The following is a 72089-nucleotide window of genomic DNA, read 5'->3' as shown; positions in this document are numbered from 1 at the left end:
TAATGTTTGCTCTGCATTTTTTAGAGCCGATAAAAGGTAGAAGAACATATTCAGCTCCTGATTTAGACACCGTGCAGTGGTTTTATGGATACAATAGCTGTCTTAGCATCAGCAAGGTGGCATTGAAATCTGGGTCACATATATGACTGAGCACAAAACTTTTAAAAAGTAGAAGAAAAACGAATAGTATTAAAACACTGATGGGTGAGCAAGAAAGCACTCCTTAGAGACGCAAAAGAAACTGTCACTTCAAGCCATGCATTTTGGTTAAGGGTGCATTTATTATATCTATATCTGTTTTATGAGGTGAACAGTTTTCATCAATTGTTGATACTTAGTCAAGATAATTTTTTATGTTCTATGAATTCAACTCTAGAATCCAACTGTTTGTTAAAATAATGCCAGCTTAAGAAGTTTTTATTTGCCATCACATTTAATCATTAGCCACAGGTATTCTTATGAAATGGTCTTAGACGCCTAATATGTTGTAGAAAACAGTGTATCTTATGCTTTTATTGGATATTTGGTAGCGATAGCGTTTTTATTTTAATACTCTACTCTGAGTAAATAACATTTTCTTAGACTACCCTTCTCCCTGAAACATATTATGTCCACCTCGTGACAAAGTAGGTTTGTAGCCATGCTGACAGATTAATTGATTTATTCAATTTTCAACAGTTATAAAATACCTGCTCTGCCCTCACATACTGGCAGAAGCACTAAGGATAAAAAGACGGTTGGGGCCCTGTCCTTAAAGAGATTATGGCCATCTTTTTCCCAGCATTGTTGCCAAGAGAAGGTGGAGGCTTCTCTTTGGAAAAAACTAATCTCAATTTTAATACTTAAAATTTACACCTATAATTGTAATGTGTAGGCAGCGTTATTGATAAAAATCTGAAGACTGGGTCATGTCTGAGATCCCCAAGTAACTTATTTTTAGAGTGAACATAACTCTAAACCCAAAGTTCGTGGCTTTTCGTTCCAAGCCACTTCTAGCTAGCGACATGAAAATGTCGCCTTACTCATCTCCTCTTTGGAGATGATGAATATGGAGAAGTGGCTTTAGCAGAGAATTTATGTACCATTTAAAGCCAGAGCAGCTCTTTCTAAGTGTGTTTAGACACCCTGGAGAACCGTGTTTAAGTACGGAGGTGTACAAAGGTGAAGGAGCCCTACATCAATTAATTAGTCAGTCCAGACTTGCTGAATGCCCAGACCGTGTGCAGCCCTGTGCCAGGGCTGTGGGTTTAAGGAAAAAGTATAAGCTCTTGATCTCCACTAAGAGCTGGATCAGGAGGCTGGCCTGGCAACCGGAAATAGGAAAGCACTTAAATCCTCTTTCCTGCTGATACAAGTAACACGTGTTTATTGTAACACTGTTTTTGAAAATTTAGAGAAAGAATAAGGCAGAAAACAAACAAAAACAACACACAAGCCTGCCACCCATTTCTGAGTTACAAAGGGACAATTCTCTGCATACTCTCTTTACCTATCTATTTTCTTTATCTTCTAAAATAAAAAAAATTTAGAAGTAGACACATGCCTCTACTTTTATTCTCCCTTTATCGTCTTGTATTACTCATTGAATCTTTCAGAATAGAGGCATTGGTTCCAAAACATGGTGTAGACCAGAACAATCTTTCAGAAAAGTCACTGAAATGAACCAAAATTTGTCTTTTACTTCATTTACTTCCCTCCTTTCTATCTTCTTAGTGAAGTGGAGCTCTTTTCAGAGCGTTGAGAAGGGGAAAAACTCAGCTTGTCCTTTTCAGCTCTCCAGCACTTACTCAGCTAGGCACATTTATTGGAGGAAAACTAAGGTACTCGAAAAGATAAGAAAAAGAGAACTAAGAAAATTGAGATTGCCAGCGAAAGCATAAAGGCTCAGTGGCAAGAATCCAGGATTTTTATTTAAAATAAACTATAATTATTTGATATTGCCAATAATTACAGCAAAATAGTCTTGTAAAGAAAGGACTTTTTAAAAAAATGTCAACCGTGGCTTTGCTGTGAGAGCTAGGTAGCTGTTCCTTCTCTTCCCCATCTCCCACTTTTTAGGTTAACCACACTAACGGGGCTAAAAACTGACCTTAAGAAACTGTGTCTCTGAAGACTAATGTTCATCATTTTCCCCACGGTGACTGGCTTGGAATCATGTAACCAAGTTTATTATCACTGTCATTAAAATCAGTGTATATTTCATTCCGGTTGTACAGGAAGTGATTACTTAAAGTATCCATTTAAAATATGACTTAATGTTTAGATAGTGAACTTGTATGTTTATCATGTCAAAGCCTCAGAGTAATATTTTGTTTTCCTTAAGGGCTCTAAATGGCTGCCAGGTTGCACGCAGTTGTGATTAGCTATGTGTACACCCACAAAGTTATCAATATTACAACAGCAGTGCCCAAATGATACTATTAGAATGTTCAAGTTCTCTTGTTCCTTTGTTCCGCAGATTGAAGAAATGTTTGGAGTTGTAAGCAAAGTAACTTCTTCAGCGTGCACGGCTCTCATACTAGAATGCTGACATCTTTGATCTTTCGATGCAAGAACTCATTTGCTGATACAACTGATGCACTTAGGAAGAAGTGATGATCCGATTTTGATTTGATTTAACCTTTTACAATGACTCCTAGATAGGTAAGTGTTCTGCCCAAAATTAAGGTATTTGAAAGCAGCAATGAGCTCACTTAATTTCTCTATTTTAAAGAGTGCTTTTGAGGTTTACTAGGCACGACATCACAGCTTCCTGTTTCATATTTGAGTTAAGCAGAGTTGGAGAAAACCATTTGCCCTAAGTTTTGAAACTCTAGGGAGAAAAAGCCCCTCACCAGAAGCTTCAGAAGCACAGTAGCTTTTTTAAACTTTTAACAGTATTACAACCTCAGTACTGATGAACCAAAGAAATATACAACCTCCCTCCTGCCTGCCCCCCAAAAGGAAGGGTAAAAGTGAAAATAGAGGATTGAATAAGGCAAATGAGTAATTAAGCTCTTCACTTTTAAGGGCTCACAGGTTTTTCTTAAAGAAAATATTTTCCTTCTTCCTAATCACAGCTGGCCTAGCACTTTGCATGTTGGCAAAATTGTTTTGTCTTCTCAATTGAGAAAGGGACATTTAAGGGAGAGTCAAGCTTTAGGCTCAGTCAGTCACTCGGAGTTAGAATTTAGTGATGGTGGCTACAGAAATGAAATGTTTATTAGCGTGGTAAGTAAAGAAAAATTATTGAATCTCTCCTGCTCCTTGGGGAATAAAAAACATATTTGGCATTGTGTATTGCTCTTGTGCAATAATTACTTATAATTATTTTATGACTTTAAAAAAAAGGCAACAAAGGAACATATTACAGAAAACAAGGCACTTCAGAAACCTGCATAAACCACTGATAACTTAAGATTCCTAGAGAGGAAGTTCTACCATGTGACAAATTAAAGTTGTAAAGTATGACAGTTTTAAAAGATGGAATACAATAATTTGAAATAATTGGGCAATTCAGCAAAAATGTTTTGTAAGCCCAGCCTGTACACATCCATAATAAGGAATTGGAATGCACTAAATTCTCTTAGAGAAGCAAATTGAAATACTGAGTCTGTGGAGAAACGAATGACTATTCACTGGACGGAGGTAGCAAGTACATGCTGGGAGAGGAGCCGTGGGCCAGCTTCCTAGGTCGTGATGTTGAATGAGACACATATATTGCTTCCAATTTGGTGTCTTCTTTTCTCCTCTTAATTACAGGAAGAAAAAGATTTTTTAAGGGTAGGGGGCACCATCACAGTTTCCGCACTAGTAGCCTACTAGCTCTGTATTTCAGATGTTGCCACCCTTAAGAGGTGAAAGTTTTCTTTCTCTTCTGGGATTTATTCTTCTGTGAAACTCAGAAAGACTAGACCTGTTCCATATAGGAACCCAGGTCACAAAGTAGTGGAACCCTAGGCTGGGGTCCTTGTCATTTCAGTTCTTATTACCAAATATGGCATTTGAACTCTTTGCTTATTATGTGATTGACTTTTCCTCCGTGAAAGGTTACTAGCCTTTCTCTATAATCTCCATTTCCTGAATTTTCAGTTTGGAAGCTGTATGTTTATTCTTATACGTATTAATACTCATTCCCAGATAATTTACTTTTTTGTGATTTGTTTTTCTCACTGTATCGTAAGTTTCTCCAAAGGGTAGATCTCTCTTTTCATATCCATTCCTTATATTCTGAGCTCACATTTATCGAGGGCTTCCTATACACTGGGGTAGCTGGGAACTGTTCTAATAACTTTGCGTGAATTAATTTATTTGATCTTCTCAACAATCGTATGAGCTAGGTGCCATTATTATCCTCTTTTATCGATGAGGAAACCCAGGCAGAGGGAAGTGAAGTAACTAACCCAGGTTCCCATGGCTAAGGCTTGGGCAACTAGGATCTGAACTCTGGTTACCTGACTCCAAAGCCTGTGCCTAATGCATGCGTTTAAGATCTACCTTTGATTATTTTAGCCACAGACTCCCAAGAGAGTGGCCGTTGCTACTTTTCCTTAGAAATGTTTGTGATGCCTCCAAATTCCTTTGTTAAATCCTAATGCCCAGTGTGACGGTATTTGGAGGTAGGACTTTGGGGAGACGATTACATCATGAGGGTGAAGCTCTTCTGAATGGGATCAATGCCCTTATAAAAGAGACCCCAGAGAACGTTGTTAGTCCTCAAAGTATTATCAACCGGATAAATGGACGCTGCTCTAAAGGATCCTTCAATCTAATTGAATAAGACCAATACACAGAAAACAACCAATATATGCTATGGTATGAGATCTAGTGAAGTATTATTTTAAAACAAAGCTCCCCAGGTAATTCTTGTGATAAGCCAGGTTTGGATTCCCTAGTCTAGTTCCCAGGTTGCCAAATGTATTTTCTAGTAGAACTCTTTTTCGACCAAATAATGTTACCTAAGTTGGTATATATTGATAAAAGAGATAATAGGTAGCCACTTCAACTGAAGAGAGAGGGGTGGTGGGTGGCCTTTCTTCCTCCCCACCTCCTGAGCTTTTCCTTTCTTCCTCTCCCAGAACACCCCCAGAATAATTTTAAAACCATGAATTTAATGAGCAGATGAGCAGTCATCCATGGAGAGCCTTCAGGGACCAATAAAACTTTTAAAATAGTATGCAAAATTGTGTACGTGTGTGTGTTTGTGTTTTTTTCTTGGGGAAGAGTCCAGGGCTTTTTCAGATTATTAACGAATCGGTCCCAAAAAAGGGATAAGAACCCACTGCCCCACCTACAGAGAAAGTACTTTATTTTTTATGCATAACCTCCTTTTTTGAGGCAATTAGTGAAGATTGGATAATTTATAACAAATATAAGCATAAGGTTTTTAAATGCTGCCCCTTATCATTTGGAAACTAGAGGGGGACCATTAAATGATTCCACCTGGATTATCATCATGTAGCAGTCAAGTGGTAAGTACTTCACCATTTTTTTCTGTGGCTGCGTTGGGTCCAGAATTTTTGTTCCTGATCCCCTTGAATCTCCAGTTTCCAAATAGTCTTCTATTACTGAAAAAGAAATTCAATTTCAAGACTTTTTAATAACAAGTGCAAGATATCCTTGCATTCTAATACAACTGTGCCTTTTTCAAAAGTTGACTTTACCTGTAGTTTTGAAATTAATTAATTATTTATTTTTGGCTGCGTTGTGTCTTCGTTGCTGCGCGCGGGCTTTCTCTAGTTGCGGCGAGTGGGGGCTACTCTTCATTGCAGTGCGTGGACTTCTCATTGCGGTGGCTTCTCTTGTTGCTGAGCATGGGGTCTAGGCGCGCGGGCTTCAGCAGTTGCGGCTCGCGGGCTCTAGAGCGCAGGCTCAGTAGTTGTGGCACACGGGCTTAGTTGCTCTGTGGCATGTGGAATCTTCCCAGACCAGGGATCAAACCCGTGTCCCCTGCATTGGCAGGCGGATTCTTAATCACTGTATCACTAGGGAAGCCCCGACCTGTAGTTTTTTTTTTAATGTTCCAACCAAAATAGATATTTTTAAAATCTTCATAAAGTTTGATGCTCAGCAATTGCTTAACTGAGTCTTGGGTTTTCCATATTGCCGGATCAAAGAATACTGGGAAAATACAGAGTATATACAATTCTATTCTTTCCAGGTTTCCATTGGAAAGCTATTCCAGAATTAATATGAACATGTAGATTAGTTTGGCACACTGCCATTACTCCTAGTACTGAATCACTATATTTAAGTGATGAGCTCATTTGTAAAATGTTCACTTAGGTTACTACGGTGAGTAGAGGCAAGATAGATATGCGATGTACTGATGCTATAGCCACTCTTTCAGATATGGCACTTACTTCATCACTTAAGTTGGAATTAAGTCATTCAATTCAACAGATTTATCAGGTTTTTGCTAGAGTTCTGGAGATTACAGCATTGAACAAGATAACTACAATTTTTTACCTCACAGAGTTGATGCTTCAATAAAGAGAAATAGACAGTTATAAACAGGCAATACTAATATGTTATAATAAAACTGCCCTTGTGCAGTGGTAGTAGAGTGTGAGATGTGAGTTTGCTAAACAGATGAACAACAGTTTTTCTGAGATTCTTGGCTTTTCTGTCATGAAATATGGAAAAATAAACATATTGTCTTAGTCCATTTGGGCTGGTATAACCAAATACTATAGACTAGGTACCTTATAACAACAGAAATTTATTTCTTACAGTTCTGGAGGCTGGGAAGTCCAAGATCAAGGTGCTGGCAGAATCAGTGTCTAGTGAGCACCTTCTTCCTGGTACATAGAAGGCTGTCTTCTCATTGTGTCCTCACATGGTGAGAGGGGTGAGGGAGCTCTCTGGAGTCTCTTTTATTAGGGCACTAATCCCATTCATGAAGACTCCACCCTTATGACCTAATCACCTCCCAAGGACCCTACCTCCAATTGTCATCATGTTGGAGATTAGGCTTCAACATATGAATTTTGGGGGCACACAAACATTCAGTCCATAGCAGTAAGTGTATAGTTAACTTTATAAGGAACTACCAAACTTTTCCAAAATGGTATATCATTTTTGCATTCCCACCAGCAATAAATTAGAATTCCTATTACTCTGCATCCTTGCCAGCATGTGGTATTCTACTAATCGTACCCTTTCTTGTTTTCTAATATTCTTCAGGAGTTATTCCCTCCCATACGATCTCTCCTATCCTTTCAGAGGGCTTTAGATAGGGAAGGTAGAGGCCTGTGCTCAGTCTCCATCTTGGTCTAATTTTCCATACATGGTTTAGCCCAGTCTTTTTCCCCTACTTTGTAAAAACTTGTTTTTCCAGAGACCTCCTAACACTTCCCTATCAGAGTGTAAGTTACTTTAATTTTTTTCTCATTCAGTTGAGACCACAATATAAGACAGAGTTTTTATGGAGGTCTGTCCTATTTGTGTAGAATTTCTGGAAGACCTTATCCAGTTTTTTGCATTAGTTTCCTTTTGTTCAACAGATCCCAGAGCATATTGTTTTCTGACATCCATACATGATTGATAGATTTTAAATATTATCTTAACACATGTTGCTGACATTTTGTAATTGCATCCTCTGGATTTTTACACAGCATGTGCAAAACATTTGTACAACATAGTGCAACATGATATTTGAAGGCACTATTTTTGTACCATAATAAAAGAACTAAGTATTTTTGTTTCTGATTTCTTTGACCTCTCCTTTCACAAGCTCCCTTTCCAGAAACTACAGTTTCTTTCTAAACCTTAAAAAGCTCAGCTTTTTCTTAGGCATTAATCTTATCAGCAAGAGGCCTTGAAGTCATATCCTAGCACATGGGCAGACTCAGAAGGGGCATCTGTCCTTTGCCTGCTGGGTGCTCTGCTGTTGCTTTTGTTTAATCTTTAAACTGCATCATCCAGCAGTGGACTACCTCTGATAGAGGTCCAGGGCAAAAAAACAGTGGGCTCACATCAACCACAGGGTAGGGCTTATCTCCTAGCAACTACTACTAGCTAAGATAAAGGTTCACTTTAAAAACTACCAAACAGTATGAAAGTTAATTTACATATAATGGCTCAAAATTATCCATTTACTCTGTTGGGAGCTTTATCTTCCCCTTTTAAATGAGCTTTGCTACTTTTAAAGTTTTGTTTTCATATTCATTGCTAGGTATTCATTTTTCTGGGTATGGTGAGTGAAAACCTAAGGGGCAATCAGGATTCTCTTTTTTGGTGGTGACTCTCTTTTTAATTTTCTAGGTATTTTTTTCACAGAATTCAATAGCTGCCATCTGATTTTTTAAAAATCTGGTTTAGGGCTTCCCTGGTGGTGAAGTGGTCGTGAGTCCGCCTGCCGATGCAGGGGACACGGGTTCGTGCCCTGGTCCGGGAAGATCCCACATGCCGCGGAGTAGCTGGGCCTGTGAGCCATGGCCGCTGAACCAGCGCGTCCAGAGCCTGTGCTCCGCAACGGGAAAGGCCACAACAGTGAGAGGCCTGCGTACCCACCCACCCCCCCAAAAAAAAATCTAGTTTAATCTTACGAAGATAATTGTAGTACCAGGGGTTTACTTTAATGTGTTTAAATGCTATCTTTTTTCATAAAAAGGTATTTTTGAGCCAGCTAAAAAACATAGTAAAAGAATTGTTACTAAAAAAAGAAATAAGAGAATCAGGATTAAAAAGCAAAAAATGTAAGAGGATGATTACAAATATAAGCAGTTAATAAATTTGCTATGTTTGAGCTTCCAATATGATCCAAAGTTTCCTTTCAGACTAGAAGAAAAAGTGAAAAAATTGTAGTTTGAGATGCTTGAGATTTTTAGGAATTATAGGAAGTTCTCGTGGAGGACAATTTTTGCCCCTGGCACTAAACTCTAAAAGACAATTCTCACACAGAGCTTATGTAGAGGGAATTGAATTTTGGGAATGAACAGTATCCTCAAAAAAAGGTAGAAAGAGTTCCTGTAGTTATTTCTCATAGCAAACTTCAATAAAAGCCAGAGATATAAAACTAAGCCATATTTTGGTGAAGGGAACTGATTTCTTTTTCCCCCAGGAAATTTACAAGGGCCTAAACTTTGTGGACCAAGTCATAATCTTTTTTTTTTTTTTTGCAGTACGTGGGCCTCTCACTGTTGTGGCGCCTCCCGTTGCGGAGCACAGGCTCCGGATGCGCAGGCTCAGTGGCCATGGCTCACGGGCCCAGCCGCTCCGCGGCATGTGGGATCTTCCCGGACCGAGGCATGAACCCGTGTCCCCTGCATCGGCAGGTGGACTCTCAACCACTGCGCCACCAGGGAAGCCTCCAAGTCATAATCTTTTGATGGTGGTAGTCTTCCGTAACTCTCTAAACGTAAGGCGTGTGTTATGGACTGAATTGTATTCCCTCCAAATTCATATGTTGAAGTTCTAACCCCCAATATGACTGTATGAAAGGAAAGGCCACGTGAGGACATAGTGAGAAGGCGGCCATCTACAAACCAGGAAGAGAGGTCTCACCAGAAACCAACCCTGCCACACCTTGATCTTGGACTTCTAGCTTCCAGAACTGTGAGACCATACATTTGTGTTGTGTAAGCCACCTAATCTGTGGTATTTTGCTATGGCAGCCCTAGCTGACTAATACAGTATGGTTTCTGGATAGAAGATAATTCTTCAAACGTTACAATAAGGATTCCTTGGTCTGCAGGTACTTCAGTGACTTAGCTGCATGCAAAGGTGGGCAGTGGCTTTATAGCAAACATCCATTAGGCAGCTCTGTAAATTTCATAAGAGATTGCCAGCCTTACCAAGGCTCCTGACTTCCAAAGCAAATGGATTGCCTTCAGTCGGCAATGTGTTGCTTACTGTAGGTTAATTCCGACTCTCTAACTGGCTTATAAGCTCCTCGCCAGTGACTTTGGGCCATATATAACTAATCTTTATTTTCACTATTTAGCAAGAGAAAGATTGTTGAGCTGCATGTTTTTTGCATTGCTAAAGTATTAAGATGGTGAATAATATATTTTTCCTCCCATAGTTTCATCAGTGTAAGTACTTAGAGAGGCCAAAGAGGAGATGGCAGGAAAAAAGCTTGTGGGATAAAAGATGTGACTTCAGTCTTCTGAATTCTCCTCTAATTTTCTGAATAGCAGATTCAAGGAAATAAGAATAAATAGTATACAATAAATCTCTTATATTACATTTTTTTTAATCTTATAATTTGCTGTGTCCTTTACTATTTTACATTGCACGTATAGGCAGTGGGGTAAATTTTCCCAAGTTTACCTGTGATAGAAGAATTTGAGTCTAAATGTATACAACTAAATGAAACTAAATTTGTATTAAATCTGGCAAAATTTAGACAAACTCAAGAATGCCAGGGGAGGGCTTCCCTGGTGGCGCAGTTGTTGAGAATCCTCCTGCCAATGCAGGGGACACCGGTTCGATCCCTGGTCCAGGAAGATCCCACATGCCACGGAGCAAGTAAGCCCGTGCATCACAACTACTGATCCTGCGCTCTAGGGCCTGCGAGCCACGACTACTGAGCCCACATGCCACAACAACTGAAGCCCGTGCGCCTAGAGCCCGTGCTTCACAAAGAGAGAAGACACTGCAATGAGTAGCCCCCACTCACGGCAACTAGAGAAAGCCCACGTGCAGCAGTGAAGACACAACACAGCCAAAAATAAATAAATAAATTTATTTAAAGAGAAAAAAGAATGCCAGGGGAACAAATTTCATGAAATGGACATGTTTGGACACTTTAGATACTGTTTTATTAATGTTGTGAGTGTCAGATATGCCTCTTTCCATATAGCAGCTATTTTAAATGCACAGGTTATAAATATTTGGTCTGATGGGTAAATATGGAAGATCTAGGAGTGGAAGATTATACCCTAAATCTCATGGTGGCCAAAGGCACATTGATCAGCTGTCTGTCAGTCTATCTACCTATCTAGCCAGCCTCTCTCTCTCTCCCTCCCTCCCTCCCTCCTTCCCTCCCTCCCTCCCTCTCTCCCTCTCTCCCTCTCTCCCTCTCTCCCTCTCTCCCTCTCTCCCTCTCTCCCTCTCTCCCTCTCTCCCTCTCTCTCTCTCTCTCTCTCTCTCTCTCTCTCTCTCTCTCTCTGTCTCTGTCTCTCTGTCTCTCTGTCTCTCTGTTTTTATCTACAAAATTCTTGTTTCCCACTGCAAGAGGTTTGGGTTTAAGTATTTGTGCCGTAGTAAAATATCTTACAACTTAAGCTAAAGCAGTGTGATCTGAATACACAGGAAACACAACAAAAGTTCTTCAGACTCTCTATACTAGAAGCCAGTTATCAGTGAGATAACAGGGGGAAGGAAAGAAAAAGGTGCTTAGATAAGCCCCTAACATTGAGTATCAGGCCTTGATTGATTGCTAATAAGTTTTGCAGCTTATAGCAAAATAGTTTTTTGTTCCTTTTTTTTTTTTTTTTTATGATGTTGTAAGTTATTTGGCTGCTCTGCATTGATTGGCTTAGTTTGGTTTAACAGGTTTGTCAGTGTCTCACTAGGTGGATTCAAGTAGGTAAAACGTAAACCAGAAAATAAGGATATGCTTGCCTTGTCTTATGGAATGAGAGTAACAGGACCGGGCCATGCCAAAATCATGCCTCTTTTTCTAGATTCATTGTAAGTTGTGAAGTGGTGTGATGCGATGTGAATGTCTGGACAAGCATCCCTTTTGTTGTTCTCAAGGGGTTATGTCCTGGATTTGTTCCTTTGCAAACTCTTTGCAGTTTACATAGCTGTAGAGACTTAACACCTTGGCAGGAGCACAGGTTTTTTTTTTTTTTAAGTTTATTTATTTATATATATATATTTTTTTATCTTTTTATTTTTGGCTGCATTGGGTCTTCGTTGCTTTGCTTGGGCTTTCTCTAGTTGTGGCGAGCGGGGGCTACTCTTCATTGCAGTGTGCGGGATTCTCATTGCAGCGGCTTCTCTGTTGTCGTGGCTTGTGGGCTTAGTTGCTCTGCGGCACGTGGGATCTTCCCGGACCAGGGATCGAACCCGTGTCCCCTGCATTGTCAGGCGGATTCTTAACCACTGTGCTACCAGGGAAGTCCCGGGGGCACAGATTTTATCTGTGGGTTTTCCCTCTTAGGACGGCAGGCAGTTTGTTTATGTAGGAACTGCATGCTTTTTGCCTATGGGTTAATTTCGATGTTTTATCACTTATTTCTCCTTTCAATCACATGCCAAAACGATATTTCAGATGCCCACTAGGCTTTCAGAAGGAGCAAACAAGAAAGAGAGCTCTTTTGGATTTCTCCTGTCCTCCTTAACCTTCCATTCAACACGCAGTTCCTCTTTTCAAAATGTGCAATCACTGATTTGACTCTTTAGGTATTTGAGCACTTGCTACTGAAAATACTAGGCTGTGTACATTATGTTCACAGGTGAAACAGGTGAAGAGAGCACGCACGTTCTTCAGGATCCGTCTAGGTCTTTCCCTTAGATACATTGTTGTTGCCACGACCGTCAGTAGTTTGATCGACAGCAGAATCAAAGTTCCCTTAAAGAGAAATTGTAGAAATCGATAACTGTCAGTAGGGATTGCTGTACTGACTGTACGAGATTTCTCTATTTCAGTAGCTACTTTGACAGTGACGTTAATGATCATAGAGTCAAGATTTTCTTAATCTGGTTGATACTTCTTCAGAAAATCTAGTTGAGAAATTCAATAACCAACATATCCTGGGCCAAATAAACTCGCTTTGCAAATATTCTAACATATTTCTTCTGAATTCTTATTATATACACAAGTTTAAAACTTGATGATATTCTCTACACAGTTAATTTTCATGAAATGTGTTTCAATAACTAGATTAGAAACTTTCAGTGACTCAGTGGGCTTTGATTCCACCATAAGGTTTAGTACTTCTTGACCCAGTGTTCTGAAGTAGCAGGATTTCAGGCAGAGGTTGGCTTCTAATTTTCTAAAACACTTCTGTGAACCTGAAGAACAAATCCTTGAACACCTATAATAATTCTTTGGTGCAAAGCCAATCCATTTTTCCCTATAAAATGCACCCTGAAAGTCTTATTTTACTCATAGTCACTGATTATCTGGATGGTTAATACTCAGCAATTAGAAGCAGGATGAAGGATGATAGGAAGGAAGGGATTTTTTGAAGCAGAAAAATGAGAATAGAAAGAAGTAACAACTGTTGATCGAAAGATGCCATCTGGGCCTTGAGTGAAGGATTTAAGCAGTTCTAAGCACCAAAACTGTTCCTGAGAGTATTGGCGTATTACAACACAGTATGATGTTTTATTTGCACAACAAGTGATCTTCAATTTACAAAAAAATGTGTCTTTATATTTCATCATAAAAAGAATATAATATATATAGATAATATATTTTAGATAAAATAAAAATCTTAATACTTGGGAGAGTCGATTTCAGTTATTCAGAAAATTATCCTATATATAGTAATGTACCTTGGGATAGTGTTAATAAATGAGCAACTGAATTAATCGATTAGTTCAAAATAACACAAAATGCATATTTCTTAGATAAAATGACCATTTCTCTGCTCAGAGATCTAAGGTGGCTTCTGTTTATGTTGTGTATAAAATCTGGCTTACCATTTCTTGAGTTTGCTGTTATAGTCACCCAATCAGATGGCTACTTTGCTCACACCTACTCTCCCAGTGGCAATCTCCATCCTCCCTCTTTAATTTGTGTTTTAATGGGGACTTTTCACTTCCCTACCCTCAGTGATTGGTCCAGGGGATGAGCATGTGACCAAGGATAGTCCAATCAGCATCTTTCAAGCAGGACCAAAGGAAAACCTCTTTTTTTGTCCAGTTGTGAAGGTGTAAGAATGTATGCCTGGAATCCCATTAGTCATAGTCTCCAGCAGAGAAATTACCATGCAGAAATGACAGGCCAAATTAGAAGAACCTGACTGCACTGGAGTTTTTAGTTTCCATTGTTCCTAGGACCAACTTCCAGCCTTCTCCCTCTAGCAGTTTGCTTCAATAAGCCAATAAATTCCCTAAGCTACATCATTTGTGGTTCCATTTCTTGCAACCAAGAATACTAGTTAGCTCATATTCCAAGAGGTAGGCACTTTACATTATTTCTTGTATTTATAAACCTAGATTGTGGATGTCATATCCCTGTTCTACAGTTGAGGAAATTGGGTCTCAAAGAGTAAGTACCCTTGGCCATGCTCAGATGGCTATTCAATGAAGATCATCTTTTTAAAAAAAAATTCTATCTTAACGCACTTTTTTACTGTGGTAAAATATACATAACGTAAAACTTATCAATTTAACCATTTTAAGTGTACAGTTCAGTGGCATTAGGTACATTTGCATTTCTGTGCGATCATTACCACTATCCATTTCCAGAAGTTTTTCGTCATTCCAAATGGAAACGTTATACTCTGCTATGAACATGGATGTACAAAATCCTGTTTGAATCCCTTCATTTCAATTATTTTGGGTGTATACCCAGAAGCTGAATAGCTAGATCATGTGGTAATTCTATGTTTAATTTTTTGAGGAACTACCACACTTTTCTCTACAGTGGCTGCACCATTTTACCTCCCTACCAATAGTGCATAAAGATTCCAATTTCTCCACATCCCCACCGACACTTTTAATTAAAAAAAAAAAAAAATCCATCTTGATGGGTGTGTTCTGGTTTTTTTTTGTTTGTTTGTTTGTTTTTTTTTGCGGTACGCGGGCCTCTCACTGTTGTGGCCTCTCCCGTTGCGGAGCACAGGCTCCGGACGCGCAGGCTCAGCGGCCATGGCTCACGGGCCAAGCCGCTCTGCGGCATGTGGGATCCTCCCGGACCGGGGCACGAACCCGCGTCGCCTGTATTGGCAAGCGGACTCTCAACCACTGCGCCACCAGGGAAGCCCTGTGTTCTGGTTTTGATTTGTCTTTGAAGCCCATGAGTTTTCAACAAGACACTTCCGGGTGCCCACCTCTCCCACAGGCCCTCCCTCTCTTAGCTGTCATCATCCACCATATCTCTGTAGTTCAGAGCATCACCTCCAGTTGACCATTCTCAGATTTTGTCATTCCCCCTTTAAACATCCTTGGCTAGAAAAGACCAATGTCTCCTTCACTCTGCCAAAGCATGTGTTTACCCTGCTTTAAAATTCTGTTTGAAATTCATCTCAAAGGTCTTCCTCAAAGAAATCTGGCCTAATCCAGTGTATATTTTATTCCAGTGTCCCTTAAGCATTAAGGAACAATTAGTATTAGGCTTATTTATTTATTCTTTGGCATGTTTTCCAAGTGGGTTTATCGCACCCACTTTTAGATTATAAGCTTCTTGAAGAATAGATCCCAGGTAACTTTCTGTGGCAATCCCATTATACCTCCTGTTCAGAGGTCAATGTGCAGTGGACAGTTAATAAAAGTTGCTGATAACTACCACCACCAACATCATCATCGTCGTCATTGTTACTTATTTACGTACAATACGGCATTTAAATTATCCTATGGTATTCTTCTCGAGAGGAAATCTTCATAAATATATCTTTGTGTTAAAATTTTTTATAATGTCATTTCAATATTTCTTTGTAATATTTTTCTCGTGCTTATGTGCATGTCGAAAAGCAAGTTCCAATTTTCTTATCTACGTTTCTGTTTCCTACTTACATGAAATTTCCTCTGTAGACCAGTTTCTCAATGTGTTCTCTTGGGACCAAGGGTTAGCTGTCTTAGGAGAAATAGACATTTAAATGCTCAATTTTCTTCCTAACACGACTGCTGGAGTGGTTGGCAGACATTTATTCCAAACCCCAATTCTTGGACACAGCCATTTTTAAAAGATGTTCACGTTTAGAAATATGAATGTCATCCTGAGGCCCACCCTGAAATGTTTCAGATCAGCTGGTCTGTTAGACATGCTGCACCCCTCCAAAAAAAAAAAAAAAAAGCCTAAAAATGATTAGGCTTCCTGTCCTGTGGATTTTGAATTACTGTAATTAGGATCTCATGTTTGCAGCCACACAGCTAGCCCTGGTCTCTCAGCCTGGGCGCTTTCTATTTCAGTTGGTAATTACTCAGTGGTTAAAAGAAAAAAAAAAAAATCACAGATGAGGGAATTGAGGACATAGTTGACTTGGTACTGACTCTTTTGGGTGGTGGGAAAATAGGGTACGCTGTAATTCTAGCTTTCCTCAGACCAAGGCATCTAGGCTGAATGTAATAGGGCTCTCGACTTTCTTTGCACCCTTTCCAAGGTGCTTCAACAAGAACAAGGGAGAAGGCTATAGATGGGAGAGGCTGGGAAGAGGGGAGGGAGTAGTAAAGTAGAAGGAGGAAGAATTTAGTTGTCCTGGGAGGGCAGAGGAAGACATTAGTACAACTGTTCCATTAAAAAAGGATTTGATATACTTTTACGAACGATGTGTCTCTGGGTGTGTGTTTTAACTTCAGGTTAACTTCAAATAATAATTAAACACCAGTTGCTGGATCATCTGCTTAGTAGTTATCAAGAGGGTTTATTTACTGATATGAGGTGAAAAGCAATGCATTCTCTAGTTAGCATTTGTGGAGAGGTATCCTTCTGTTTGGAAAAAGATTTCTTCCCTCCCTCCCCGCCTTTCTCTCTCTCTCTGATTTTTCTATGCCTGAGAAAGCTGGTTTTATGCTATTAAAAAGTTAGAATCGCACAGCCCAGAGTCACTGGCCCCTTTAAAGGGGACTTTCTCTCTTGTCTTTAAGAACAGACCTCGAAAGGAGCCAGATGGTTCCCGTCTGCTGCCTTGAGTCAATGCACTTCCTCTCACAGACAGGAGCCCTTTTGCCCCCCTTCCTCCCCGGCCCCTCCCCACTTTCTACCCCGCACCCCTGGGCCTCACTGTTTTGTTGCTAGAAATAATCTTTTATTGCCCAGTTGTTCGGAAGTGACCTTTTGCCCTTGATTAGATAGCACCAGGCTCTATCACCGGATTGCTTTTGAGTTGGCAGTTGCTTTTTTGTGTCGGCTGATCCGGTGTCAGGGAGAACAATGCAAGGCTTTGCAAAATTTTAGTATAGCTCAGGCGGGTGGAATAGGTCGGGGTGGGGAGTTTGGGGGTTATATAAAGCAGCCTGGTGGGTCCTGGTGGAAAAAAGATCTTTTCTCTAGTAAACTGAAAAATAAATGCTATATTTTAAAATTCATTTGTATATATTTAACTCACTCCTGTTTAATAACCATGCATTTCAGAGCAATAGATTACTTCAAGATTTCATTATACAGTATTAAGTATATTAATATACTATTACACTGACTGGAAGGTATAGTCTTACATTAAAATATTCATCAAACATGCTACTGAATTGCTCAGAGAGCAATTTTCCAGAAGGTCCCAATTATTCTAAGTAACAAGTGTCATAAACCATGAAATAGAGAATGTGCTTAATCACCGAAAGCTAACTCATTTTTTTATTTTAAAAATTAGGGAAAATGTCCATGACTTTTCTTGCTTCCTGAATTAAATACAGGAATTTGTGATTTTGTATCGTTCATAATAGTTCTCAAATTCTTTTGATTTCAGATTCCCAGGAACAGTCTGCTAGAACTCTTAGAGTGGGTGAGTTTAAAATTTATGTTTTAAAACGTTCAGTTTTACTCTAGAGGTGAATATTCTCCCGGATAGGTATGGGAAATTTTTGCAATTCTTTTTGAAGTTTATTAACATATTACTGAAAATTTGAAGCGTCCTAGCCCTCAAACTGAGGGAGGAAAATGTCTTGTTTTCCTCATTCCTACCTTCCTACAGCTCATGCAAACCTAAATTTTTATTGCAGGTGATTCTTAATGCTAATGGCCATACTGTTCTTAACTCTTGGCCTGCCAGTTGTGGTGGCTTAAAATGAATGCCACCTCTCTGGTTTATTTCAGGTGGTCTAGTCCGTTTCTTATTTCAGAGATTTGTAGTGGTAGGTGGTGATACCTGAGAAGTTACTGCAGCTGTTTTCCAGTGTCAACGGAGGGACTATCTTTTTATACAGTGTGGAAATATGTATATCAGCCTTCACCACAAAGGAAGTTAAAGATGTAAAGTGCAGAGTGAGTAAGTATTACCAGTTCCATTTTATAAATGAAGCAGCAGTAACTCTCAGTCATGCAAATATTCTAGGAGGACCCAGACCAACTCCAGGGTCCCTAATCGCCTTGTTTCCATGCTGTAAGAATGGTTGTTTTCATAAATGTTGTCTGTATGGGTGTCACAAGGAAAAATGATTAGTGTGTTCTGCCTTTTTCAGTTTTTGTTATTTGTTATTTGCTTTATTGATTAAATGTCTTTCTCTCAAGAAATCAACATGAAACATGTTGATGAATAATTTTGAGAATATGGTGATACATGTGTATATGTGTGTATGTACATATGTGTGTGTGTGTGTGTATCTCCATGTTTTTAAAAGAGCAATGGATATTGTTGATCCATTTTATTAGCAGACTAGATAAACAGTTTGCCAGATAACTTGCCATTTGGTGGGTTTCCCTGGCTGAGCCTAGGAAATGAGTGGGGAATGACCAAGGCAAGATGGATGTTGAGACATCATTTAGGGAAAAGAAAACATGCCATTCACGTGTTTGTAGATTTCTTTTGGTTTCAATTGTCTGTCATTAGCAGGGACAGACCTCTGAATATCTCTAGACGGGTGATGGTAAGTCTGAGTGGTAGCATTTCAGCTTTTAAAAAGCTCAAACCAACTAGTAGATGGTTCTAAGTTCTTCTTCCACTTTTGTTTTTATTCCGAACAAGGGCATCCTCAGCTCTGGTATGGTTCTGAGAATTGGTCAGATTACGTGAATGACGGGGGAGAATATTGGAAGGTTCCTTTAGGGCCTTTGGGTCGGAGCAAGGGAAATGCTGAGTGTGTTTATCAATGTGGCTTACAGACAACAGATGACTGGGTCATTGTAGTGGTTATCTTACTTTATTTTCTTTAAATCCCTCCTGTCTGAAATAAGGATACTTCTCTTTTTATTTATTTAATGGGGTTGTTGTAGAATCTAATAGTTTCATAAATAGAATAGTAAATTCTGTATGAGAGGAATTTAGCTTATATAGGAACTTGAAAAAGAGTAGAGAGACTAGAATTCAGCAGACCAAGATTCTCCTGTTGACTATCTTTTAAAAAGACTAAAAACGTTCCCCAACTTACACTATTGTTAAAACAGTGAGCTGTATATGATGTTTCTGACAGCCCCACTCTAGCAACAAAGAGGCAAAAACAAACCAGCCAACAAAAAGAACTATGTAGTCATAGTGTTCAAGTCAACAAATATTTATTAATTATCTCAATATTAGTACAGCAATGCTATAAAAAGTTTAAATATATATTAAAGCTGTAAACTATATTCTCTTCTTGTCATGCTCCGAAAGCTGACTTTCTGCATACTTAACATAGCAATGTCTACTTTTAACTTTTAAAGGGAATGACATATAAATGCAAAGATAAAATGATAGTTTCACTGAAAAAAGTACCGTACTAGCGAATTATTGATGAGCTTAACCTTAAGGAGGGCAGAGAGTCTTGGTAATAAAGGCCACAGAGCAGGTTTTGCTGATTATTATGTATATAATCACAAAAAATCATTAGAGTAAGTCAAAGCAGACTCTTGAGTAGGAAGAAAATTAGAACCCATTATTAAAAATTGATTAAAAGCAAAAGCATGGGGGTTTCCCTGGTGGCGCAGTGGTTGAGAGTCCGCCTGCCGATGCAGGGGACGCAGGTTCGTGCCCCTGTCCGGGAAGAACCCACATGCCGTGGAGCGGCTGGGCCCGTGAGCCATGGCCGCTGAGCCTGCGCGTCCGGAGCCTGTGCTCCGCAACGGGAGAGGCCACAGCAGTGAGAGGCCCGCGTACTGCAAAAATAAAAATAAAAAATAAAAAAAAGCAAAAGCATGAATTAAAAATAAAGTCATGGTAAAATATCATATAGAAATAGCAGCCTTCAACCAATGAACTGGATGTTAGATTTGTCATGAAATAAAAAAAAAACTTGTCGAATTATTATAATCCCAATATTTCCTAATGTTTAATTTCACCCATGCCACTCTACAATTTGAGTTTCATTCCCTTCGCTGAACTGGGTGTCTGAAGTTCTTCTAAATCCTTTTGCTGGTGCAATTTTAGATCTCTCTGTCTTCACCCCTCTGAGCTGGGTCTTAGGGACACCAGGGTCTCTGCCTCTTTATATAACTCAGCCCACACATTCACGGGGTCTTTCTTCAGTACTGTACTTTCTATCACCTATTAATGCTCAAGACTTTCAAAGCCCCAATCCTTGTCCTCTCCCCTTTTCCTCTGCTATCTCTCCGTTGTGGTATTCAGAAATAAAGTACGTTACCATCTTTTTTCAAATGACACTAAGCTTTCCTTCACCTCCTTGCCCTTCCAGGTTCCCACGAGAACCTATTCTTACTTACCACCATAAGAGTTTATTGGGTGATTTTGTAAAGGGTGTTAAATAACTTGCTGGGTAGATTTGGGGAAAAAAAAAACCCCACAGACTTGTTGGCTCATAGATGAAAAGCCTCAGAGGATTGTAGAGGACATTGTAGGTGATAAAACCTAGGGAGGGTGAGAAAGATATAGCTCCTCTGTAGCACTGATTCCAAGCAATGTCCTCTCATTTAATGGAAAGAACCCAAGATGGAAGTGGAGAGTAGACTCCCTTTGTTCAAGCCCTGGTTGGACCACCGATCATGTAAAACTCTCTGAACCTCAGTTTCTCCTTTGTCACAGGGTTTTACTCCTTAACTTTTCTGCTAACATGAAATAAAATACGTGAAAATGGCATGAAGTACTAAGCAATATAAATAGAAGGTAATTATCCTATACTGGCCAGGTTGGGGATGTGTGGTTGCTACAGTCACAGTGAGGACACTCGTACCACGGTGGTGGCGAAGTGCTTATTTGCTTGTTTACTTGTTTATTGCCATTCTCCCCAACGAAACTGTAAACTCATTGGGGCAAAAGGACCATGTTTGCTTTATTAGCCACTGTAATCCTCTTACGTAGTATAGTTTCTGGCTCTGGGAAGCACTCAACAAGTATATGTTGGAAGGATGGACGGATGGGTGATGATTCATAGCCTCAAGAGCATTAACTTTGCGAAGTCCCAAAGGATATCAGAAAATCCATGCGTGAGAGCTAATGAACATTATGAATATTTGTAGGATTGCTCAAACCTTCTCTCCAACTCAAAGTTTATTGTAGAGAGTTTGAACAAACCTGACTTTCTAGTTTCCCAGCTTATGTGAAACGGGAGGCTGGCAGTCAGGAGTTGCTAAGGAGGAATCCAAAGGAGACACTGTTACCAGCAAGAAGTAACAGTCGACCACCTGAGTGAGTTAAGAAGCAGAAAAACTGCTACGGGCACTCAAAAAATGGGGCAGTCTGGGACCACTTAATCTATATCAAGTGGAATGTTGTGTGCATAAAAGCTTTGTGATCTGTACAACCTCACACAAAGGCATGGTGTTATGTAAGGGGGAAGCAGCCTACCTACTTCATTGTATAGTGGTGGGTGCTCGTAAGGATATCCCTGAGGCATCAAGAAAATTAAATTATGTTTACTTTCTTTAACAAGGGTGGGGAGTATGTAGGTCACTTTATTTAAAAAAATATATTTTTTTCAGGACTGAATTTTTGTCAGTTTTATTGAGATATAGTCGGCACATAACATATTGAAAGTTTAAGGTATAGAGTGTTATGATTTGATACACGGATGTATTGTGAAATGTTTACCACAGTAAGGTTGGTTAACGCATCCTTCACCTCACATAATTACCGTGCCATTGTTGTTGTTATGGTGAGACCGTTGAAGCTCTATTTTTATAGAAACTTTCAAGTATACAATACAGTATTGTTAACTATAGTTATGATACTGTTCGTTAGCTCTCCAGAGCTTATTCATCTTATAAATGAAGGTTTATACCCTTTGACCAACATCTCCCCATTTACGCCACTGTAGATCCCCCGGCAATCACCATTCTAGTCTCTGTTTCTATGAGGTCAGTGTTTTTAGATACAGGTAGGTCACTTTAGATTTCGGAAGATTTCTTTCAAAAATGGCCAAAGTAAATAAAATTGGAATGTCTTATTTCTGATAATGCTGCATAAAAGAGGTATTATTTTATTCATTAAACCAACGTTGTTTTCTAGATATATCCAAATCAACAACATTCTAAAAGTTAGGAAGTTATATTTTCTAACTGTTGAATCCTGAAGGCCAGCAGATGCAGATGGTGAATAAATTAGAACTACTATATTAAAAGAATCAGTCATTTTGCTAAGTCAAGGTGGCCAGCAGCATAATTGGTTTAAATTAGTGAGGTTTTATTTTTGCCATGCATTATATTCCTCTGGTATCTGAGTTATACCTTAATAATAACTTAGGTGTTTAAGATGTTAAACATACTTTGGTGGCACTAGGTAGTTAGGTTTACAAAGTCATAGGGAGAGTGGAGTTTTCTTTTTGTTTCTTTTTTTTTCGGTACGCGGGCCTCTCACTGTTGTGGCCTCTCCCGTTGCGGAGCACAAGCTCCGGACACGCAGGCTCAGCGGCCATGGCTCACCGGCCCAGCCGCTCTGGCGGACTCTCAACCACTGCGCCACCAGGGAAACCCTGTTTCTTTTTTAAAAAAATTTATTTTATTGATGTATAGTTGATTTACAATGTTGTGTTAATTTCTGCTGTACAGCAAAGTGATTCAGCTATACGTATATACACGTTCTTTTTCATATTCTTTTCCATTGTGGCTTATCAAGGATATTGAATATAGTTCCCTGTGCTATACAGTAGGACCTTGTTTACCTTATTTTAGTCTGATATTCACAAGTGGCAACTTTTGAGACCTTAAAGTTGATTTTCAATTTCATGGATTTCAAAAAAGTACTTACCGATCACACACTACAAGACAGGTGGCATGGGAGACAGAGGATAAGGAATACAATGTTCCTTCTCTCAGATTTTGATGCTCTCAAATGGAGAAAAGCCCTCTCTGAATCCATAAGCTTTAAACTCTAATAATATTTGGGGAAGAAAATGACAGTCATTATCAATAAGAGTGAACAAAGAATAATTTTAAAAGATTCAAAATCCTCAGCTTAATATAAATGAACGTGAACTATAAAGTATGTCACATTAATTGTTAAAGGTATCAGAGAAGTAACGTTTATCTTGAAGAAAGTGTGTCAATTTTATTTGTTGGGGTTTTTTTTCTGATTATTTTGGATTTTAATGATTTTTCTAAATAGGAAGGAAGAAACCCTGTGTGTAATTACTAAATTCTCTTAATTTAAAAATAGTTTATTAAGGAATCCATGTATAGTTAGGCGGAAGAAAACGCAGATGAAAGTCGTTACAGAAATGACGTGTGTATCACAACAATTTCTACCACACATTTACTTTTTAAATTTAGCTTTCATTTTTTTTTTTTTTGAATCTTTAAAGTAGGTAATTCTAAGTGAATCTTTTGAAGGTCTTTAAAAAGAAAGCAGTTCTAAATCTCTTCACGGCTTAGGTTTTTAGTGTCCTGGGTTACTCGAATCCATTAAATCAGCCAAGAGCAAAATAAAACCATTCAGAATGGAACAAACCGTGTCTGATAAAATAATAATTTCCTCAATTGAAAAAGAGCTTTGCTACATCAGATAGTAGGCGATATCCACTGCTCACTATACAATAGAGGAACCCACACATGTGCCATTCTGGGAGAGCTGCCAACACTGCAGTCATCACTGGTAGTGAGAAAAAGGCATGATTAAAAGATTTGCTTGTAGAGTTGCTCATCATTAGTAATTTGTATATCCGGTAAGCAGACAAAAACAAAAGCAACTCTCTCATTGGCATATTTGCGCTCCTCCATTCTCTCTGATCCCCTTAACCACAAAGGTGTGCTGGTCTGTTGGAGCTGGTTTTTCAGTCTTTGTAGGCGTTTTTGGATGCTTGATTTAAGCTTGCACACCCTGAGGTCTTCTACTCCTGACCATCTTGGCTAAAACAAACAAAAGCCTCCCTCCAGCCTCTATCACAATCTTCAGTTGTCTCCACCTAAAATGTATGACATGCTTTGTGTGTGATAAAGTGTTTTGCAGTCACAAGTGGAAAAGATGCCCACAATGAAAAGGCCAGGTCAACTGATAGCGGCAAACGTTGCCCTCCTAGAGGTGAGAAGGAGAGATGAATATTTTGTAAATGGAATCAGAGAAAACACCCACAAAAAGGAAAATGGCTTTATTAAACAATAAGAATGAAGAAATTGTGGTGACTTTAGAATGACGAGAGTACAGGATGACTTTTTTTTAAGACATCTGAATGAAGATGAAAGAAAAAACCGACTTAGTGAAGAAAAGAGGGAAAAAGTTAAATGAACACAGGCTGAAGGAGGAATCCTTTACACACAGCTCTGAAGAGGAGGGAGCTAATGAGCCATTCATCGTTACATGTGAAATGCTGAGTGACGCACCAGGGCACTGCTGTTACTCACAAAAGAGAAATTATGGTACATCTTTCAGGCTAAGAAGGTCCTGCTGGAGCCCATGCCCTGTGCCAGGCTCCCTTGTGAGACGCTGTCGGCAAACCTATTTAGAATCATTTTTTGCTGTAGGAAATTGGCCCCATGGGACAAGGAATTCCTGCCCCTCCCAGGTACCCTGGAGATTTACAAGGAAGTGTTGCATGGCAGTGCAGCACCCTTGTGTTTCTATGTCCAGTCATGTTTTCTGACACAAAAGGTGATGGGGACACTTCTGAGCCCACCTAAAATCTACATTCCTAGGGGGACCTCTAAGCGGGTTAGGTAAGTCTAATTCTGATGAAAGCAGATTCAGTAGCTCAGGTTTCTTCTTCGGCAAAATAATGCAACCATTCTGAGGAGGAGAAGTTATCTATGCTTAAACTTCTTCCTTTTTAACTTCAAGAAGCTCAAAGTCCTTTCCAGAACACCATAGCTCATGGTCTGAAACCACGGTACCTCTATAATGCACATAAGTTAAAGATAAGTAACGTGGGTTTAGGATTGGACAAATATAGGCTCAAGGCCAGTCTCTGGAACTCGCAGGGGACAATCTTTATTTCCAATACTGCCGTTAGACCTGGGCACCCTGGCCTTACTGATCCTGACACACTGTCCCATCCCACCTTAGCGGACCCTGCTCTGTCCTTTCTCTGACCTCGTCTTCCCATGTGACTCAGAGTCTGTGGGTCCAAGGGGACATGGCCACTCTCCCAGTGCCTGTGCCTCTCCACATTCTGGGTACCCTGGACCAAAACAGCAGGGCTTGCCTTTCTCAGATCTACCTTCAGAGGGTAGACAATGGTGTCCTAATGCTGCCATCAAGGCAAGGAGTAAGAAGAGGGGGTTGAAATAGATGGAATTGGGATGTGGGGGACTGTGGTGTCCGCACACATGTGAGATGCCTGTGGTGTGGGACAGAGGCTGGGTGTGGGAAAGACCCCTTCACTCGTACTCTGGACCACACCAGCAGATGTTAGAAGTGGGCTTCTCCATCTAATAAAGTTACTATGATGTTTAAAATGGGCTAACGTATGTCAAGTGCTCAGCGTAGAGATTGGTAGACTGTGCACATTCAGTGTGTTTTTGTTCTGGGATGGTTTCTGTTGTAAATTAAACCTGACCTAGCCTCTTCTAAATTCCCATGAAAAACATGTATCCAGAGGCTCAGAATAAAATGAAACCTCTGTAGGAACTACTGAAAGATAAGATTGGTAGCCATCCTATTGTTAGAATCTGGGGGGAATTTACAAACAATACAAAACCTGTGGAGCAGAATGAAGAATCAAAATGGGTGTTTTGGGTCATTGATAAAAAGTACAACCCACCCTATGGAAAAAGAAGTCATAAACCTGAATAAACTGAATTACATAGATATCTGATAGGAATACAAATCAGTATATAAAGTAGAAAATACTAGAAATATATAGAGCAATGAATACAACTATAATTATAGTAGAAGGTAATACACATTTTTTCAGCTTCTAACAAATCAAGTAGGTAATATACAGACAGAAAATTTAATAGAAAAGTTGAATTTACAGCTAATTATTGTACTTAGTGAAATTCAAACAAAGAATATACTTCTTTTTAAATGTAGGTGAAATATTTTTAGAAACTGAGAATAAAGAAAATCTCAATAAATTGTTCTCAAGTAGAAAGCAAATGGGCCATATTGTCTGATCTTATGCCATAAAACTAAAAAGTAATAACAAAAGATTAAGCAAATTGATTAATTGTCCTGGAAGACACCTTGATTGTCACACACATCTAGAGTTGTAAAGTGTTTTACAATTAATGAAATGCTTTACCTTCTGGGTCAAAGAGAAAATGGAAAATTTACCAAGGAAACAAAAACACTAACATGACCATGGTATATGGCCAAAGCTATACGGTGAGGTGTATTCATAATGTTAAAATGCTTTTTACAAGGAAGGAAGAAAATAAATGAACTAAGTACTTTATTCAGGAATAGTTTCTTTTTGCAGTGGAACCACCATTCCTTTTCCTGAGAGACTGTTATTAAATCTAGCCACAATGTCAGACTTCTCCCTCTTTGTGAGTTTCTTTAATCTTAGGAGCCCTACTGCCTCTCCTTGAAATCGGATTTGTTGTTTAACTTTCCCTCCTTCCAATTTTTTCACTCAGGCGTGTTTTATATGGTTAACCTCAATTATATAAACAATTTAAATATTTTAAAATGAGGCTCCTAGGCCCGGCATAAATCAGATGGTGTGGTTAGATACCATCATGAAGTAAGTATACCTGAGTTTCAGTCCGAACTCTATAGGAACCCTAAATGATAAAGAATGTCCATCCCAACCAAAAGGCAAGGTAAAATTTAACAATGGAAACCTGAAGGCAATATCAGGGAGAAGACAAGAATATAACTCATTATTTAGTAGTATTCTTCTGAACTAGAAATAGGAAGTATAACTTACAGAAAAGGAGGAGAAAAAGTTACGCCAGGTAACAGACCAATAATGAATGATTTATGAGATAAATATCCCCACATCAATAGCTTTCCTATTTGGCAGCAAAAAACAAGGCAAAAGAAACACATGACAACAACAACAAAAAACTAAGAAGATATAATGAAGGAAAAGATTTGACCGATAATAATAATAAATTTTTAAGAGAACATTAGGAACATGTAAAGATTTATTTTGCTTCCGGCTGGAAAGATTGAATATGATAAAGTTCATAGTTACTTCCAGCTTAACGTACAGATTTCATGCATTCCTAATCACAGGGCCAACACAGCTTCCTTTAGAAACCTGAACAAACTAAAGTTTATCTAGAAGACTAAATGTGAAAATGTCCATGACTTACTGTTTTAAAGAGTGACTGATAACTATCTCTCCTAAGAGAAGTGACAAAAATTAAATAGCATGGGACCAACACAATAGACAGACAAGCCAATAGTAGAATAGGGAGGTCTGGAAAATTCCTCACATTTATAACTACAGTTCATGATTTAAAAATAAAGTCTTTGATAAAGGACAAGTTGGGTGGGAGATCAGACCAAGAATTTGGAGAAAAAATAAAGTCAGAGTTTCACTCTTTTACTATTAATTATAATAAATATTAGATGAATTAAAACTATAAAAATTCTAGAAGAAAACATGTATTTAACTAATGATGAGATGAGGATGGATTTTCTAAGCATAAAGCAACGTAATCAATGCAGTGGAATAAATTATAAAAGAAAACTTGTTCAAAAGTATAAGTAAAATGATGAAAATAATATTTGCAAAAAAATTTACCATCACAGGTAGTTAAAAACACTTTTAAAAGGGCTATTATAAATCAAAAAGAAAACCATGACTACTCTACCAACAAAATTTTCAACTTCGCTAGTAATCAAAGAAATAGAGATTAAAACAATGACGTGTTTAAAATATTTGTGTATATAGTATCTATATGTTTTATATGTCTAAATATATTAAAATACCTAATATTTGCTATTAGCAAGATAAATACATTGCTTGTGGCAGTATACATAGATAATCCTTTTGGAAAGCAAATGTGCTTTAAGTAGCAATATACTACAAATGTTTATTTTTGTTTGTTTGTTTGTTTTTTGCGGTACGTGGGCCTCTCACTGTTGTGGCCTCTCCCGTTGCGGAGCACAGGCTCTGGACGCGCAGGCTCAGCGGCCATGGCTCACGGGCCCAGCCGCTCCGTGGCACGTGGGATCCTCCCGGACCGGGACACGAGCCATGTTCCCTGCATCGGCAGGCGGACTCCCAACCACTGCGCCACCAGGGAAGCCCTACTACAAATGTTTATATATTTTAACTCCCCTAAAAATTGATCCTGAGGAAGTAACTAGAGAGGGACTGGAAAGTGCGTGGGATTATATAAATGGTATAATCTTCTTTTAATGGAAATACTTTATTTATGCATGTACACATATACTTAATAAAACACCTGAAACAGTAATTATTTACAGATGTTAAGACTTTAAGTTTTGTATTTTTCAAAATTTCCATAATCAGCATGTTTTACTTTCGTAATTGGACAAAAAATTGAACATTATATTTAGAAGTTAAAAAATATTCTCAGGCTTCCCTGGTGGCACAGGGGTTAAGAATCCGCCTGCCAATGCAGGAGACACAGGTTCGAGCTCTGGTCTGGGAAGATCCCACATGCTGTGGCGCGACTAAGCCCGTGCGCCACAACTACTGAAGCCCACGCGCCTAGAGCCCGTGCTCCGCAACAAGAGAAGCCACCGCAATGAGAAGCCCGTGCACCGCAACGAAGCGTAGCCCCCGCTCACTGCAACTAGAGAAAGCCCGTCTGCAGCAATGAAGACCCAATGCAGCCAAAAATAAGTAAGTAAAATAAATAAATTTATAAAAAAAAAATATATGTATTCTCGTCCCTTTCCATGTAATCTAAGAGTTGTGAATAAGTGATCTGACCCCTTTTTTTCTGGTCTCCCTGTGTCTCCCGAGACACATTTTACATTTTCTCATAAAGTCCTATAGCTCTTTAGTAAAGAAAAATAAATGATATCCTTGTAATTATGAATTTTTGCCTTAACTTCTTTATGTAATGTGGTCATCAAGAGTCCCAAGTCACATTTCAGTTTAATATTGCATCTTCTGCTAAACTCTTAATTGGTTCCAGTGGTAATAGCCATATAAGTACTTCGGTGAGATTATTTTGCCACACGTCGGAAGGTAAAATTAGATATTGCTGTTAGAATATTTTTAAAGGTAATTTACACAAATTCTTTCTCTTGACTGGTAAATCACAGTAATTTCAGCAAAGAAGAAGCTTTCCAAAATTCAGCTTAAGCTAAAGTCCATTTCTCACTTTCTTCACGGTCTCCATTACAGTTAATATCCACACATTCTGAATACCATATGTGATTTAAAAAAAATCTTGCCATTGTGACCTTAAAGCTGATCTTTAATAAATAATATTTTCCTCAATGACAGGTTCTTGGATTTCATTAAGAGTAAAGGAGCAATTTAGATTAATACACTCAACTTGTGAGACGAGAATGTAGTCAGGCATGTACCAGGCTAAAATCAGCCAGACTTCGTGGGAGCTGTGTCAGTTTTTATGGAAGGTCTTGCAGGTTGAGATATGGAGTCCTTAGGAGCTAACTTAGGTATTTACGAGAGTCCTTGAATTTATTTTTATAATTTCAAATAACTTAATGGAATCATACCTCTTCCCATGGAAGGATTACTTTTTTCTTTTTTCTGCTTTTGCTTTTGGTTGAAACTCAGTTATTTAGCCCAGGTAATCTTGTACCAGTTAGATACTGTGGCAGCTCTACATAACTTTGACTAATAAAAGACTGCACAGGACATCATTTGAGTTTGACAGACAATTTCAAAACCTGTGGTCACTGGACGGGAGTGGAGTTTGGCCCTGCTCCCCCGTGTCCCACCATACAGGTCAGGAAAGTTCTTCATTTAAAGGGTTTTAGTTTCTCTGTGGTAGAACTGACTTACATGTTTTCCATAAACAAACGTTCAAGAACCTTAACAAACAATTTGTGTATATGTGAACCTCCTTTAATATATATCTAATATGTTAATATCTGAGTATACACAGCAGGTACATTTTTCTTGGGCTGGCTTTGGGTGACAGTATTCATGAAGGCTCTAGAATTTACTTGTTCCTCCAAGAATTCTTTGTATTGGGAATAAATCTATGTTGGTCTGGCTTACTTTTGGGGACATCGTTAATGGTCACATATGTCTCAATCTCAGTTGTACCAATGAAGATGTACGTTTTTGAAGCTGGAAGGTACATGAGTCCTTCAGAGTAATGCTATGAGTTCAATGGACAATCTGCTTTTTGGTGAATGATTTGGAAATCTTCAATATGTATTGGTGGATCCTGAAGCAGCTTGAGACAGATTTCGTCCTCTAGGTGTCTCCAAATTTTACTTTGGTCTTAGATGCTCCAGTCAGCTACTTTTGAATATACAAATGGAAAATAGACAGAAAAAAGTTATTAATCTATCATCAACTATACAGAAGACAGATGAGACAACTGCAGGTAGAAATGGGGCTGATATGATTAGGGACTAAATTTTTAAAAACAAATGAGTTTGAATACAACATAATCAAAGTTTCTAAATCATTATGTCATTTTCCCCATCAACTCCATTCTTATTTTTCTTCCCATGATAAAGAGCAAACCTTAGAAATAAATAAGTAAAAGAGAAAAAAAAACATTTTCAAGTGAGCTTTTTGATTCATATTTGCTGTTGTTGTCGAGCCTTGTTTCCAATAGTTGCTTTTTTGAGCTTTTAGGGAAATAATTAATTGAAATCCATCATTTTTCTCTTGGACCTATCTAAAATTGTGTGTGTGTGTATGTGTGTCTGTGTATGTGTGAAAAATGTTCCTAGGATCAGCTCTATTTGCATTGGTATTTCCAGTGGAAATGTCAAGTGTGACCTTTTTCTTGTTTGGGTGTCTAATCCTATTTTAAAGCCCTGTCACGCCCCTGCTGAGGGTCAGTGCCCTTGTGAATAGAACTTCTGCACCTGCTCCCCCTTTCTTCTCCTCTTCTTCCCCTCTGCGTGGAACTGGAGGATGTTCCGGATGGCGAACAAAACAATACTATGCTTCAATGACTGCAGTGACAGAAAATAACTCCAGACTTGGGAATTTGGTAGAGTAAGTTTTGAAACCATGAGAAAATAAACACAAAAATCAGCAAAGCTGAAAAGAGGAAAAGAAAAAAGCGTGCAGGAGCATTGCATTGCATTGCTACAGATATCAGGGCTAACCTTCCCTTGAACTTTTCAATTGATAAAATAGGGGCTCTGATAAGGGATCAGCTATTGCAAATACAGGATGCTAAAATCAGTGTCATTGACATTTCACCTGTAGGGAAAACAATTATTAACATGAAAGAACTGTGGGAAATATAACCAAGGAAGCCCAAATTACCATAGCGACTGGATTTGGTTTGCCTATTTACCAAAGTAGAATTTCAAACAATTATGCTCTGGGGAGCTGAATTAAGCACTAAATGAATATAGGTGATTTGAATAGTAAAAGGTTTGTACATTCAGGCTTATTATCATTCAAAGATAATGTTCTATAAAAATCAGTTCTTTTCACCAGTGCTTGAGTTGAATTATAATTTCCTATCACAGGAAGCAGTAGGGAATAAACAAAGAATTGCTTATTGGATCCTAACCAAATTTAAATATGTAATTTTCCATTATACTGCATTTGTTTTAAAGTTAACCAGGAGGGAAAAATTCACACTGAAACACCGCTAAAACTATAAAGTTCAATATCAACAGTTTTCCTTGACAACACATTGACCACAAAATCCCCAAGTGAACCATATTGATGTTCTCACTATTTTTTCCTAAAATCCTGCTAATTGTCATGTTTTTCTTATGAAATAAAGCCTTCATGGTGTTCTCTAAGCTTGTAATACAAATGCATTTTATCTTTCATTTTGTACTATGCTCCCGAATCCAGTTCGGGAGGCAGCTCTTCAGTAAATGTATCTCTACTCTTCTCTCATCACCTTACATCTTGACCCTGGGATCGGTTACTAGCTGGTTTCCTCACCTGCAGCCACCCATCTCCACCCAATCCATCCTGCAAGCCACCACAAGAGTAATCTTCCTAAAGGATAACATGACACTCTTCCTCAAAGACCTCCAAACCCAAGAGATAAATATAAAAATGTAACTGACTTCACAAGGAGCCACCAAGCTAGTGAAGAGGTGAGTGGGAGAGATAAAGAGTGCTAGGATTCAGGATGCTTCAGAGATCACTGGAAGTGGGAGTGATCTTAGAATCGGGGGGAGGTGGGCTTGAAACAAGCCTTGAAGAAATGGGGAGTATTTGGCTAGAAGTGAAGTGGCGAGGGAACACGTGTTGTCTTCTAGGGAACGGTGACCAAAGGTACAAAAGTGTTTTGGAGCTTGGCTAACGGAGCAGTCTGACCCGAAAGAAGAGTTGTGGCAGGTGAATCTAAAAAGTGTGTTAGGCCCTGATGATCAGCTTATAGATATGTGTATGTTTGGGGAAGCCGTGGAAGAAGTTTGGGCAGGGTGATGATATTATCACGTGGGAAGACTCATTTACAGGAAACGTACGGGACAGATCGGGTGGGGATGGAATATCTGAGGCAGAGAAACTGGTTAGGAGACAGTTGCTGTGTTCTAGGTGTGTGTAAAGGCCTTGATGAGGTGAAGACAGTGAGAAGAGGAAAGTGGAGACAGATGTGAGAGACAATGGCAAGGGAGTACTTACAGGATTTGGAAATTTGTCTAAGCTCGGAAAGGCTAAGGTGTTATAAGGGAACAGATTGAAAAATCACACTGAGATTTCAAGTTTGATGAGTAGGAGACATGGAGGAGCCAGGAGAAGAACCTGGGGGTTTGTGTATAAGTAATGAACTTTTTTAGATGCAATGTTTGAAATGACTGCAGTTCATTGCATTGGTAATGTCACATAGGGGGCTTGGGTTGCAAGACCTGGGTTCCAGCGTGAGCCCTAGCTAGAAATGGAAATTTGGGAACGATATTGAGCGCTAGCTGAAGGCCTGGAAATAAATAAGATCACCCAACAAGGACTAGATTTGGGAAACTACTCATTTTCTGAGATGGGAAAGAAAACGAGAAAGTAAGGAAGGAGATTAGAAGTAGATGGCAACAGGGTAAGCATTGTTCTATTAAAGAAAAAAAGAAAAAAAAAAGGAGATAGTGGCAGAAAGGAGGATGGAGCAAACAAAGACAAAAAAAATCCTCAGAGAGGTTCACGGCAGAGAAAAGGACTGCATCTGTAAACTGGAAGACCATAGTGGGCTTTTGAAAGTATAGGGTTAGAAGCCACATTATGAATGCCTTAGGAGAGAAAGCAGAGGCAGCAATCATGAAAACTTACGAACTTTGGTTACGAACAGGACACCCAGCTCACGTGGAGGACATTGGGGGAGGCATGCATGTGGCTGTTTGAAGTCAGAGTATCAAAAGCCAGGAGAAGTAAAGGACTGGAGGTATCAGAGAAAGCAGCTTGGGGTTGAGAAAGCAAGTTGAGTGACTATTTTCTGCATATGAGTAATGGAATGAATGAATGTGATGTGTAACTGGGTATATGTGAGGGTTGAGGTGACTTCCGAAGTTTGTCCCTGCAGGGACGTGTGTGTGTGTGTGTTTGTGTGTGTGTGTGCACACGTGCGTGTGTGTAGGGGACAGGGATGCAGGTAGGGATGGGTGTCACCGCTGAATAAATCAGAGCGGAATGTTCAGTGGTGGGTCGAGCAGGTTGTCTAAGGTGTTCATTTGTGCCCACAGGTGCTGGTTCCCAGGGCCTTGTGACACTGGTGAATCTGCTGTGTTCTTAAACTGTAAACAGAATCCAGGTGAGTGGACCCTAGAAGGCAAAAGTTTCATTTTTAGGTGGTTTTATCTTCTGGTGTGATGAGATGGAAGGATGGAAAATCAAATTGCTTTGCTAGCTGGTTTTGTTTTGTTTGTTTTGTTTTGTTGCTGTTGTTCTCTTAAGTTCCTGGCCCTCCTTATGCGGACCTCATTGTGTTGTGACTGTGTTTGCTTGTCCCTCTCCCCGCCCCCAGCTCTTGAAGGCAGCACCCCTCTGAATCACTAGTACCGTGAATGTTCCTGGCACAAAATAAGCAGAGGATAATGCCTGCTAAATAAATTAGGGAGGGAGCGGAGGTGTGAGCTCTGGATGGGAGAGATCTGTCTTCCTGCAAGGCAGGGGGGAAAGGAGAAGAGAGGAATGGAGAGCCATGGTTTTGAAAGTTTAAATCAAAGTAAGAGACCGCTCATGCAAAATGGTTTCTGTTTCCTCAGTGAAGTGGTACCCAAGGGGGTTTTCTGAGTGGGAGAGATGGCAGGGCCTGAAGAAGCCATTGAGTGTCTTCTGTGATGGAGGTACTATGTAGGCACTTCACTTTCTTTTAATCTCCACAACAGCACTATAAAGTCTTTATTATACCTATTTTGCTGACAAGGAAATTGAGGCTTAAATAGTAATACACTTACTTATAAGCTCATATTAAACTCCAAGTCTCTTGATTGCAGAACCTGTATTTCCTTCCGTATACCCATTATTAGAGCAGTTTTAGGAAGTGTGAAAAGGATTTAAAAGATGAAGAAAAATACTGAGCAGCAGCAAGGGTCTTGTAAGGGTGAGTGAACTTGAACTTGCTTACCGTCGAGGCAGAGAAGTTCTGGGACTGAGAAAAACAGAGGAAACAAAAAGCTGTGGAAATCCAAACTTTGTACCTAGTGTGGTAGAGGAAGTTTAAGCAAGGAGGATGTGACCAAGGACAGTATTGAAGGGGCTGTTCATTAATCATTTCAGGTCATTAAATCTAGTCTCTTTAATAAGACCGGAAGCCTCCGAAATGTTTTCTCACTGTGCCTTGCAGAGTGTTAAGGGCTGATTCAATACTCAGTAGCTGTTCGTGGCCTGATCAACATAAAACACTGTGGAAACTGAGATTAAAATGGAGGTTGCACTAAATAAACCCAACATTGTTTTAGAGTTGTGTGCTTTGCCTATTAAGATGAGATCAAGCCAAACAGTGATTTTAATAATAATAATAACAACAAAGCTCTTTGTGAAGGTAAAACTGGCTGAATAGACATGCCGGGATCAGGCCAACTGCGAGAAATCAAATTGCCAATCTTTGGTGAAAGAAGATTTTGGCTAATGTGTTCCCTCAGGTTGTGTTGCTCTAGGAAAGAAGATAATAATGAGGAGTAGTTTTGAGCACTGATTTGTTCCGGGTAGTCTTCTAAGTACTTCACGTACACTAGTTCCTTTAATCCTCATGATGACTCTAGAGGTAAGTAGTATGATTCTCATTGTACAGATAAAGGAAACTGAGGCCCCAAAAGTTAAGTGCCCAAGAATACACAGCAAATTAACAGCAAATTTAGAATTTAAACTTGATGGTTGGCTCCCACGTCCACATTCCTAACTACTCTGCCATTCTCCAAATTCTGACATTTTCTATTTTATGGTACAAGCAGCTTCTTTGTGTTTGATGAGAAATGTGGGTAACCTTTGACAAATGTGAAGTGCATCCTTCCTTGGCGGTTGGATAAATTCCATTTTATACAGCACCTGCTCTGTCAATTGTGTTCAGAAGGAAATCCTCTGTCTTACTCATTCGTGTGACATTTGTATCTCCGTGATTCTTTGGCAAAAATGTGCAAAATCTAAAGAAAACTACTATGACAAAGGATGCCTTCATATGTTTCTCCATCAATAACAGCAAGGTTGAGTCTGTGAGTTGTCAGATTTCACCTTTCTCTCAGCTTTGACCAGTTTCCACTCATTTGGCTTTAGAAATGGTATGCGAGAAGTCTTTAAAAAAGGAAGTTAATCTGATGACCACTGTAAAGTGATCCTTTAAAAATTAATTAATTAATGATTTCCCCAGCTTTACTGAGAGATAAGTAGCATAACATTGTGTAAGTTTAAGGTGTTCAGCGTGATGAATTGATACATGTATATACTGCAAAATGATTCACAAATAAGACGAGTTAACACGTCCGTCTCCTCACATAAGTTCAGTTGTGTGTGTGGTGAGAATATGTAAGATTCACTCGCATAGCAACTTTCAAGTATGCCGTACAGTAGTGTTAACTATAGACACCATGCTGAATATTACTTCCCCAGAACTTACTTACCTTATGACTGGAAGCTTGTACCTTTTGACCAAAGAGTAATTCTTTATTAAAAGAATTGTGGCAACTGACAAGGGATTAATCTCCAAAATATGCAAACAGCTCATGCAGCTCAATATATCAAAAAAACAAACAACCCAATCCAAAAATGGGCGGAAGACCTAAATAGACATTTCCTCCAAAGAAGACATACAGATGGCCAAGAGGCACATGAAAAGATGCTCAACATCACTAATTATTAGAGAAATGCCAATCAAAACTACAATGAGGTATCACCTCACACAGGTCAGAATGGCCATCATCAAAAAAATCTACAAACAATAAATGCTGGAGAGGGTGTGGAGAAAAGGGAACCCTCTTACACTGTTGGTGGGAATGTTGATTGATACAGCCACTATGGAGAACAGTACAGAGTTTCCTTAAAAAACTAAAAATAGAACTACCATATGACCCAGCTATCCCACTACTGGGCATATACCCTGAGAAAACCATAATTCAAGAAGAGTCATGTACCAAAATGTTCATTGCAGCTCTATTTACAATAGCCAGGACGTGGAAGTAAGCTAAATGTCCATCTATAGAGGAGTGGATAAAGAAGATGTGGTACATATATATAATGGAGTATTACTCAGCCATAAGAAGGAACAAAACTGTACCATTTGCAGAGATGTGGATGGACCTAGAGACTGTCATACAGAGTGAGGTAAGTCAGAAAGAGAAAAACAAATATCGTATATTAACACATATATGTGGAATCTAGAAAAACAGTACAGATGAACCTATCTGCAAAGCAGAAATAGAGACACAAACATAGAGAACAAATGTATGGGCACCAAGGGGGGAAAGGGGGTAGGTGGGATGAATTGGGAGATTGGGATTGACATATATACACTACTATGTATAAAATAGATAACTAATGAGAACCTACTGCGTAGCACAGGGAACTCTACTCAGTGCTCTGTGGTGACCTAAATGGGAAGGAAATCCAAAAAATAGGGGATATATGCATACATATAGCTGATTCACTTTGCTATACAGCAGAAACTAACACAACGTTGTAAAGCAACTATATTCCAATAAAAAATTTTTTAAAATCCTTAAAAAAAAAAAAGAATTTTGAAGTACGCCACGTTTATCTAGGATTTCAGTTTGGGAGGAATCATACATTTGGATTATCTTTGTATGTCCAAGGGACAGATGACATGCTGGGTAGTTCTGAAGGAGAGCTTTTAGCTTATGTATATTTTCTTAGAGCAATAGGTAGAAACCAAGGAAGGACTCTTTTGGCTTCTTCCAGTCCTAAATGTATTACTCAAAGTTGATGAAGAGAAATTTTTAGATTTAGTTTTGAACATTAATGTGAAGTGTGTATTTTGTCACTGTGGTCTGTTAAAGTTTACCTTTATAAACTGGATAGTAGGAGGCATAATATTAATAAAAATGTACGTTAAAGAATATTCTCTTAAACTATTTAAAGCTATTGTTTAAATTCTTACCAAAGGCTCTTAAATATCTCATTCAGTGTTTGAAATTCAGCTCGAAATTAATTTAAGGAAACTGTGATTTGAGTCGCTCACACTACCTTCCAGAATGATTAATACATGCATGTAACAAACTTATTTCCGGTTGGAATTTGCTTGTTGAGTTTCCACAGTAGAACATTATGTCTGACATAAGTAAGGATTTGGTCGCAATTGTTATCTACTGAAGAATTTATAGAACACATAAAATTAAATTCTGTTGGCTAGATTGTTGCCCGAAAGAAAAGTATATTTTATCTTGAAGACCTTTTTTTTTTTTTTGAAGACCTTTTAAAATTTCTTTTTTTGTTTGATTTGTATTGCTAAGTTTATGCCCTTCTAAGAAGAATTGTGTAGGACAGATCCTCTTAACGATACAAACATACCTATGCCCACTGTGCCCACATGTGCAAATGTGTTTCTCTATTTCCAGCATGTCCATGTGCACATGCAGAATTCTCTTATTCTACATTATTAACACATACATTTTTTGTTTCTATTTGCCTATGTACTTACAACCTTAAAGTATGATTCATAATTATCTACATGCTCAAATTTTTTAATAAGCATTGTTAAGTTTAACATGTATTGAAATTTTTTCCCTAAAATTTCTGAAAACACAAAATGTTTGACAAGTAGTGCTAAGTAATCGATAAAGTAAACATTGAGCTGCCTGACAAGTAGGATTCCCCCACCCCAAGTTTCTTAATTTTATACTAGAATGATTTTAAACATATGTGGTTATAAGCTTATCAGATTTCCAAAAATGAGCCTTCTATGAAAATCACACTGGGCTCCCCAGCTGTGTTTTCTTTCATTATTTACAGACAAATCGAAAACAAATGTTCTTTAAGAAAAAGTACAATGAACTGAAACCATCTGTCAGGATGCACTTTTTCTCTAGAATTCATCTGTAATACAGACGTGTAGTGAACCAGAGCCTCAGTCTCGTGAAATCATACCATATTTAATGGTAGTTTTAGTGTCAATTCAGAGACAAAGTGTTAATGTCTGTTGCAACAAGACCTAAATGGCTCATTTAATTCAGTGAAGGTTATGATTAAAAAAGCCAGTGACATGGGGGCAAATGCAAATATTTTCATTTTGGATATCTTAATTTCAAATATATTTGAAAAAGGAGACAATTTTTGAAAACTCACTTGAAGTAATTTAATGAATATTATAGAAATAATTCTGGATGTTTCACTCCTACAGCTATCGTAGGCTACTGAATAGCCCACAGCCATTGAATGCTTGATGATAAAACAAAATCACAGAAAAGGTAGTCAACAGAAAATCTCAGAAAATATATGCATAAAATGTTGGCTTGCTTACTTGTTCTAAACATAAAGAGTTATTTTATGTAATAAAAACATTTTACTTCATTTAGAAAAAGCATATTAAATTAACAGGAGATTATTTTTATATTGAATATTTAGTCTATTAAGACCTATGTTTTTTGTTTTCTTTCTTTACTTAAAAAGTATTATCCTTTCTGGACGTGATACCTTGAGAAGGACATAACATCACTTATATAAAATTCATGCCAGGAATGCATAATCTGAGTTTAATCATGAGGAAACATCAAACAACTCTAAATAAAGACCATTCTATTAAAAAGAAAAGAATAGATTCTTCAAAAATGTCGATGTCATAAAAGACAAAGAAAGGTTAAAGGAATTTTCAAAATCAAATGACACTAAAGGAACATGACAACTAAATACAACACCTAACCTTAGACTGGATTCAGTTCTGAAGGAAAAAAATGTTATAAAAGACATTTTGGGGGCAAGTGACAAATTTGGAATACAGCTGATAGATTAGCTAGAATATTGCATCAATGTTAAATTTACTAAAGTTGGTAACTGGACAGTGGCTATGTAAGAGAATATCCTTATTCTTGGGAAACACATACTGAAGCGTCTAGGGTAAAGGTCCATGAGGTATGTAATGTAGTCTCAAACGGTTGAGAATGATAAAGAAAATGGGGCAAAATGTTAATGATAGGAGAATCTGGGTAAAGGGCATATGCTGCTCTTTGTACTATTGCAATTTCTTTGTAAGTCTAAATTTATTTCCAAATAAAAGTTAAAAATTACCTTACTTGGAAAAGAATTTCTGGGGAACATGAACTCTTTTTTAGATAAATGCTGTTGTAGAAATACCATGCCTGCAACCACTAGGTGTTATCAAACATTGGTTGAATGAATCTATGACTGAAGGAAAAAATACAATTGGCATGGTTTGAATTAATATAGATTTTGGTTTTAAATTCCATGGTAACTGACATGAAAGAAAAAGCAGAGTGCATTGATACAGTCTTTCAGTGACCAAAGAGCTTATTGTACTATACACCTCCTTTTGTTATGCTGTGAGTTTCAAAGGATCTCTCTTTGTCATTTCCCTCAGCTGGTCATCAAGTCCTGAAGGAGTCTAGTAGCCATCAAATTTCTCTCCAGGAGATATGTATAGATCCTTTTTCATATGGCCACATCTTCTTCACAATTTTATCAAAAATTTGTTTGCCTATAACATATCTCATGAGTGCAAATTTTAAGTATTTTTAATTACATCGGATTTGCCACCTGAGAAACCCAAAGTCCTTCTGGAAAATGATGGTAGGGAGTGTTGTCCCCATTACAAGACACAGGAAATAAAGGGCCACTCTACCTAGTTTCCTACTTTATTTTTGTTTCACCAATTGCTCCATGCTCAGCTATCTCCTCCCCATTTCTTTCCTATTTTTTCCTTGTTTGTGGTAAAAATCACTTTAAAGATTCAAACACATTAAAATATATATTTTATGCGTTCTATAAAATCAGTTTTAATTAATGATGAAAGGGCTGCAGAATGAGAAAATATTGTTGGCTTTGCCCATGTGATTCAATTTTTTTACATGATTGGATGGGCAGACGGCAAGACATAGTCTCTTCTAAAGCTTCCTACACAAAATGTCTACAGATTAGCAGTGTCAGCATCAAATGGGGTCTTTTTAGAAATGCATAATCTCAGGCCCCAGCCCAGATGTATTCAATAGGAATCTGTAGTTTAGCAAGAGCCCCAGGTCTCCCATATTCAGGAACACTGATAAAACTTCAAAGATATTCATTTAAAAATGTTCCTGAAGAATCTAGAGGATCCAGTGACCTGCATTGCTAACAGCTGTCTCATTACTAGGATCACTTTGAGAAGAATAAAAATAAAGACTCTTGTATCTCCTTCAGAGAACCTCTCTTTTTTTCTGATTGTTATCATTTTCTTCTTTCTAAGACTTCTCAGTCTTTTTAGTTCTTCTTTCTTTTCACATAAATTATTTTCGCTGCTCATCCTAATCTTGATGAATGTTTTTTTTTCCTAGACACAATTATCTTGAATGTTTTTTCATTACCTGCCCACATAAGCACTCAATGTTATTTCTTTTCCATTGTGTCCAGAAAACGTTTGCTTTAAGATTTAAACTTTTTGAAACTCATTGAATTATATTATGGCTCAGCATATGGTCTATCTTGGTGACCATTCTATGTGCTCTGGAAAACAAATGTGTTTTCAGCAGTTGTTGGGTGTAGTGTCAGTAAATGTTAATTAGGTTAATGTGATTGATTGTGCTATTTAGATAATCTATACCCATCATGGGTTTGCTTATACTCGTTCTATCAGGTATACTGAAAGAGGAGTATTAAAATCTCTGACTATGTGGATTGGTCTGTTTCTCCCTTTAAGCCTGTCAGTTTTTGCTTCATGAATTTTGGTGTTCTGTTATTAGGTACATACATATTTAGGATTGTTATGTCTTTTTGACAAACTTCTTTTATTATTATATAATATCCTACTTTATTTCCTATAATACTCTTTTTCTTGAAGTTTACTGTGTCTGATATTAATATAGCCACTCTAGCTTTCTTACATTCACTATTTGTATGACTTTTTAATTACCTTTATGCCCGAGTTATCTATTTCTTTACATTTAATATGTATACAGTTGGATTTTGCATTTTTATCTGGTCTGACAATGTCTGCTTTTAAATTGGGGTGTCTAGTCCATATGCACTTAATATGATTATTGACATGGTTGTAAAGACTCTGGATTCTGTTATCTTTCTGTAAAGTATGTTAATTCTTGTGTTTGCAGGCAGTTCAGTTTTGGCCAATTACCTTGAACTTGTATCTTTGGAAAGTTTAAAGTATATCTGAAGCTCCTCTAATTGGTAAAACTTAATCTCTGTCTTCCCTACAGATCTTGCCTAGGCTAGATTTTAGGTTGGTTAAAGCAGGTTTACAGTAGGTTTTACGAAGACATGGACTTCCACTGTTTCAGATGAACTCCAAGGGTGTTAATGGGGTGTTAATTAGATATCTCCATCCTGGCAGGGCTGGGGCTTTCACATCCCCCATCGGCTTTCAGTTTCTAGTATCTTTGTTTTGTTCTCAACTCTAGCAGCTGCTATCTGGTAAGCCTTGAGTGAGTGATCTCACTCACCCTGTGTCTACAACACAGCCCTCAAACACAGACTCATTGGAGACTCCCACACAGACTTCCAAGGTCCTCCTCCTGCACAGCTCCCTCCTGTCCAGTTGCCTTGCCCTGAAAATCCCAGCCATTCTAGCTGCCCTGAATCTCTGCTCTCTGCTTTCTCAGCTTAGCCAAAATACCATGGTCTGCTTGGACTCCCTTTCTCTTCATTTTGGTGAGGAAATTTTGAATATTCCCTCTGGGATTACTGTCTTGTACTGCCTGTTAACCATTTCCTGGAAACATTTATTTTGTTCAATTTTATAATTATTTTGGAGAGAGGAAGAGCTATTTTGGTTCTAGTTACTCCATCATGGCTGAAAGCTCCTATAGTTTTTATATTGAGGAATAGAGAGAAAAACTCCCTACCCCGATGGTTATTTAAGGATGAGTGACCAAAAAATGGCAGAATTTTGTTCATTAAAGCTCATGTTTGATGTCTAGAGTTTAATAATTATAAGATAATTGAAATAATAGCTTCCTGTTATTAAAATGTATATACTCCATTTAGGATTTGAACTTTTCAAAATTATTTTTTAAGCATGTTCTAATATAGGTAATGTTCTATCTAGGCTATTTTTACTGGTGCCCTCATGAATTGTTCTAGAAATATTATTTAATAAAGAAAAAACAATTAAATATTTTAAATTAAACATGAGAGTTTCTATAAAGGCTAAGGTCATTCTTTTGTGAATAAAGGTGTGCTGTAATTGAATGTATTGCATTATGCAATATAGATTGCATAATGTTTGCAACTGGGCAAGATACAGGACTTCTGAGGCTAAAGTACCTAAAAACCTCTCATCAAATTATTCTTCCATTGGGCTTCCCTGGTGGCGCAGTGGTTGAGAGTCCGCCTACCGATGCAGGGGACACGGGTTCGTGCCCCGGTACGGGAAGATCCCACATGCCGCGGAGCGGCTGGGCCTGTGAACCACGGCCGCTGAGCCTGCGCGTCTGGAGCCTGTGCTCCACAGCAGGAGAGGCCACGACAGTGAGAGGCCCGCATATCGCAAAAAAAAAAAAAAAAAAAAATTATTCTTCCACTGTTTCAGGGAAGATTTTCAGCCTCACTGTGAAAATGGGTCTGTTTAAGAAGCCAGCTCCCCCTTCCTTCACTTCCAGGATTTTTACGTTTCTAAGGAGAACTGAAAAACCTGGTGTAGGTAACTGGCATGGACCTAGTATGAAGAGTTCTGAATCAATAAATTACTGCCTAACTTTGATTTCCGACGCTAAATTTGAATTAAGACTATTGCTCAAGGGTCTCTGCAGAGACAAATAAGTAGAGGACTCTTTAGAAGGCTGGCTTTTATTTATAAAAGTTTTTCAGAATAAAGCTGGCTGTGAATGAACTTATTAAAAAACTCTCTAGCCTCGCTGGTAATCAAAGATATGCATATTAAAACAACAATGGGATACTATTTCCCTGCTAAACATAACGACAAAGAGGTTTTACATGTTAGTCTTAGAGCAATTGAGGGTGAAGTGAAGTAGGTAGCTCTGTTTGGAGCGTAACTTGGTACACATTTTCTGGAGGGCAACAGACAAAAAAGAGTTTCAAAAATGTTTATGTTCAAGAATGTTCATCACACAGTTGTTTATAGTAAAGAAAAAACTGAAACAACCAAATGATGAGGGACTATTAATATTTTCAGAGAATATTAAGTAACATGGGGAAATGCTTTTGATACAGTATTTGTGCTTAAAATAAGCAGGATCTAAAAATTGTTTATTTAGCATTAGAATTTTGATAAAAATTCAAAGTAACATTTTAGGATATTATATCATATACAGCTATCCATTACCATGTGCAATGCAGATCTATATATATCTATATCTTTAGATAGATATTTTTAAACCACAGGGTTTAAAAAGGATTTATTTGTTTTTTAGCAGGGAATACTCCAAAATATTCAGCACAAATAATAATCCATTCGAAGGTCTCTAGGGATGGAAATTCTGTAACTGTTTGTAGTGGTTTTTATCTCCGATGGTGAAGAAGGTTTTTTTCTTAAGTTTAACTGAAATCTCTCTGATTTAATTCAAATTCACATCCTCTTGCTCTGTCTGGTCTTCAAAACTGTAAGAACATTTTTTGATATTTTTCCTTCTTAAAGGAAAATGTAGAAACACAAATAAAACCACATTAGACATCTCTTTTTATCAGATTAAATATCTTTATTATAATATTTTCCTCATTATTTAGCATTTACCATTTTGTAAATGTCTTTTTCTCCCTTGAATCTGCTTTGATCCTGTACATTCACTGGTAGCCCGTACCTTAAGAAGGATTAGGAACCTGCAGTAAAAAGGAATTCATATATTTGTCGTGAACCCCTGTCCCCTCTACTCCTTCACATTCATTTCCTGCCTTGGCTGGGACATTGAAGACTTTAAGGGAATCGCAGGAATAGTTGCAGTAATAACAATTTGGTTTCTTTTAAATTTCTTGTTTATCTTGGATAATTTAACTGTCTGAGGGTGCAAGGGATGGATTTATAGTTGCTGGAAACATGCCACATGGCAGCACGGTGCAAGATGCTTTACATGTGTCGCCTCCAGCAGTTCTACAGCACCCCTGCCGAGTAGTGATCCTTGTTCCTATATTAGGAAAAGGACATTGAGGCCCACACAGCTTAGGTAATTCGCCAGTCAAAGAGCAAGTCTGCATCAGGCTGGATTTGATCTCAGTTCTCTCCAGGTTCGTGCTACTGCATAGTGCAGTTTTGTTTTGTGATTTTAGAGAATAAACGCTCAGTTGGCTCTTTCTTAACCTTAGCCTTTTTAGTATATAATTAAAGCTTTCCATTAGACAGAACTTACTTTTTGTTGACTTGGTTTACAGTGAGTTAAAACTCCTAAAACAATGATAGTTGCCACTTTACTTATTTTGCCATATGTCTCTCCTGGTGGTTACATATTACCTAGTTACCTGCAGCCGCCCTCCATGGCAAATGGCAAACTACGGACCAAGGATCTGAAATATAACTTCTAGAACAGCCTGGCTGTGGATCCATCAGGATGGTCTTGGTGAAGTTCAAGGTCAGGGAGGTCACAGATACCAGAGGTACAGAATTCTGCAAATTGTTCAGAAGGGGGACATAGTGGTGAGGATGGCAGTGAATGATGAGGTCCCTCCCAGGCCACAGCACCTCTTCCTTCCCTATCTTTAATCCCCTTTACTGAGGATGACACCAAAGCTGCAGAAAAAGTACTTTCAAAATTATTTTATAAAACTTGTTATTATGAAAGAATTAGGCATGCAGAAAAGCATAGATAGTGATACAATATTTGTTGGCATTCTAGCATTCTGCTTAAGAAATAGAGCATTGCAAATACAATTGAAACCCTTTCTGTACCCATGCCAATCCTGTCCCCATCTCCCCTCTTTCCCCAGGGGTAATATGTGTTTGAGATTTACGTATGTTAATAATTATAGCTTTAATTCATTCACTTTCACTGATGTGTAGTTTTCCACTCTATGAATATACTGTAATTTATTTACATTTAGGAGACAGCGGTAAGGTTGGTGGGGGAATATGTGATTAGATGTGAGTGATTTTCTAGTTTTATTTTTGTGTTGGGAGATGGGTTAAACAGATGTTTATTACATTATTAAAAATAAGTAAATGAATATAAGCTGAACAGTCATCATGGACCAAGGATCATGATTAATCCAATTACGATACACCAGATTATGAAAAAAAAAAAAGACAACTGTATTAGTTTGTTAAGGCTGCCATACAAAGTACATGGACTGGGTGGCTTAAACAACAGAAATTTATTTTCTCACAATTGCGGAGGCTAGAAGTTCAAGATGAAGATGTTGGGCTCCCCTGGTGGTGCAGTGATGCATAATCAGCCTGCCAACGCAGGGAACACAGGTTCAAGCCCTGGTCTGAGAAGATCCCACGTGCTGCGGAGCAACTAAGCCCGTGAGCCACAACTACTGAGCCCATGTGGTGCAACTACTGAAGCCCCCATGCCTAGAACCCGTGCTCCGCAACAAGGGAAGCCACTGCAATGAGAAGCCCGGGCATCGCAACAAAGAGTAGCCCCGGCTTGCTGCAACTAGAGAAAGCCCGCGCACAGCAATGAAGACCCAACACAGCCATAAAAAAGAAAAAAAAAAAAGATGAAGATGTTGGCAGGTTTGGTTTCTTCTAAGGCTTCTCTCCTTGGTTTGTAGATGGCTGTCTTCTCCCCCCTGTGTCCTCCCATGGTCTTCCTTCTGTGTGTGTGTGTCTGATTCCTAATCTCTTTTCCATATAAGAGTACCAGTCATACAGGATTAGGGTCCACACTAATGAACTCATTTTAACTTAATTACCTCTTTAAAGACCCTGTTTCCAAATACAGTCACATTCTGAGGTACTGGGAGTTAGGTCATCAACATATGAATTTGGGGACACGTAATTCAGCCCCTAACAACTATTATAGACAATGCTTCAAAGCAAAGTTCTCCTTGTACACGTAAGTGCAAGTTTCCCTGGGGAATCCACTTAAGTATGGAAGGGTGAGGCCATATAACGGAGTACGGTTTAAGTGGATGGTGATGATGTTTGCAGGGTAAAAGTCTGAAAAAAAAGTGATGATCGTAGCTAGTATCTTTCAAGTGACAATAACTCTATATTATACAAAATTTTATTTAATTTTTACAACATCTATTTGAGTTAGGTGTTATCATTATTCCCATTTTACCAATAAGGAAACGGAGGCTTAAGGAAATGAAGTAATCTTTCTGAGGGTCCAGAGGAACCAGCGATAAAGCTGGGATTCTAACCCAGGTCTGTTTGATTCCAAAGCCTGTGCTTTCATACACTGTAGCTTCATTTGAGAACACACGCACACACACCACACACACTGCCTCAATGAAGTGTTGCCCTGCAGCACAGTTAGCCACTAGTTCAGAAATCCCTTCGTCCAGCTGCAGTACGTGCGGCTGGGAAATGAATGACAAGCGTGTGAGAACAGCCCAGGAAAAGAAAGGAGGTACAAATTCCCTGAAAAACAACTCCCAGAAAGGCACGTCTGTGTTGATGTATAAAAATAGAAAAGGGTAGAATCCTTGTGGCTGTGGAGCCCTAGCCTAGCAGCAGCAGCACGACATCCTGTGACGTCAAGAAGTGGTGGCGGAAGTCGCTGCGAACAATGGCCACAGATGCCAGCCGAGGAGAGAGCACTGCTGGGGGAAGACGCGTGTGTCACCCGGCAGCTGCGGGGCGTGCACAGGAAGGAAGTGCAGAACCCGCGGCATCACTGGCCTCCCTCCGAGCGCTGTTTTGAGCACCGAGCGACCTCAGAAGTGCAGGGCGCTCAGCACAGGTGGTTTATCGTCACTGTTGTTATGCCCTTCATGTGGCCCATTTCCCGCAGACACACAAGACAGAAACAGTAGCCTCTTTGAAAGAGGAGGTAAGAATTAGATTAATCAGCCCTCCATTAACATCCCAGGGTGGAGGTGTCTGCTCCATTCACCTAATGACCCGAACCTTTGCATAACTTGTGCAAATAGCTCCTGGACAGCTCTTGGGAGGGAAATGCGCTCTTCTTTTTGACTTTTATGACATGAAGAATCCGAATATGCTGGTCTTGGCACCCTAAAACAAGCCGGAAAGGGAAATTCAGATTTCACGTGACGCACAAGCAAAAGTGATTTTCGGTAAATGAAGATTCAATTCTTAGGGTGGGGATACTAATAACACAGGTCAAGTGATTTGAAAAGACTTTTACTCTCTTTTTTTGTTTGTTTTCTCTCACCCCTTCCATCTCTTCAGCCCACCTGGAATTTCTTCCCTTGAAAAGTTCTAAAGGATCCTAGAATGAGAGGTAAGAAAGATGAGGCCGTCGAAGCCATCTTTCTGCTGCGGAGATATTCCCGTGGTACAATCTGTAATGCTTTGCCTAGTGTGGCTTTGAACAATGTGGCTTTTATCAGATGAACGGTCATGGAGGTGGAGGCCTGTGTTTCTGTCCAGAGCAGGTATGGCCCTGGGAGGAACGAAGAAGAGGCACACCTCCCTGTACCGGCCCGACCTGCTGGCGGGAACTCAGAAAGGCAAAAGGGTAGTGAGCAGTCCACTTTGATCTGGTTCGCTTTCAGGCCCATTGCTGTGTGGTTGTGTGTTTGTGCACTGGGGGCAGGGCGAGGGTAGTAAATACCGGGGAGAGTTTTGCAACACATGCCTATCAGCTGAGCACTGAACAAACTTTTTTACCAGTGGCTGTTTCCCTGAGGCTGCTGACAGTTTGTTCAACTTGTGTGAAGACATTCCTGAAAAAAAGGAGCATTTGTTCAACTTATATAACTGCTTTTTCTATCATAATACTCAAGCGGTCCTTCCAGGCCCATGTCCTGTTGAACAGAGTCCAAGTGAAACTTTCCTTTCCACACTCAGAAACCTGACGACCTGTTTCAATTCTGCCCAATAGCATAGCTTAAGGTTTGCTTGCGGTCCTTCTCTGGCCCTCCCATACACCCAGATTTTGTAATGACATTCCTCCTTCCTCTTCTAATTCTATCGAATTAAAAAAAAAAAAAAAAAGCCAAATCTTATGATTGAACAATCTCTGCAATGTATTCTTAAATTGTTTGTACGTGTAAAATGGATATATTTTTAAAGCATACGGGATACTGTGTGATTCTGGAATTGCAAGGTGGGAGTTTAGCTAGAGGAGTTTGGGAGGTATCACCATGTGTGCGTCGCAGGGGACACTGCTGCTCAGGAATATGGGGGATTTGCCTCCAGGCACTTCCTGCCCCCGGTAAAAGAGTTACATACAGCATGTGCAACTTCTCATATTTGGTAGAACTTCTTTTTTCCCTGCCCACTTCTTTTTTTGAGAAAAATACGTTATGCTTTGATTTGTCTCTATTTAGAGGTTTTCAATTCAAACTGGTTTAAGGCATTATAATTGAATACAAGTTGCCTGATAATCATTATTCCACCTCAGTGATTCCCAGTACTTCTAATTCTGTGGCCTCGTAAGATTGCCAATTCACCAAGGCAAGCTTGGCCGGCAGGGGAGCGACTTACACTGGCTGCCTCTTGTTTAGGGGTATTCAGTTTACAGTACACCTTCACATAGGTGCTCTCACTTGCTTCGCACAGAGCTGACGAATAAGCGGCACTGCTGTCACTAGATTCATCTGACAGATGAGGCCACAGGGCTCTGGGAGGCCAAGGGCTCTGGCCCAAGTCGCAGTGGGTAAGTCGCGTAGCAAGGCTCCTTTCCCCCAGAGCATTTATTGCTGAATCAGCGCTAGTTTCCACTAGTGTTATGGTTGTTCCCACGTGACAGTCACTGTGCTTCGTGCTTCATGCACGTTATTTCAGTCACTACTCGCTGCTACTGTAAGAGTTGGCATTAATCATGACAAAAGAGGAGTATGAGACTCGTGTCACCCAGTCTTCTTCTTGGAATCAGCACCTCTGGCCCTCTTTAACCTCTAGCACTCTCACGGACATCACCCTGTGTTTCACTAAATGTTCAGACCCTTTCCCCTTTCCATCATCTTGCTTTAGCATAATATAGACGACAGAAAGTGAATGCGTGGGCACAAGACGTCTTGTCAGCGGAGGAGATTTGGCTGCCACAGGGATGCACAGTGAGGAGCTCTGAACCGTACACGTGGGAAACCAAGCGCTGGGTGCAGCCTGGGATGAGAAGCGAGGAAGACACGAGCCATCTGTGGGCAGTGTGGCAGCTCCCAAGGGGAAGAGGCCAGTGTGAACCCCAGAAAAGTCAGGGTCTCAGAGCCGCATGGCTCTGTGTTTATAATACCCTGAGGTTATTGAACACATTGCCCGGAGAAGCCTGTTCCATAAATCCACAAAGGGAAGGGCCGCTCCGTTCTCAACTGGGGGTAATCTTTTTAAAAAATTTGTATTACTTTTTCAATATTGTTGCCACTGCTGCACCCTTGGCATTATCTGTGAGCAATCCTGTGGACCTGGCAGACGCCGGGACCAACTTGCATTGGGAAATGCCACAAGTGGAAAATCTGAGTAAAAATTTTCAGGAAAATACAATAAAATATTCCTGAGAGTTAAAATTAATCATGGGGACGTCCCTGGCGGTCCAGTGGTTAAGACTCTGCACTTGCACTGCAGAGGACACGGGGTTCGATCCCTGGTCAGGGAACTAAGATCTCACATGCCTGCATGGCGCCTCCCCCCTCCCCCCCAAAAAATCGCTTGAATATGTGTGGCTCATATTCTTGAGTTTAAAGTTAAGTTTCAAGGGGTGTCCCTTATAACATTCATATAAAAATTACCATTATGTTTGAAAGCTTCTATTTCAACTGATGTTGGGATTTTAATATTACTTCTAAGGAATGTGATATATCAGAGCTACTACTGGCTCTTACATGTCTCAGCTTTTCCTATAAATGGGAATAAAAAGATACCTGCTAAGAGGTATGGATTCATTTTAAGTTATTGGTGATGCCCAACTAAACTATCATCATGAAGTAAAATGCATTATTATTCAGAAATATTGAAAGCTTAATAAGCGGAACGAGCTTGGTATCCTAAAGACCAACTGACTGAAAATCAATTGTCTTATGTGAAAATAAAGTGTTTTCTCTATGTGACTGGTTTCTTTTTGTGCAATAGGAAAGTTAATCTGGAATCACTAAGATGGAATGTTCCAGAAATAGACACTGTTCGTGTATGTAGGGGCAGGGTAAACTCACACTCCCTAATTGAGTGGACAAGTCAGGGTTTGGCCAGGAAAACAGAAATGCCCCTTTGTGTCCTAGATATAAAGAGGTTAATTGAGAATTAGGAACTTACACAACTTTTGCAAGAGCTGGGGGTGGGGATGGTGAGGTGGGGTGCACCAGTGTGGAGCTTGTCAAGCTGCCCTCGAAGGTCAGAGGAGTTGACACTGAAGCCCACTGGAGCAGTTTTCAAAAGCTTGTCTGCAAGCTGCCGTACTTCCTGGGAATTTCTGAGACACTCTCACTGTCAGTCTGTTGGGCCAAGTGGGTGGTTCTCAAAGGCTTGCCTGTGCATTCGTGTGCAAATGCCTCCAGAGAATCAGAGAGCTGGCTTCCCCTTGCACATCTATTCCAAGCCCTCTCCAAAACTGCAGGAAGATTCCGGGGCAGTTCCTAGGCTTAGAAGCGGTTGGTGGTGGTGCCTACTTCTCTAAACTCTTGCAGAAAAATAAAATTTGATATAATCACAGAACAAAAATACACCCTGGCATGAGTTCATTCCTTCCTTCCTTCGTTCATTCAACAAAATGCGCTTTGAATAGTCAGGCTATGTGTTGTACGCTTGGAATACTTATCGTATAGAGACAGACTTAATCGCTGCTTATTCTAGTTGGGAAGACCATTAGCATGCAAGTAACCCCCGCAAAAAAATAGTATAGGTTTTGATGGTGTGAAGGACATAGGTGCTGTGGGAGGTGGCATTTTAGACTGAGTGGTGCACTTTCACATGTATTGTATTAGGCTTATCTGGATATATTTCTTACTTCCTCTGTGAGGTTTTAAGCCCTTGGGGAACAGGAAAACTAGCCTACTTATAATTTTACTCTTTACAGGTCTTGCATAGGAGAGTAGGCACCAAGTAATATTAGTTAGACAAAGGTGGGACACAGTTCAGAATTGCATACAGAGTCAGGAGGTTCCGGGCAAATCAGATGGGTGAAATGTTTTAGTTTTGTGTGTGATTCACATACTTATGAAGATAAGGGTTCATGGTAGGGATTGGTCACATATTCCTCTGATTCTTTTGTCAATTACCTGGGATCTAAGCCTTAACACCCTGGTTCTCAGAGTTCTGATGAAACAATCTTCCTTTGAGGGGATGAACTCCTCCAGTCTAACTGCCTGAAGGGGGCAGAGTCAAAGGTAACACGTTGATTAATATATTAGACTAGTATTCCATTACACTGGCATCCTAAAAGATGCAAGTGAAAAATTAAAGCCTGTCACAAATTCAGGAGAATAAATATTTTTGTTTGAATTATCCCGATTAAACATCTGTATCCCATGCAGCAATTGACATGTTAGCGGACTAATTGTGTACCTCTCAGGAGAATGACCCATGGGGCGAAACTTATAAATAGCATAGACGTAGGTTTGTTCAAGGTTACCTTTGGGGGATAATGTCAAAAGCCCACATCTTCCTGAAAAGCAGATTATCTAGTGAATTATGCTAATTGTTTCTTCTCACCTCTTGTTTGAAAATGTAAATGAGATTTATAATCTCTTACTCTATTTTATCAAAATAAAGGCAATCAGAAGGAGAAATATGCCAAGTTAAGTTTCACATCTCTTTGGCTATCTCTCCACAGAAACATATCCCAAATCATCTCTTCTCCCTGTGTTTGATTCTCCCTGGTAAGAAAGAAAGTCTTGGTACCCAAGATTGATTGGGAAGAGTAAGTTGCAAATTTTGCTGCTGTCTGTAAACAGATTGTTAAATGTGGCTAGTTAGAAGGCAGCTAATTCTGGGGACCTTTCTGTGGCTCACCATTTCCTCTTCTGCTTCCCAATCTCCCCAAAACTATTAATGGCACATTTTGCCCCAGCCTGTGTTGTATCCAATGATAAACAGATGGATCTCAGCCACAGCATGAAGATGGGAAATCTGTTTGGGACAATATGTTTCATATTTCTAGCCAGCTGCCTCCTGCTTCCGTCTTCATAAGGTCTGCTAAAAATTTAAGATTTCTCATTGTGATCTGTGGAGTGTTCTCCACACCCCCCTTCCTCCTCTGCCACTATGAATTATTTCTCCAGTAGTGATTTATGTAGTGTCTTTAAGGAAGAAAGTCTGTGACAGCAACACAAAGAGAAAGATGCTCCGGATGGAAAGCCACACGAGCTCCCCCCATCCCACCGGGGTAGTGTCCCGGAGCATTAAACCATAGTTTTCTTTGATTTTTTGACTGTGAAAGAAAAAAAAAAAAACTTATTCCCTCTCCCACATCCTTCTCCTCAATTCAGACCAAAGTGCATTTAATTACCTCTCAGTGTCATGTTAAGATGGGCTGATAATTATTACAGAAAAGATCAGCTTAGACACAAGAGCAGTGTTACCCGAGTAGGCCCTTGTGTCAGGGTCTGCATGTCTCTTTCAAGCATGTTGAACCATTTAACCTATCAATTTGGCTTCACTTAATTTGTCTCTACTAAGTATATGATGGAAGTACTATGGTAAAGAAACATTTCTAGGGGATTTCAATATTTGAAAATTATGAATTGCTGTGTTTTTATTTTATTTGCTGTGACAACCTATCAATCAAGATGTTTATTGAGGGACTTCCCTGGTGGCGCAGTGGTTAGGAATCCACCTGCCAATGCAGGGGACACGGGTTTGAGCCCTGGTCCGGGAAGATCCCACATGCCACGGAGCAACTAAGCCCATGCACCACAACTACTGAGCCTGCGCTCTAAAGCCCGTGAGCCACAACTACTGAAGCCTGTACACCTAGAGCCCGTGCTCCACAACAAGAGAAGCCACCGCAGTGAGAAGCCCGCGCACCGCAACCAAGAGTAGCCCCCACTCGCCACAACTAGAGAAAGCCTGCGTGCAGCCACGAAGACCCAACGCAGCCAAAAATAAAACTAATTAATTAATTAAAATAAATAAATAATGTTTATTGAGTGCCATATGCTGTTGTGAGATCTACATCATACTCTGGAATGGCAATGATCACTTAGCTATCTATTAGATTCTTTTTTTCTGTAATGTATGTAAAGACCCACCCCTGCTTCGAGTTTAGAGCAGCGTTGAGCACACTGTAAGCAATTTTGATAGGGGAGTGTCTTATAGTATGGAGAAATAATCTTCCTTTATAAAGATTAATACGAGAAGCTGAATTTCCAATCAGGATAGTGAATAAACATGGAATTGGCACAAAGGGAAATAGTTTCAAATAGAAGACTTCAAATGCGGTGAAGTAGAAGAGCTGTTACCTGAAGAAGGTCAGATGGTTGTCTGTCAAGTAGCCTCACAAGGTGGGATTTACTTTCATAAATTCATAACGATGTGAACTTGTAGGATCAGAAACTTGACTTTATCACTGTGCTGAAAATGTGTTCTTTCTATAGAAGCTGACTCATCTGTCAAGCTCATAGAGACTGATGTATAATCACAATGTCAGTTTATTAATTTAGATTAAGAAATAACTTGCAGAGAGATCCAGATTCTCTTTATAGGTAGATATAGTTTTGTCATGTGATGCTAATAATACCCAGTTAATTTAAGCCACTGTAGATGATTTTTATTACTTTGCAACCAGATGTAATCTTGATATTTCTTGTTCTTTAGTCAAAAAATGTTTCTCTTGGATCTTTCCTCTTTCATGTGGATTTTCAGGTCAGCTGAACAAGTTAAATGCATAAAAAAAGAGAACAATCTATTGTGATTTTTAAATTTGCATTGCATAGTATTTAAAGATTAATCTGGGGAAAATAAATATATTTCTGATGTTGGTTGGGTATTCACGTCTATTAACATTATATATATATATAAATATAAAATTTTAGGTATATTAGATATATATATATAAATACAGATATATTTTCAAAATCATCTTATGTCTTTCAATAAAGTTTTCAAACTTTTTCATGTAGGTCTTGCTCATCTTTTGTAACATTTATTACAAAGTCTCTTAAATCGTGTTTCAAAAAATTACACTTTTTACTATTTATTGTTGGTGTATAGGAATGAAATTGATTTTTATATATTGTTACAAGTAACGTTGCCATCGTATTGGTTCTGATAGTATATTCTGTATCAGTTTAATAGGGTATACTTTCTCTTAAATTTTCTATATAACCATATCATCGGCAAACCATGACTATTTTTTCCCTTCTGGCTGTGGTAGGGACATTTCTAGTCCATGCTTGTGTCTAAGTTTTCAAATTTAATTTTTCATATTTGTCTCTTCAGATTAAAAATCTCTACTGTACCTGTAATGTCCCCTTTTAATGTATTTCTAATATCAACAGTTAAGACCTACATGTCCTTTTAAGTATCTACCTTAGATTATCCTGCATGTTTCAATATAAATGACAGTACTTTTTCTTCAGTTCTAAGTACAATTGACCTTCGAACAACATGGGTTTAAACTGTGCGAGTCCACTTATACGTGAATTTTTTTCAAGAAATATATTGAAAAAATTTTTTGAGATTTGTGACAGTTTGAAAAAACTTGAAGATGAGCTGTGTAGCCTAGAAATATCAAAAAACAAATTAAGAAAAAGGTATGTCATGAATGCATAAGATATATGTAGATACTGGTCTATCCTCACATAGGCATGCGTGAGTGGTATTTAATATAAAATTAATAATGTGTTAGTTTTCTTATTTTACAACTTTGCTTTCAAAGAGTTACATTACCATGCGGTATGCCTCTCCCTCCCTCCCTCCCTCCCTCTCTCTCTCTGTCTCTCTCTCTCTCTCTTAGCTGGAGAAACTGCATTATCAGCCTATCATCACAGGTAAGTGGTTTTAAAAAACATGTAACAATGTTTCCAATACTGTATTATGAATATGACTGCTATACTGTATGGCATAAGCTTTTATAATGATTTGTTCATTAGCGTATAGGCTAGGCTACCATGAAGCAACCGTATTGATTACACTAGGCAGTCATATTGCTGCTTCTTCATTATCAACTCATGAATCATTATACCTGTAAATAAATATGAACTTCTTTTTCACATTATCTTTTCACTTTTGATGTCTAGTGTTAGTAATATGTATAACATCTGCAGTGTTTTGTATCATATAAGACAATACTGATGTAGGTACTGGCAGACAACTCATCTTGCAAACAGACAATTCATCTTGCAAACAAAGTGAACTTAACCGTATCGATAAATACAGTACAGTACTGTAAATGTATTTTCTTTTCTCTACGAGTTTCTTAATAACATTTTTTTCTCTAGCTTACCTTATTGTAAGAATACAGTGTATGATACATATAACATACAAAATATGTGTTAATCGACTACTTGTGTTATTGGTAAGGCTTCTGGTCAACAGAAGGGTATTAGTATTTAAGATTTGGGGAGTCAAAAGTTATACCTGGACTTTCGACTGAGTGAGGGTTAGTACCCTGAACCTCCACATTGTTCGAAGGTCAACTGTAATTTTCTAGTTTGCATTGTGATTTCTTCTTAAGCCCATGATTGAGAACTATTTCAACCATGAATTTTAAAAATCACTTTTTTATTCCTCTAACTTTATATGTCTTCAGGAAATATGGTCTACCAGATGCCAAATCTTTCTTGTTAGTTAAGACTTACTTTGTTGTTCCATGTGAAGTCATATGTTCTAAATATTCCATTTGTGCTTGAGTAAAATTTTTGTTTTTCAATTGGCAGATGTGGTGCACTAGATATTCATAAAATTTTTGATATCCTTATAGATTTGTTTTTAATAGCTTTTTTGAGGTATAATTTATATACCATAAAATCCATCCATTTAAAATTGTACAATGTGATGATTTTTAGTAAATTTATGAAATCGTGCAAATATCATGATAGTAGTTTTAGAACATTTCTCCTTAAAAATATCCCTCCAGCCCACGTGCAGTGATCTCTGTTCCCATCCTGATTGATCTGTGTATCCTTCATCCACCAGTTTAAGAGAGGTATGAATGTAGGGTGGTTTTGTCAATTTCTCTTTGTAATACTGTAAATTTTGTTTTACACATTTTGTGGCTGTTAAGTACATACAAACTTAAAATTATTATATTTTGTAGGCAAAAATTTCACTTAACCATTATATAGTATCTATCTCTAAAAATTCCTTTTTTCTTAAAGCCTATTTTGTTTGCTATTAACCTAGCTACAACAACCTTCTTTGGATTAATATTTACTTGGTATATCTTTTTCATCATATTGGTTTAAATATTCATGTCTTTAAATTATGTCTGTTGGAATCAGCATATAATTGGATTTGGTCTTTTTGTCTAATTTGACAATCGCAGTCTTTTAACAGGTTAAACTGTATACATTGAGTCTGATTGTTGGCATATTTGCATTTATTTCTACATATTATTTTATGCCTTTTATTTACCATTCATTTTTCTTTCCTTTTCTTCCTTTCCTCCCACCCCCTTTCCTTTCCTGCCTTTTTCACTTGACTGAACTTTTTCCCCAATTCTCCACCAATTCTGGTTTGGAAGTGATGCCTTCTATATACATACATACTGTATATGCATATATATACTTGTGTGTGTGCGCATATGTGTGTGTAGGCATACAAATGCATGTGTGTGTATATATATAAAATCCTTGAAAAGCCTACTTTTGCTTAAAGTTATCATCATGTAGCCTTTTAGTTCCATCTTGATTTTTAGTCTTAATCTACAAAGTATTTTTAAGATTTACACACATGTTTACCATTTCCTGGCATAAAACTATCTCTTGCATCTTATTTTTTCCTTCTGAGTTCAATCACTTCTTTCTGAAGTACACATTTTAGAAGTTTTTCAATGAGACTGCTAATAGTAAAGGCTTTGATTCTTTGTGTGTCTGGAAATGTCTATTTCATCCTTACTATTGAATAAAAATTTGGTTGGGAATAGAATCCTGAATTATCTGGTATTTTTTCTCAGCATGTTGAAATTATATTCCATTATCAGTTCACTTCTTCTGTTAAGAAGTCTGATAAAAGTCTATTTATCATTCCCCTATCAGGTTTTTTGTTTTGTTTTGTTTTTTTCGTTACACAGGCCTCTCACTGTTGTGGCCTCTCCCGCTGCGGAGCACAGGCTCCGGACGCACAGGCTCAGCGGCCATGGCTCACGGGCCCAGCCGCTCCGCGGCATGTGGGATCTTCCCCGACCGGGGCACGAACCCGTGTCCCCTGCATCGGCAGGCGGACTCTCAACCACTGCGCCACGAGGGAAGCCCCCCCATCAGGTTTTTAATATCTGCTTGCTTTTATGATTTCCCTTTATCTAGATTTAATTTATATTTATTTACTCAGTTCAACACTCACCATGCTTTCTGAATGTGAGAATTTATAACATTTATCCATTCTGGAAAAGCCTTAGCCACTATGTCTTCAAATTTTACCTCTCCCTCATTCTCTCTTATATTTCTGGAAATCCTAGGATGAGTTTTTGCATTCTATATTCTGTGTCTCTTAAACTCTCATATTTTTAAATCTTTTTCTCTCCGTTGAATTCTGAGTAGTTTTTTATAGAGTCTTGTTATTTTAATGTTTTAAATTGTTTATTTTATGTCTGTAATCAATTTAAATCTATTTATTTAGTAGTATCTTAGAGTTTTCCATTATTTTAATTTTGCTGTTTAATTCTGTTGCTTGTTGTGTTTGCTGACTCCCAAAGGTGATAGGTTCCTTAAATATTTTGTGATTGTGAATTGTGTGAAATCATTTTCAGTAGGGCTCTATCTATGTGAATTTTATGCATCTTGAGTTGAGGGTGTATTTCTCCATAGAGTTTATATTTCCCCTGCCAGAGATTCCAGGGATTTAAAGGCTTGGGGGCAATTTGTATGTTAATTTTACGGTTTGGGGTTCTGAGACTATATTGGAAGTATACAAACCCCAATTTCTAGTTATGTGTGATGTAGACTATTGGTTATTAATATATGGGATAGACCTTCACCCCCAGTTGAGCTAAACAGGTTATCTGCTGGCTAGTGGAGTTTTTAGTCCACCCAGATTTTCCAGCTAGTTTTATTATCTTTTTTTTCTCCTTTAATCCAAACTCCCACACTGACTGTTTCTGCCTGGAGGCAGAGACCCTTATTCACATTGTCAGCCCAAGAACAATGATGTGTCTGGAAGGCCCATTGCAGTATCCCAATTGGTCAATCACCGTGTATCAATAGCTTGACCCTTCTTCCAATACTTCCAAACATGAGGATGCTGTTTAATTCCAGAGTAGTAGCCTCCTGGCCATGTTCTAGCCTGTGGCTCCCTTCTCCCATTCAATGATCACACAACACCTAAGATTAGTGTCTGACTGAATAAATGGGCACTGTAGCCTAGCCAAGTTGACACATAAAACTGAACATCACAACTATTTCCACGGGAGAGCTTGTAGGACATTACATTACCAAAGCAATTCAGTATACACTGGTAAGCAGGCAGTAGCATCACTGGGAAACTTAGTGATGTCTCTCTTCTAAAGGGGAGGCTTAATGAGAGGAGATGGCTTCACAGAACTGGATTCTCTGAGAGCAATGAAGATGACAGGATCTAAAATAATAGAGTTTAAGTGGTGATGCTGAACAAATCAAAAGCAGGGTGGTTGCAAGTATAGAAGAGTGGCAAGATCAGGGTGGCGTCCAAGGGCCTGCACCCACAAAGAGCAATGGAGATGGTTAATACAACAGGGCATTCCAGGGCCAATATCAATGGAAAGTCAACAAAGATATGCTTAATTTACAGAAAAGAAATTAAAGGTGAATAATTATGAGGCTGAGGGGAACCACTCCAATAAAGATTACAATCCCTTTGCCAGTTTCCAGACCTGAGCCAGTTTTTTGACTTCTAACCCACTGACTCTATGGGGGGACAGGTCCCCAGGAGGAAGCACCCTGCAACAAGATGGCAAGACCACGTAGAGTGACTCCTCCTCATTCTTCCCCAATAGTCACGTACTACTTAGGAAACCATACACTGAGGCAAGGGAATGCCCAAACCTCCCAAGGGCTGTTTTATACAGGATCCACGTTGACCTTGATATCTAGGGATTTGAAGTCATCATGACTCTCCTGTGAGAACAGGGGCACATAGTAATCAGGTAATATAGGTGCTGGCTCAAATCTGACCCGCAGCGAGCCCAGTGGTTCCATGGACCAACTAATGATCATTTTACTGGTCCCCAAATGTGTGATGTGCATGGCCATGCTTGGTAGTTCCTTGGTCTATGGGGTAAAATCTATTATAGTGCAGAAGGACAAGTGGAAGGCTCTGAACTTACCACCTTTTCCGCCTCAGCCACAATATAGCATCCCAGGAAAGATGGCAGAAATTGATCTGACCCTGAAAACGTAATGGATGCAGGCGGGTGGTCTTCATTCTACCTCCATTCATTTCACCGGTCTGGCCCTTACGATAACTAGATGGATCCTGCAGGATAACAGTTGATGTCCACAAACCAAACCATGTAGTAGCCCAAATTGCAGCTGCTGTGTCAGATGTGGTACCTTGGCTAGAGCAAATTAACACTCCCTCAAATATGTGGTACGTGGCCATTGATTTGGTAAATGTGTTCTTTTCCTTCCTTATCAGAAAGAATTAGAAACAGGTCACACTTTGAATGAACAGTATAGTACCGTGGGGCCCTAAGGCTGTGTTGACCTCTCACCCTCTGTTATAATACAACTCAAAGAGGCTTGAACCATCTAGACATCCTTCAGAACATCACACTAATTCACCCCACTGCTGACATCAGCTAATTGGACTTGATGGTCAATAAGTGGCAAGTATGTTGAAAATCGTGATGAGAAAAATTTCCTTCAAAAGATGGGAGATAAACACTACAGTGATTCAGGGGCTGGCCTTGTCAGTGACATTTTTAGGAGTCCAGTGGTCTGGTGCGTGCTGAAACAGCTTAATAGTTGTACCAAATTCAAAACAAAGGACAAATTATTGCATCTCACAGCTCCCATCACAAAGAAGGAAGCCTAATACCAAGTAGTCCTGATTGGGTTTGGAGGGATCATATTTCACGTCTGGCAATGCTGCTCCTGTCTGTATATTAGGTGACCCCTAAATACCTCCAGCTTTGAGTGGGATCTGCAGTAGGTCCAGGCTGCAGAACAAGTGACCTTGCCATTTGGACCACATGCTCCAGAAGACCCTGTAATATTGGTGGAAGCTGTGGTGGGAATTGCCCTCGACTGAAGAGAGCCCTTGCCCTGACTGAAGATGCCTGGCTCCCTTGCATCAACTCAAGACAATTCTGAAGAGCCACCCTAGTTTCAAAGCTTCCCCGTAGAGTCTGCTGAGGCCTTAGATGACACTGAATGGAAGCCCTACTTTGTCCTCTGCCTTGTCCTGTTTCCTTTTTTCCCTCCACAGATGTTGATCCTGAGAGCACTCCCTATAACTCTCTACATGCTAACCTCCATTTCAGAGTCAGCTTCTCGGGGAAACTTGAAGCAGGAGTAGATGCTAGCTGCTGCCTAGAAGAACCAGATCTGCCACTGTCCTTGCCAGAAGATCTGATATCTGTGTGTATGGCCACCACCTCACACTGCTACATCCAAATCTCAGGTTGGGGTGACTGCTTGGAGAAACTGTAGTTAAAGAGAGTCTTGTAAATTTAGTATTTAGCCTTCCATCCTAGAAAAGGGTTTGAATGGATTTCAGTTGGGTGAGACAATTTACAGTATCTGCCATAGTCTATCCCTATATTATTAAACACCTATTTATCTTCCCATACGTAAACATCCAAATGATAATAGCAAGAGCAACATGCTCCTGACCGACGGAATGCAATGATTTCTCTTACAAATGCACCCTCACCCTCTCCACAAAAGGGGGGAGGAAAAAAGCCAATCACCACACCTACTCTGAGTGACGTTCATTTCTACTTTAATTCAGTCACAATCCCATTTGCTTCCTATAGCATAGGAGATAAATTATAAAATTATCTATCTAAGAAAATGGGGAAAGGGAGATGGATAAAAAAATTAGGAAGAAAATAATGAAGTGAAACCATCCTCTTATTTTTCTTTGGTCATAAGTTTGTTACCAACTTTTATACTTTCTTTCCCCTACTAATCATTCCATTTTTCTCTGCTTTCATGTAGCATCTCATCTGGTTGGAGTCCTTTCTCTGGTGCTCCAACCATATTTTTCATGCTTGAGAAGTCTGAGGTCTTGGTGATACTGCTTATATGGGGTTGCTGTAGTCTTTGAGGGATACTTCTTTCTTTTTAATTGTGGTAAATTATACATAAAATAAAATTTACCATTTTAACTATTTGTAAGTATATAATTCAGTGGCATTAAATATATTCATAATATTGTATAACCATCACCACTGTTTATTTCCAGAACTTTTTCATCATCTCAAACAGAAACTCTGTACCTATTAAGCAATACCTCCCCATTCCACCCTCCAACAATTGCCCTTAGCAACCTCTATCTTTTGAATTTGCATATTCTAGATTCTTCACATATGAGTGGAATCATACAATATTCGTTCTTCTGTGTCTGACTTATTTCATTAGCATAATGTTTTCACGGTTCATCTATGCTGTAACAAGTATCAGAATTTCATTTCTTTTTCTGGCTGAATAGTATTCCATTGTATGTATGTATCCATTTTATTTATCCATTCATATGTTGAGGGACATGGGCTGTTTTCACCTTTTGGCTATTGTGAATGTTGTTATGAACACGGTGTGCCAGTAACTGATTCCCTGCTTTCAGCTTTTTTGGGTATATACCTAAGAGTGGAACTGCTGGATCATATGTAGTTCTATGTTCAACTTTTCGAGGAGCTATCAAACTGTTTTCCACAGTGGCTGCACCATTTTACATTCCTACCAGCAATGCATGAGTGTTCCAATTTCTCCATATCCTTGCCAATACTTGATATTTTCCATTTTAAAAATTATAACCATCCTAATAGATGTAAAGTGGTAATCATTATACTTTTGATTTGTATTTCCCTAAAAACTAAGGATGTTGAGCATCTTTTTCACATCTTCCATTAACTTTTACCACATAACAACACGAACCTTAGAGGATATCCTGGATTCAAATGTACCCCTCTCTATGCCCATTGTGTAGCAGCTATCTTTTTCCCCCTTTGGATTATGGAACAATCACTCCAACCAACATGACACCGGAATTTTGTCTGTTAATTCAGAGGTTCAGGAACTCCAAATGGCCAAGTAGCAGTCTCAACTTCCAGTTTGATTGGAATATTGTTATATCCTCCTAGAAAATAAAACATTCTATCTTTGGTTAATAAAACCTTTAATCCAACAAAAATAAAGTCAAGGAGACTGGAAATAAAAACATCTTGCAAATGAGTCATTAGCTGTAACAGAGGGAGACCACCCCATTTTCCATTCCATTTTTATTGGAGCCATGTGTCCCGGCTACTGAAGGAACAGTACCTCTACTAGTTGAAAGAGTATACCACTGCTTGTACGGCAGCTCCCCAAGTGCACAAAGCATCTCCCAGACAGTACTGTGACTGAGTCTTTAATAAGCCATACCACAATTATTATTATTTTTAAAAGTAAATTTATTTATTTAGTTTTGGCTGCATTGGGTCTTCGTTGCTGTGCACTGGCTTTCTCTAGTTGCGGTGAGCGGGGGCTACTCTTTGTTGTGGTGCGCAGGCTTCTTATTGCGGTGGCTTACCTTGTTGCAGAGCATGGGCTCTAGGCATGCGGGCTTCAGTAGTTGTGGCATGCGGGCTCAGTAGTTGTGGCTCGCGGGCTCTAGAGCACAGGTTCAGTAGTTGTGGCGTACGGGTTTCGTCGCTCTGCGGCATGTGGGATCTTCCCGGACCAGGGCTCGTACCAGTGTCCCCTGTATTGGCAGGTGGATTCTTGACCACTGTGCCCCCAGGGAAGCCCCACAATTATTTTTATCTGGCCAACTATTTGGGGGTGGAGTAGGTAGTGAGAATACTGAATCCTATTGGCATGGGACCATTGTCTTACTTTTTTTTCTTTTTTCAATAAATTTACCTCCTTGGTCAGAAGCAATGATGTATGTGGGATACCATGCTGGTGAATAAAGCATTCACTTAACAGATGTAAATGATCACACAGAGAAGCAACTGCAGGCAGGGTGGCCAAATCAATATCCAAAATAAACATCTGTGAGGACAATAATTATACACTTCATGATGTAAGGGATTCAGTGTAACTGGCCTTGCCAGGTGGCTGGCTAGTTCCTTAGGTTAAGGTGGTCCTATTAGGGGCTCAGCGTTGGTTTCTATTTGTTGGAGGTTGGAAACTTAGTAATAGCAGGAGATAGTTTACGCTTGGTGGAGGAAAAACCATGTTGTACCCGTATATAACCCCATACATACAATCTCTTATTTCATAAACCAACTAAGCATGGCTGAGTGAAGAGAACTGACAAATATCTACAAAACAGGTCATCTTAATGACCTGATTATTGAATGCTTCCTTTGTAGAAGAATCCATTGTGAATATTGACATTGAACACAATTATCTCCATTCTCTTGGTATATATTCCAAATGGTCTATCTATCTGACTCTTTCCCAAGTCCCCTTCTTACCAATCTTCCAAACTTGTTTTTCCCATACATCTGACCAAACTATTAGCTATGTCCATCATTTGAAGAGATTTCTACCTCCACTTATTTCTCCTAAGAGTCAAAGTGCACAATAGGATGTACTGCCCAAAGTTCTACCCACTTGTAAGCATTTTCCATCCTCTGTGTTTTTGAGTCAGTCTTGGGTGAGACTGCAGTAGAACATTTACAGCTTGAGTGAGCATACTTACAGAACCTTCTCTGAACAAGGTTGAATATTTTATCCTCAGTCACCTGGATATGGGGAGTTGCCAAAGGGGTCCTGGATGTATGTTGGTGAAAGGATAAATGGGAGACAGGAGTAATACCTAGGGAGTGTGAAGCATCTGTTTGTCTCAAAAGGAAAATATCTATTTGCTCCAAAATCCTTGGAGCTTTTTTTAAAATTATAATTATCCTATAGCCACAGTCTCCATATACCGTCCTGATCCACAAGGTCATAAGAGATAATAGGATTTATTGCCTTTTAGCCTGGAAGAGCTGCCGGATCTTCTGTTTCTCTGGACTCTCACTACAAGCTGTGGGGGCTATTTTGTTAATGGGCTAGAATGGAGCACCTGAATCCCGAGAGACCTACCAAGCACTGTGGTAGTGAACAAAATGTTTAGCGAATTATTTCTTGCTTTGGAATGAAGATACTGACTTTCTTGGACCACTGGAACCCCAGAAACCTCATAAAGAAGAGATCTCTGAATGTACTTGGGTTTTAGCTCCCACCCTATGGCATGTCCACATCTTTCCAAGACATCTAGAGTACCTGTCACTTCCAATTCATTAGTCCCGTTAGCACATTATCATCAATGTAGAAGTCCAGAGAGATGTCCTGTGGGATGGTGATGATCAAGGTCTCAGCAGACTAAATTATGTCAGGGGACCAGGGAGTTGACATAGCCTTGAAGGAAGTTGGTGAAAGTATAACGCTAAGCCTTCCGGGTGATAGCAAACTTTCTGTAGACATAAAGGGCAGGGGGAGCTTTTTCAGGATAAGTAGGTACATTCCAGATGTTGATTTGCTCCCATGGTGAGTTCACACGTGAAACACGCCTGTTACGGAGTCATCAACTGAGAAAGCTTAGGAGCCTACTGTTACTCTCAAAAACAAATGTATTTTCCAGAGATTAAGTCAAACAAATAAGGTAAAGGAGGTTACCATGGGAATAACTATACCTTACATTTCGTTTCTTTAATGATGGTACTATTCTCTATGATCCTCTAAGTGGTAACAGTATTCATTTTGGTTTACATTTTGGAAAGTGAGGGAGAGGCTCCAGAACTTCCACTTATCCTTTCCTTTTCTAGGATAGCCCTGCTCAGAATTCCAATGTAGGGGATCCATCCAGTTGCCTGGAGTAACTGTTACAACTATTTGGGGGAAAACAGCAAGTGGACAATCTATTGTGATCTTAAAAGCTCAGTGTTCAAATTAGCTACCGTCAAAGATTCCCACTGTTCAGACAATTCTGATTCTTACTTTGATTCTGATGCCTGTTTTGGGAACCACATCCACCTCACTGCTGGCAGTTAAATGCTGCTACTTGGTCTCTGCCATCCCAGGATTTAATCATCCTCATTTAAACAAGAAAGCCGTTTTCAATAGGGTTTTCTCCCACCTTCACTTCTCACCTGTAGAGAACAACTACCACTGCACTTTAAAAACCTGTTGACAATTGTCCCTTGCCAATGCACTGCTTAATGTCAAGGTTCAGTGAGTATTCTCTGGGACCTCTTGGTGGGTATAGTTAGGGAGTGGGCAAGCATACTGCACATGAAAATTCATCTCAACCTACCTACTTCCTTAAGTCTTTAGGTTCCTTCCTGAACACTGTATCAAGACATTTCTGGCATCTCAACCTCATTTCCTGTACACCACCTCTGAGTCCAGGTTTCAGAAAAGCAAGTGAACAAACAAGGCTGCCACCTCGTTAAGCCAAAATCACTGGTAAGTGTAGCCATGTTGATTAATTCAACCTGACCTGTAATTATTTTCCTCCCTCTCTGATCTAGAAACCTTAGATGCCATTCCCCCGTATACTATCTATGTTCTTGACGATCTAAATTAGGAAACTATTACAATCGTGTTTGTCTTTTCTTCTTAAGCTTCATAAACTCAGGAATGCTGGAATATGACTGTAGCTCCTTGTCTGGAGGCAATGAATGGTGGAAAGGGAACAGGATAAGGAGAATTAGCATCTACTGCAAGTTATTTACCTGTGGTGAGATTATTACAGACTCTTAAAGAAAGATAGTCACAGCTTCAACATATAGGAGAGCCCAGGCTGATGCTGGGGTAGCTCAGTGGGACTTGGCAATTGAGATACTCTTTGTAGTGAAATCCTCCCAAATATCCCCTTTCCAGTTACGGGTGGAGGCGGCAGGGTACCAAGCAATCGAAAATTTCACATCAGGGAACTAATATGAATGTAAATTCACTTATGTCATAATTCAGAGACTCATAAGATCAGACTCTACCTCTCATTTTTGGTTATGTGGCACAAAAAAATGTGGCTGTCAAGAGATCAAATGTCTTCAGGGCAATTATAGTAACTTCTTGGTCTCTGACCATGCCTGCAGCCAAGAACTCAAAACCTTGATGCTATCTTTTTCTTTCTTTAAGCACTCCAGTACAATTAGAATTAGTCAATCCACCACATAGACTTTATTTTTTTAATTTTTTTGGGTCACGCAGTGTGGCATGTGGAATCTTAGTTCCCCTAAGGATCGAACCCGTGCCCCCTGCAGTGGAAGCATGGAGTCTTAACCACTGGATCACCGGGGAAGTCCGGGACTTTATATTTCTTATGTCCCTCTATTCTGTTCTATTTTAGCAGCATTCTAGTGCATCCGGTGACTACATGTAAATGTTTAGGCAACTTTCACTACTGAGCCCCATCCTCTGATCATAATCAGATCCTGTGTCTTCAAATCCAACCAAGTCAGACAACCAATCTCAGATTTCTACTCCCCTCGCCTGAAAAGCCACCTCTGTTACCAGTTACTTTATCCATCAGAATTCACTCTAGTCAGTTTAAGAGGATACTAGGTAGTTTAAAGAATCTTCAGGAGGGCCAGAGAACCGGGCTTGGATGATTGCTACATAGAGAGGAACACAGCAGCCTTGAGAAATGCGTAAGTCCTACATAGACATGTTTTGAAGAAAACACTCCTGGTATTACCGTCTGTCATTTGGAACCTGTAACCATAGGAACTGTACTCCAGAAACTCTACCGTAGCTGCCCTGGAAGAATTGGATGTTTCTGCTTTCCAGAAGATCTGATCTCCCCCTTCATGTCCACCGCTCACATTGTTCACTTCCACCCTTGAGTTCTGAGTGGTCATGTCTGCTTGGCAGAAGCTAGATCTCGTGAGGATACCTGAGCTGCAAGGGAGTCTGGGAGATGTGGAGTTCAGCTTCTGGACTCTATAGGACAAGAAGTCAAGCTACAAGGATGTTATATAAACGCTTACGTGCTCAACTTATTGTTCATACTTGTTAAAGCAGCTGTCAAACCTCTGACCCTTTTCTCCATTTGATTAAACTCAGCAGACAGTATAGGCAGGGCAGGTGAGAGTCAAGGTGGCTGAACTAGCTGTGGGTCATTTCTTCTTAAATATTAGGAATCTTAAAGGAAGAGTGGAGCTATCAACAAGGCACTAGAATTAAGATATAAAATAGAAAGCAGATATATCAAGCATTACAGCAAGGAAGGAAAAGAAGTCAATATTTATAAAACAAAGAACTAATGGCATTTTTTCCCAATCTTCTAAGGTATGACAATGGTACAACCAAGAATAACAAAGAATGGGAACTAGAAAAAAATGAATGAGTTTCTTTTAATTTTCATTCATATATAGAATTCTCTGTTCTTAGATTTTTTTTTTTTTTTTTTTTTTTTTTTTTGCAGTACGCGGGCCTCTCACTGTTGTGGCCTCTCCCGTTGCGGAGCACAGGCTCCGGACGCGCAGGCTCAGCGGCCATGGCTCACGGGTCTAGCTGCTCTGTGGCATGTGGGATCTTCCCGGACCGGGGCACGAACCTGTGTCCCCTGCATCGGCAGGTGGACTCTCAACCACTGCGCCACCAGGGAAGCCCTGTTCTTAGATTTTAAAATAAAAACAGCAACAGGAACTTAGCTTTGGGCAAAAACTGGAAATAATTCACGTGGTTATATTGCTACTTCTTTGAAAACAAGATTTAATTTTTTAAGGTTCAAATAAATATAATTCAAAGTAATGTAATGATAATTATGAATGAATGAGAAGTGGTAGGGGGACATCTTAAATTGATGATAAGATGGTAATTATTTGGGGGTCAAGTTCCTATTGGCTACATCTAGAAAGTTAGAATCATAAAATCAGGATATGAAAATTAAAAGGAACCTCAAAACCAGTCTAATTTTTCACTGCAAGGCAGAATCCTTTCTACTGTCCCCTGACACATGATTCATCTTCTATCATCTACCTGAATATTTCTGGGAACAAAGAACAAATTGCTGAATTGGTTATCAAATGAGAAATCCATTTGATTTGGTATAACTTTTTCTTAGTGAAGTCTTACTCTTTGTTATCCAGTGATTATTGTTTTCTTAAGTTCTCATAATTTATGTGATCTGCTCTTTTATTTATTAATGTAGTTAGCAAACTTATTAAACTTCTCAGTAGGGGTGAAAAGATTTTTAAAAATTAATTTCAATGTGTCATATATCTTCTACTTACAATCAAAATTAAACATGTTAAGAGGATTAGCCCCTTGGGTAGTTTCCAACCTTCCTGCCTAAACCCCCATTTAGTTCTCTAACTGTATTAAACAATGGGCACTGCTAAGAGAAAAGTGTTCAAATCCCCAAAGAAAATAAAAATTCACTCATGTATTTTATGTTAATGCATTATATACTGAAGAAGAAAAGACAGGGGGAAGTACAATGGTTATTTATAAGGTTGATTTATACTGATTTACCTGTAACTGAAAGGATTATGAAACTGCACTGATATCGAAACCCCAGATAGATTCAGTTACATAAATATCATCAACTGTGAGATTTACCTCTTCCCACTGTGGCAATCGTTCTGGTTAAGATTCTTTTGGATTGCAAAGGACAGAGAATCGTTAAACTGGCTGATTCGAAAGAAAGAATTTATTGGTTCTTTTACATAACTGAAAAGGTGATGGATTCAGACATGGCTGAATCTGGGTGCTCAAATGATACAGTTAACAATCTCTCTGATTCTATCTCATGCACCTTTGGCTGACTCTTCCTCATTGATGATGGTGACAGTCAAGTGCAGCTCCAAGTCTAAATGCCACCATTTAATCACTCCACTAGAAAGTAAGAATGCCTCATTTCTAATAATTCCAGCTAAACTTCTCTGGCTAACTTTCACGAGCTCAAGGCGGTTCACGTGCCCGTTTCTGAAACTCTTCACTCTGGCCTGAGAAGTTGAATAGGCTGATTTGCCCGTGTGAGTGAGCGTAGTGCTGCGAACAGGAAGGACTGAGGATAACTGTGAACTGTACAAAGCCTCCAGCTGACCAGGCGGCGCAGCCCCAGCTATTTGCTGGGCAAGCCTGGTGTTTTGGTGCACATGGGCTTCATCTGCCTGGGGGGGAGGGGTGTATTACTTGAATTTGCACAAAGGCATCCTATGGACTAGCTGTGGCCCTGGAGCCATGGATGTGCATCACTTGGACAGTGAATGGGAGAGGGTAGTCCTCTGGTTGAAAATCAGGTGCTGTTTCTATACTAAGGAAAAATGGGCACTGGGCAAACAGCTATCAGAGGCACACTACAGAAAAAATGCCATCACACGACTGCCATTAGCGTAAGTCTGAACGTCTTGTAGGTCCAACTCAACTCAATTGAAATCTACTCAACTCAGTTTAATCCAATCCAACAATTATTGATCCTTTTTTAAAATTTTTATTTTATATTGGAGCATAGGTGATTAACAATGTTGTGTTAGTTTCAGGTGTACTGTTGATCTCTTATAGGCCAAAAAGTGTGTTTGTGTCTGTGTGTATGTGTGTGTGTGTTGGGTAGATGGGTAAGGAGGCACTACCAAAAACCAAGACCCAAACCAAAACCACAACAAAAAAGCAATGGACAGAAGAAAACTGTTCCTTTAGCAGCATCAAAAATTCTAACTTTTGGGCTTCCCTGGTGGTGCAGTGGTTGAGAATCCGCCTGCTAATGCAGGGGACCCGGGTTCGAGCCCTGGTCCGGGAAGATCCCACATGCTATGGAGCAACTAAGCCCACGAGCCACAACTACTGAGCCTGCGCTCCAGAGCCCGGGAGCCACAACTACTGAAGCCCACGTGCCACAACTACTGAAGCCCATGCTCCTAGAGGCCATGCTCCGCAACAAGAGAAGCCACCGCAATGAGAAGCCTGAGCACCACGACAAAGAGTAGCCCCCGCTCGCCACAACTAGAGAAAAGCCCACACGCAGCAATGAAGACCCAATGCACCCATAAATAAATAAATAATAAAACAAATTTATAAATAAAAAAATAAAAAACTCCCTTCTAAAAAAAAATTCTAACTTTATGAAATTTGTTAGAAACTATGAAATGTTTTTCTTTTTAAAGTCTAATAACTTAAAAATTCTCGTGCAAAATCAAAGATGGTAGAGTATAAATATTCCTTTAGTTTCTTTTTAGAAAAATCATGTGTATTTAAGTGAATTACACATCTATTATATGTTCAAATATGATTACACTCTGGTAAACTTAAAAAATTGAGGGATTTAAAAATAAATATTTACTCCATTATATTTGTTATTGTTATATCAGTCCTTACTTCCTAACATTACCAAGTCCAAGCGTGAACTGCGTGCAACACGACCGGCCGATAAATCAAGAAACCAGGTGTCGGGGCAAGGAATAGTGACTTTATCTGGAAAGCCAGCGGACCGAGAAATTGGCCCAAAGAAGCATCTTAACCAGTTAAAAGTCAGGCTTCTTTTACACTAAAAGGGGAGGGGGCGTGGCTGGTTGTTCCCAACGTCTTGGTGCCGAATCCTTTGTTCTTGCAGCTGTCCCTGTAGGTGTGCTCACAATGCTCCTATCAACCTAACAATTATTTTCCGTTCTGCAACTTTGTATCTTTACATGAAGGGTACCTTTATATGAAGGGAAAAGTGTTATATCTTTAAAGGTCAGAGCCTTGAGGGCGGGCTATCAAGTATATTTCAGGATATAGGCAACACCGTTTCACAAAGACGCACAGCTTGCATGACTAAGCACAGGCAACAGAGAACAATGTTGGAGCTAAAGGAATAGGTCCAATATGGAGTCAGGTTTGTTCTTCTTACACTAGCAGTCTCAAATAGCAGCCAAATATGTAGCCAGTAGGTCATCTTATTTCTTCACGTGATCTTTAAATACCGTTTGGCTTTATTTTAAGATTATTGCTAGTAACTCAGTTTGCTTAAAAAATTGAATTAGCCTTTTATTTCTGTGAAGAAAAAAACCTCAACACCCAGAGCGTGCGTTAACTTTCAACCTTGAGGAAAGCACAAAATAAACAGCAAGTTGATAATATTATCTAGTCAAAGTAAAACAAGGGGGAGGGGCGCGTGGGGAGAGAGGGGCGGGCAGTAATCAAATGCCAAATGGGATTTGTTT

At 39.2% G+C, this 72089-nt stretch overlaps 1 long non-coding RNA gene across 1 annotated transcript; it reads left to right on the top strand.

Moving 5' to 3' along the window:
- Window positions 1–26626: 26626 nt before the first annotated feature.
- LOC111186140 (uncharacterized) lies at window positions 26627–55468 on the top strand. Its single transcript, XR_016393197.1, has 3 exons — window positions 26627–47853; window positions 47969–48020; window positions 49718–55468. It is a non-coding gene; the product is annotated as an uncharacterized LOC111186140 (long non-coding RNA).
- The last annotated feature ends 16621 nt before the right edge of the window (window positions 55469–72089 follow it).

Source organism: Delphinapterus leucas, chromosome 5, assembly GCF_059928025.1.
Source record: "Delphinapterus leucas isolate spDelLeu-1000000601 "Yukka" chromosome 5, BTC_Dleu_Yukka2, whole genome shotgun sequence".
NCBI lineage: Eukaryota > Metazoa > Chordata > Mammalia > Artiodactyla > Monodontidae > Delphinapterus > Delphinapterus leucas.
The sequence above is the reverse complement of the archived record's forward strand: the minus strand, read 5'-3'. Positions and strand labels throughout refer to the sequence as shown.